Source organism: Oryctolagus cuniculus, chromosome 18, assembly GCF_051225735.1.
Source record: "Oryctolagus cuniculus isolate XC-2025 breed Fujian yellow rabbit chromosome 18, ASM5122573v1, whole genome shotgun sequence".
In the NCBI taxonomy this organism is placed as follows: Eukaryota; Metazoa; Chordata; class Mammalia; order Lagomorpha; family Leporidae; genus Oryctolagus; species Oryctolagus cuniculus.
Window position 1 is genome coordinate 2,583,771 of NC_142884.1, and position 72,089 is coordinate 2,655,859.

At 41.5% G+C, this 72,089-nt stretch overlaps 1 protein-coding gene and 2 pseudogenes across 1 annotated transcript in view; all 3 read left to right on the top strand.

The window, feature by feature from the left end:
* Positions 1 to 13,576: 13,576 nt before the first annotated feature.
* LOC149120695 (vomeronasal type-2 receptor 116-like) lies at positions 13,577 to 24,199 on the top strand (annotated as a pseudogene).
* A 25,437-nt stretch (positions 24,200 to 49,636) lies between these two features.
* On the top strand, positions 49,637 to 55,651 carry LOC149120696 (vomeronasal type-2 receptor 116-like; annotated as a pseudogene).
* A 12,433-nt stretch (positions 55,652 to 68,084) lies between these two features.
* The window catches only part of LOC100343768 (vomeronasal type-2 receptor 116), a 10,816-nt gene continuing 6,811 nt past the window's right edge, over positions 68,085 to 72,089 (top strand). Inside the window, exons 1-2 of the mRNA XM_002722576.6 lie at positions 68,085 to 68,218; positions 71,628 to 71,919. Of these exons, the coding sequence (XP_002722622.4) occupies positions 68,085 to 68,218; positions 71,628 to 71,919 (426 nt within the window). The remainder of the gene's footprint in view (positions 68,219 to 71,627; positions 71,920 to 72,089) is intronic.

Here is a 72,089-nt window from a genome sequence, read left to right on the forward strand (position 1 = left end):
TGTTCTCCCAGTAGGTCCTCCGATTCACGATTCCCGTGCAATTTTTTCCTGGTTCTTTTTTCTGCGGCTACCGTAACTCCCCTTTTATTAAACTAAATTTTCCCGGACTATCGGTGCGCGCCCTCACTATTCCGCCATCTTGGCTCCGCGCCCCCGGTTTTTGTCTTTTTGACTGTGTTAATTTAATTTCAATATCATACCTTAAAATTTCTAGTTCTTGTCACATAAATTACTTTTCCAGTGCTTTTACTGTACAGGTTTTAATTGCACAATATATTTTGATATGGCTGTAAAGGTGAACACATGACTAGAGTCAAACAAACTCACATATGCATCATTTGTGTAGTTGTATTTTCCTGTGTGTGCACCACTAAAGCAGCTAAAAGTTGCACTACTAACACATTTCCGGTATAGAGTACTATTAGCTGTAGTCATCCTGTTTGCATCAGACTTACTAATTTCACTCATTACGGGCGGAATAGTGAGGGCATGCATCGATAGTCCAGGAAAAGATAGTTTAATAAAAGTGGAGTTACGGTAGCCTCAGGAAAAGGAGCAGGGAGAAATTGCAGAGGAAACTCTTCCAGATCTAGTGGCTGTGACTCAGAGGACCTATGAGGAGAGCAAGGTCGCCCAGTGCATGGAAGTGGAGCTGCAGGACCCTCAGGACCCTCCGGACCCGCCGGAGCTGCAGAGTCTGCATGCCAGCACTGGAAGGGGAGGTGAGACAAAACCTCTCGGTAACCCAAGACATTGGCGGGGAAAGGCAGAAAGAGCCTGCAGAGAACGAGGCCTGAAACCCCATTAGGGAAAGTTCACCAGGCTGGCTGGAGGAGAGAAAAAAATCGAATAAATAAGGGGAACCTGCACGGACATTTAGCCTCTCTGTCCACTCACCTTACAAAGCCGAGCAAGACAAAGGGCAGGCGCCATTTTTCATAAGTAAAGCGGTGCGTGCTATTTTGCATATGTAAAGCGGGTGCCCCTCATTAGCCAAGCAGAAAAACCTGACTCTGGTAAGCAAACGAATACCCACAGGGGCCAGATTTCATACATCAACTACTCTCAATTCCACTCAGCTTGTGGAATTACTTCCCAACTGAGTCGAGAGAGAGAGAGAGAGAGAGAGAGAGCAAGAGAACAATCAGGGTGAATCACCTTTGGCACACCCTTAACCCTGTAGAACCAGAGCTCTCTGGCCACACCCATTACAGCCTCTAAGGATCCATCAAAGCAGACAGTCTTCTTAATGTAGAATCACAGTATATCAAGAAAAAACCAAAGAAAATCTCCAATATGCCAAACAAATGCAAAAGCCGAGGTAACAAGAACAAGGAAGACACTATGACACCCCCCAAATGAAATAGACACCCCAATTCAAGATTATGAAGATGATGGGATAGAAGAAATGCAAGAAGCGGATCTCAAAAAATTTATGATAAGAACATTTAGAAGTTCTCAAAAACAAATTCTCGAACTACAGAAATCCTTAATGGACAAGATAAAAAATCTCTCTTATGAAAATGAAATATTAAGGAGGAATCAAAATGAAATGAAACAACTAGTAGAAAATGAAACTGTGATAGTGACGAGAAATCATAATGAAATGAAGAATTCAATAGATCAAATGACAAACACATTAGAGAGCCTTAAAAACAGAATGGGTGAAGCAGAAGAGAGAATATCGGACTTAGAAGACAGAGCACAGGAAAATATACAATCAAACCAAAGAAAAGAAGAAGAAATTAGAAATCTAAAAAATATTGTCAGGAATCTTTAGGATACTATTAAAAAACCCATCATTCGGGTTCTAGGAGTTCCTGAAGGCATGGAGAGGGAGAAAGGATTAGAAGGCCTTTTTAGCGAGATACTAGCAGAGAACTTTCCAGGTTTGGAGAAGGACAGAGACATCCCAGTACAGGAAGCTCATAGAAACCCTAATAAACATGACCAAAAGAGATCCTCACCATGATACGTTGTAATTAAATTCACCACAGTGAAACATAAAGAAAAGATCCTAAAATGTGCAAGAGAGAAACGTCAGATTACTCTCAGAGGATCTCCAATCAGACTCACAGCTGACTTCTCATCAGAAACCCTACAAGCTAGGAGGGAATGGCGAGACATAGCACAGGTACTAAGAGAGAAAAACTACCAGCCCAGAATATTATATCCTGCAAAGCTCTCATTTGTGAATGAAGGTGAAATAAAGACCTTCCACAACAAACAGAAATTGAAAGAATTTGTCGCCACTCGTCCAGCCCTGCAAAAGATGGTTAAAGATGTGTTACACACAGAAACACAGAAACACGGTCATCAATATGAAAGAAGGTAAATGAAGGAAATCTCACACCAAAAGATCACAGGACGTTCAAAACATATATCAGAAAATATCTTTGGCAAATGGCAAGGCAAAGCTACTACTTATCAATAGTCACATTGAACGTTAATGGCCTGAACTGTCCAGTTAAAAGACACCGATTGGCTCATTGGGTAAAGGAACAAAACCCATCTATTTGCTGCTTACAAGAAACACATCTTTCCAATAAAGATCCATACAGACTGAAAATGAAAGGCTGGAAAAAGATATACGATGCCAACAGAAATGAAAAAAGAGCGGGCATAGCCATCTTAATATCAGACAACATAAACTTTACCACAAAAACTGTTAGGAGAGACAAAGAGGGGCACTATATAATGATTAAGGGATCAATTCAACAGGAAGATATAATGATTATCAATGTATATGCACCTAATTACAGGGCACCGGTTTATTTAAAATATTTGTTAAGGGTCTTAAAGGGAGACTTAGACCCCAATACAATAGTACTGGGAGCCGTCAATAGCCCACTCTCATAGATTACAGATCAACAGGACAGAAGATCAACAAGGAGACAGTAGATTTAAATGACACTGTAGCCCAAATGGATGTAACAGATATATCCAGAACTTTTCATCCTACACAGAAAGCATTTACATTCTTCTCAGCATTACATGGAACCTTCTCCAGGATTGACCACATACTAGGCCATAAAGCAAGTCTCAGCAAATTCAAAAGAATTAGAATCATACCATGCAGCTTCTCAGACCACAGCAGAATGAAGTTGGAGATTAGCAACTCAGGAATCCCTAGAGCCTATGCAAACACATGGAGATTGAACAACATGCTCATGAATGAACACTTGGCCATAAAAAAAATTAAAAGACAAATAAAAATTTTCTGGAAGTAAATGAGGATAACAGCACAACATACCAAAACTTATGGGATACAGCAAAAGCAGTGTTAAGAGTAAAGTTTATATCAATAGGTGCCTACATCAAGAAATTGGAAAGGCACCAAACAGATGAGCTTTCACTGCATCTCAAGGATCTAGAAAATCTGCAGCAAACCAGACCCAAATCTAGTAGGAGAAGAGAAATAATTAAAATCAGAGAAGAAATCAACAGGATTGAATCCAAAACAACATTAGAAATATCAGGCAAACGAGGAGTTGGTTTTTTGAAAAAATAAACAAAATTGACACCCCATTGGCCCAACTAACTAAAAAAAGAAAAGACACAAATCAATAAAATCAGAGATGAAAAAGGAAATGTAACAACAGACACCACAGAAATAAAAAGAATCCTCAGAAATTACTACAAGGACCTGTATGCCAGCAAACAGGGAAACCTATCAGAAATGGATAGATTCCTGGACACATGCAACCCACCTAAATTGAACCAGGAAGACATAGAAAACCTAAACAGACCCATAACTGAGACAGAAATTGATACAGTAATAAAGGCCCTCCCAACAAAGAAAAGCCCAGGACCAGACGGATTCACTGCTGAATTCTACCAGACCTTTAAAGAAGAACTAACTCCAATTCTTCTCAAACTATTCAGAACAATCAAAAAAGAGGGAATCCTCCCCAATTCTTTCTATGAAGCCAGCATCACCTTAATTCCTAAGCCAGAAAAAGATGCAGCATTAAAAGAGAATTACAGACCAATATCCCTGATGAACATAGATGCAAAAGTCCTCAATAAATTTCTGGCCAATAGAATGCAACAACACATCAGAAAGATCATCCATCCAGACCAAGTGGGATTTATCCCTGGTATGCAGGGATGGTTCAACATTTGTAAAACAATCAATGTGATTAACCACATTAACAGACTGCAAAAGAAAAACCATATGATTATCTCAATAGACGCAGAGAAAGCATTTGATAAAATACAACACCCTTTCATGATGAAAACTCTCAGCAAACTGGGTATGGAAGAAACATTCCTCAATACAATCAAAGAAATTTATGAAAAACCCACAGCCAGCATCCTATTGAATGGGGAAAAGTTGGAAGCATTTCCACTGAGATCTGGTACCAGACAGGGATGCCCACTCTCACCACTGCTATTCAATATAGTTCTGGAAGTTCTAGCCAGAGCTATTAGGCAAGAAAAAGAAATTAAAGGGATACAAATTGGGAAGGAAGAACTCAAACTATCCCTCTTTGCAGATGATATGATTCTTTATTTAGGGGACCCAAAGTACTCTACTAAGAGACTATTGGAACTCATAGAAGAGTTTGGCAAAGTAGCAGGATATAAAATCAATGCACGAAAATCAACAGCCTTTGTATACACAGGCAATACCATGGCTGAGGAAGAACCTCTATGATCAATCCCATTCACAATAGCTAAAAAAAATCAAATACCTTGGAATAAACTTAACCAAGGACGTTATAGATCTCTACAATGAAAATTACAAAACCTTAAAGAAAGAAATAGAAGAGGATACCAAAAAATGGAAAATCTTCCATGTTCATGGATTGGAAGAATCAATATCATCAAAATGTCCATTCTCCCAAAAGCAATTTACAGATTCAATGCTATACAAATCAAGATACCAAACACCTTCTTCTCAGATCCGGAAAAAACGATGCTGAAATTCATATGGAGACACAGGTGACCTCAAATAGCTAAAGCAATCTTGTACAACAAAAACAAAGCTGGAGGCATCACAATACCAGATTTCAGGACATACTACAGGGCAGTTGTTATCAAAACAGCATGGTACTGGTACAGAAACAGATGGATAGACCAATGGAACAGAATTAAAACACCAGAAATAAATCCAAACAGCTACAGCCAAGTCATATTTGATCAAGGACACAAAACCAATCCCTGGAGTAAGGACAGTCTATTCAATAAATGGTGCTGGGAAAATTGGATTTCCATGTGCAGAATCATGAAGCAAGACCCCTACCATTCACCTTACACAAAAATTCACTCAACATGGATTAAAGACTTAAATCTACGACCCGACACCATCAAATTAGTAGAGAGCATTGGAAAAACCCTGCAAGATATAGGTACCGGCAAAGACTTCTTGGAAAATACCCCAGAAGCACAGGAAGTCAAAACCAAAATTAACATTTGGGATTGCATCAAATTGAGAAGTTTCTTTACTTCAAAAGAAACAGTCAGGAAAGTGAAGATGCAACCGACAGAATGGGAAAAAATATTTGCAAACTATGCAACAGATAAAGGGCTGATAACCAGAATCTACAAAGAAATCAAGAAACTCCAAAACATCAAAACAAACAACCCACTTAAGAGATGGGCCAAGGACCTCAATAGACATTTTTCAAAAGAGGAAATCCAAACATCTAACAGACACATGAAAAAATGTTCAGGATCACTAGCAATCAGGGAAATGCAAATCAAAAGCACAATGAGGTTTCACCTCACCCCGGTTAGAATGGCTCACATTCAGAAATCTACCAACAACAGATGCTGGCGAGGATGTGGGGAAAAAGGGACACTAACCCACTGTTGGTGGGAATGCAAACTGGTCAAGCCACTATGGAAGTCAGTCTGGAGATTCCTCAGAAACCTGAAGATAACCCTACCGTTCGACCCAGCCATCCCACTCCTTGGAATTTACCCAAAGGAACTTAAATTGGCAAACAAAAAAGCGGTCTGCACCCTAATGTTTATTGCAGCTCAATTCACAATAGCCAAGACCTGGAACCAACCCAAATGCCCATCAACGGTAGACTGGATAAAGAAATTATGGGATATGTACTCTTTAGAATACTATACCGCAGTAAGAAACAACAAAATGCAGTCATTTGCAACAAAATGGAGGAATCTGGAACACATCATGCTGAGTGAAATAAGCCAATCCCAAAGGGACAAATACCATATGTTCTCCCTGATTGGTGACAACTGACTGAACACCAAAAAGGAAACCTGTTGAAGTGAAATGGACACTATGAGAAACGGTGACTTGATCAGCCCTTGCCCTGACCGTTGATGAACAACTTAATACATTATTCCTCTTAGTATTTTTTTTTGTTTGTTCTACTTAATATGACTGGTTTAATTCTGTAATTAATACACAGTTATTCTTAAGTGTTGAAAATTAACTGAAATGTGATCCCTGTTAAACATAAGAGTGGGAATAAGAAAGGGAAGAGATGTACATTTTGGGACATGCTCAAGCTGACTTGCCCCAAATGGTAGAGTTAGAAACATACCAGGGGATTCCAATTCAATCCCATCAAGGTGGCATGTGCCAATGCCATCTCACCAGTCCAAGTGATCAATTTCAGTTCACAATTGATCATAATGAAAGGACTAAGAGTCAAAGGGAACACATAAACAAGTCTAGTACCTCCTAATACTAACCGATAGAATAAATAAAGGGGAGAGTGATCCAACATGGGAAGCGAGATACTCAGCAGACTCATAGAATGGCAGATGTCCTAAACAGCACTCTGGCCTCAGAATCAGCCCTAAAGGCATTCGGATCTGGCTGAAAAGCCCATGAGAGTATCTCAGGCATGGAAAGCCAAGACACTCTGGCAAAAAAAAAAAAAAAAAAAAAAAAACCCTAAATGAAAGATCTCTGTGAGTGAGATCCCAGTGGAAAGAACAGGTCTTCAAAGAAGGAGGTACTTTCTCTGAAGGGAGGAGAGAACCTCCACTTTGACTATGACCTTGTCTAAACAAGATAAGAGTCGGAGAACTCAAAAGGCTTCCATAGCCTTGGAAACTCATGACTGGAGCATAGGGAGATTACTGATGCCATAGACAGGAGTGTCAATTTGTAAAGTCAACAACAGGAGTCACTGTGCACTTACTCCTCATGTAGGATCTCTGTCCTTAATGTGCTGTACATTGAGATTTAATGCTATAACGAGTACTCAAACAGTATATTTCACTTTGTGTTTCTATGTGGGTGCAAACTGTTGAAATCTTTATTTAATGTATACTAAACTGATCTTCTGTTAAAAAAAAAAAAGAAAAAAAGAAAAAAGAAATTATCAATTCCCAACTTGGCTCTTACTGGATTAAACATGACAATAGGTCTGAACTGATTTCATCATCATTTAAAAAATCATCTATTGTTTTTCACTTTATGTTTCTGTGTGGGGTGCAAAATGTTGAAATCTTTACTTAATGCATACTAAACTGATCTTCTGTATATTAAGAGAATCGAAAATGAATCTTGATGTGAATGGAAGGGGAGAGGGAGTGGGAAAGGGGAGGGTTGCGGGTGGGAGGGACAGTATGGGGGGGAAGCCATTGTAATCCATAAGCCGTACTTTGGAAATTTATATTCATTAAATAAAAGTTTAAAAAAATCAATGTGAATAACCTCAAGAGCATAGATGATAATAAAAATGTTTTTTTTAACTTTTTTTTAAAAAATGTTTTGAAAACAGAAAAAAAAAGAAATTATGGGACATGTACTCTATAGAATACTATACAGCAGTCAAAAAAATGAAATCTGGTCATTTGCAACAAGATGGAGGAATTTGGAAAACATCATGCTGAGTGAATTAAGGCAGTCTCAAAGGGACAAATATCATATGTTCTCCCTGATTGGCGACAACTAACTGAGCACCAAAGGGGAAACTTGTTTAAGTGAAATTGACACTATGAGAAACAGTGACGTGATCAGCTCTTGTCCTGACTGTTGATGTACAATGTAATACTTTACCCATTTTAGTATTTTTTTGTTCTTGTACTATTGGTTCAACTCTAATTATCACACAATTATTCTTAGGTGTTTAAATTTTAACTGGAAAGTGATCCCTGTTAGGAATTTGGAAAGCATTATGCTGAGTGAAATTAGCCAGTCCCAAAGAGACAAATACCATATGTTCTCCCTGATCAGTGACAACTAACTGAGCACCAAAAAGGCAACCTGTTAAAGTGAAATGAACATTATGAGAAACGGTGACTTGATCAGCCCTTGCCCTGACTGTTGATGAACAACTTAATACGTTATCCCTCTTAGTATTTTTTTGTTTGTTTGTTCTACTTAATACTTTTAGTTGAATACTGTAATCAATACACAGTTATTCTCAAGTGTTGAAACTTAATTGAAAAGTGATCACTGTTAAATATAAGAGTGGGAATAAGAGAGGGAAGAGATGTGCAATTCGGGACATGCTCATGCTGACTTACCTCCTACAGTAGAGTTAGAAACATACCAGGGGATTCCAATTCAATCCCATCAAGGTGGCATGTACCAATGCCATCGCACTATTCCCGGTAATCAATATCTGTTCACAATTAATCATAATTATAGGACTAAGAGCCAAAGAGAGCACATAAACAAGACTAGTGTCTGCAAATACTAGCTGATAGAATAAAAAAGGGAGAGAACGATCCAACATGGGAAGTGAGATACACAGCAGACCCATAGAATGGCAGATGTCCTAAACAGCACTCTGGCCTCAGAATCAGCCCTTAAGGCACGCGGATCTGGCTGAAAAGTCCATGAGAGTATTTCAGGCATGGAAAGCCAAGACACTCTGGCAAGAAAAAAAAACCTAAATGAAAGATCTCCACGAGTGAGATCCCAGTGAAAAGAACAGGTCATCAAAGAAGGAGGTACCTTTCTCTGAAGGGAGGAGAGAACTTCCACTTTGACTATGACCTTGTCTAAATATGATCAGAGTTGGTGAACTCAAAAGGCTTCCATAGCCTTGGCAGCTCATGAGAAGAGCCTAGGGTGATTACTGATGCCATAAACAAGAGTGTCAAATTGTTAAGTCAACAACAGGAGTCACTGTGCACTTACTCCTTATGTAGGATCTCTGTACTTAATATGCTATACATTGTGATTTAATGCTATAGCTAGTACTCAAACATTATATTTCACTTTGTGTTTCTATGTGGGTGCAAACTGTTGAAATCTTTACTTAATATATGCTAAACTGATCTTCTGTATATAAAGAGAATTGAAAATGAATCTTGATGTGAATGGAAGGGGGGAGGGAGAAGGAAGGGGAGGGTTGCGGGTGGGAGGGGAGTTATGGCGGGAGCAAGCCATTGTAATCCATAAGCTGTACTTTGGAAATTTATATTCATCAAATAAAAGTTAAAAAAAAAAAGAAGTAAAAAAATTTCACTCACTACACATTTGAAACCTCTGACCTATTTTCCACACTCCTTTTCTCCTGACCTCAGGATCCACAGGAACCACTATTCTATTTGAGACAACACAGATAAATGTGGTTGAGTACAGGAAATTGAACCATGCCATTATGAGGCCTGATGTGTCCAAAATCTGCAGTGTAGACCAGGAGGCTCAGAACTCAGGAAGGCCAAGGCTGCAGGCCTTGTCTAGTGTCCTGCTGATGAGCCAGGAAGGACTGAAGTCATCCATGAGAATGCTGAGCTGCCTGCTGCACAGTCTCCTGTCTTGGTTTTCAACTCAGACCTTCCACTGACTACAGGAGACCCAGCCAGAGTAGCAAGGGAAACGTTCTTTGCTCAAAGTCCATCAACTGCAACACTCATCTCATCTAAAACAACTAACCAGAAACACCAGAGAATGTTGATCAAATGTCAGGGTAATCAAGGGTCCAGTAGGGATGAAACATCTAATGAGAAATCACATATTTTCTTACTCAGCAGGGTCAAAATCCACTAACTTGATTTACCATGTACAGGGATAGCAGAGAACATTGCACTGCAGGTACATATCTGTGCTAGGCTGACCAGGAAAATGAGTAGAGGAATGGTCTTTCTAGGTGCATCAAACACCTCTCCCCAAAGAACAGAATCACAAGAGCATGGTCTCACTGCAATTTTGCAAAGTGCAAAGGGAAGAGATGGGAGATGCTCCTGGGAAGATGGAACAAACTGATATTTCCTACTGGGCTACGTTCAGGCGCTTGGATTCTCTTCTGTGGTGGATGGAAAGTGCGAGGGCTGTGAGTCAGGCACAGTCATTATACATTAACATCATCTTGGGGGCAGAATGATGGTTGGGGAAAGGGAACTGAATGTGCCAAAGGGCCAGTCAGGTTTTCTGGCTCTGTCTCTGGCAACTGCAGACCTCTTTATGCAACAGACACTGGGGTCTCATCTCTGCACACCCAATTTCACTCTGCATCATTTAGTCAAAATCCAGAGGCTGTCACTATGGTACAGTAGGTTAATATTCCACCTGCGACTCTGGCATCACATATGGGTGCTTGTTTCAGTCCCAGTTGCTCCACTTCCTTCCATTCTCTGCTATGTCCTGTGAAGGCTGTAGAAGATGGCCCAAGTGCTTGGGCCACTGCCTCATGCAGGAGACCTGGAAGAAGCTCCTAGCTCCAGGCTTCTGATTGGCTCAGCTAAGGCCGTTATGGCCATTTGGGGAGTGAACCAACAGATGGAAGACCTTTCTCTCTGTCTCTCCTGCTCACTGTATGTAAATCTACCTCTCAAATAAATAAATAAATATCTAAGAAAAAAGGAAGTGGAGTGGCCAGGTCTCGAACTGGCACCCATATGGGATGCCACCCTTGTAGATGATGGCTTATGTGCTACACCACAATGGCAGCCCCTGGATTTTCTTAATGCAATGGCTACAAAAGGAAGAAAACAAACAGTGCATACACAACAGGATGTTCCATCTCCTAGCAAGAAATATCTTAACACTCTTTTAGTAGAAAAATTGGGGAGTTCGAGAAATAAGAAAAATAAGGGAAATATAAAGGCATTACTACAAACAGAAAACTATAAACAGAAAGATAAAGTGGAAACTTATCATACTTCAGATAGTCCACACTTCCACCCTGTCTGACAAAGCACTAAATAGAAAGTGTAGAAAGAGCTATAGCAAGTCCTTGATCAGAAGAGAAAAAGGAACGGAGAAAGCTAATGATTACTAACAGGGGGCTGTACCACTATCACCAGGGCACATCCTGCTTAATAGTCAGTGGGGAGGCTCTCCAAGGAGGAGGGAAGGCAGAGTGAAGCAAAGCTACTCTTTATCCATAGCTTTTAAGTCTGTTCACTAAGTCATCACTTCCTAGAGTCTTTGTTATACGAGGAAAATGCTTTCTTTGGATTGAAAAACAACTCTGAAAGGGTTTATGTTTGTACACACACGTGTCTGTTCATTTAGCAGACATGTGGACATGTTTGCCAGCTGTTTGCTGAAAGGCAGAGAACAATTCACCCCAGTAGCATGGAGTGAGCTTGATGTCCAATCTTGATGTATCCTTTCATCCTGTACTGAAGACAACCAAAGTCCTCCACAAATCTTAACCCTAGATTTCATCAGGCCAAACATAAGGTAAGATAACTCTATATCATAAAGTCACCAGTTGCTCTTAAACAGAAGGCAGAGAGGGGCTGATGCTGTGGCTGGGGTATAGGGTTGCCACCTACAGTTCTGCCATCCCATGTGTTCTCAGCTCGAGTCCCAGCAGCTCCACTTCTGATCCAGCTCTCTGCTATGGCCTGGGAAAGCAGTGGAAGATGGCCCAAGTGCTTGGGCCCCTGAACCCATGTGGGAGACGCGGGGAAGCTCCTGTATTCAGATCAGCTCAGGTATGGCCATAGCAATGATTTGGAGTGGATGTGGGAGACCGGGAAGAAGCACCTGGCTCATGGCTTGTAACTGGCAAAGCTCTAGCCATTGCAGCCCTTTGAGGTGTGAACCACCAGAGGAAACACATCTCTCTCTCTCTCTCTCTCTTTTTCTCTCTCTCTCTCCTTCTCTCGATCTCTCTACTGTCTGTATCTCTACCTGTCATATAAAATAAATAAAATCTTTTTAAAAATTCTGGTCTTAGAATCTTTGATGAAGTAGTAGGATGTTTACATCTCTTGAAGTGTCTCCTCACAAAATGACTATATATTGCCAGGGGAAAGTTATGAAATAATAGAGACATGAACCAATAGATAGGTAATGGGCAGCCCCTTGTCACAGGGATCAAAGTGAACACCAATGAGTGTTAGATGAACATGTGCTCATACTGTGACACTCGGAGAAAGATTCCAGCCCTGAACACTAGAACAGCAAACTCAACATAAGGATCACCCAGCTGACAAACGGTGTGTGTACCCCCATCACCTTCTTTAAAAACAATGTCAAGGGACAGAACATTAAAATAAATGAAGAGAAAGTTAAGCTGCTTTCCTCACTGGCCATGGCCTATTGGAAGCCCATTTCCTTACATCAACAGGGCAGCTCCAGGAACATGAACAGTGAGGATTGTTGTGGGGCTGCAATGCATCCTGTGCTATTGTCTGAATGATTGTTCCCCTCAAACCCATATGTAAAAATCCTAACCTGCACATACTGGTGGATGTCCAGGGACCTCCTGGAGATGTGAGTAGGACATCAGTTCAGGGTCTTGAAGAACAGAATACCTGCCCTGAAAAACCAGGCCCCTGGGAGCTTGTGACCCCGACCCAGTGTGAGGGCACAGTGACAAGGCACCATCAGTGAATCCAGGCTTGAACCTGCTTGGGGACTATGGCAACCAGCAGGAACCAGGCTCTGGAACAGGTGGCAATAACTTTCTGACTTTCTGAGCTTTCTGTCTCGTTGTATCTCCTTGTATTTTCTTTTAGTGACCAGTGAACTGAGACACTTTGGGTGTGAGGTCACATTGGCTCAGACATGCCCTCTACCTTGACTCAGAGAGTGGGATGCTGGGAAGTTCTCTGCTAACCCAGGAGCCCTCCGGACTTCTCACTTCACTCAAGACCCTTCAAAGCCAAAACATGGCTTCGACCTGTTAAGGGCACAACATGGTCAAACAGCCTCTGGCTCTGGGGAACCACAGTCCTGGAGGCTTGATGCCCAAGGGTCTAGGACATTGACACATGAGGGCTTGATGTGGCAAACCCCAAACATGTTTTTTCACTTGTTTTTCACTGGAACTGAGACATAGGTGCATGACCTCAGGGCAAATATTGTCCCCAGGTCTCCTATCTGGGGGATTGCTGTGAGATGACTTCCTAATATCAAGTGCCGTTAAGGTGCTAAGAAATAGTCACGTCTTAAACACTCCTGCATCCTGTACTCAGGACTGCCTGGACCTGGACAGTTGTCTTAAACACATTGTCCTCTTTTTCCACAACTGTGTGTTGGGCACCTGCTGCTTCATCCCAGCCCAGGGTAGTTAATGTGAGCTGCATCTGCACTTGCTTGCTCCATATGCCTGGGTCTCTGGCTGCGGTCTCTAAAGACAATTTGGCAATGCTGGCTGGTACTTTCCTTCTTCTGCTCCTGCATTTCCCACTCTCTCTTGGCAGCTCAGAGATGCTCTCCTGCGTTACCTGCATGAAGCCCAGCCTACTCAAGGACGGGGATCTGATTGTTGGAGGGTTTTTCCCACTTTATGTTTTTCATCATTTCCCAGATCTCTATGAGTTCCCTATCAAACCAAAGGCATTGACAAAACTGTATTTCGACAGGTAAGTCTCTTGTCCATCTTTGATTATTTTAGGAAACCCAGCTCTACTTATCTCCAGATGATTTGGTCAAAAGACACAGTGTGGTAGGTCAGACAATGCCGTGAACCTGCATGCACCTTTCCTGCCCTTAAGGACAACATTCCTGGAATTTAAATATTGTGGGTGCTGCCAGTAGCCAGGGTTCCTCAAAGCTGAAGAGAGAGTAACTCCTCTTGCTTAGATTCTGTCTACCTTCTATTCCTGCAACCCTCACCGCTTAGCCTGGGGTCCATGCACACAGTCTTTCTTTCCCCCATGGCTGGGTATAAACAAAGAGTGACTCAGACCCTGGCATTTGAATGGTAGTCTCACTTTGGTGGTTATCCCTGAAATGGTGTCGAGTCAAGTACTTCAATGCCAGACTTTGGCTGATAGGATAGCAGAAGAGCCTGGAGCAAAAGTTCCCTTCCACTGGGTATCACGCAATTGTCAGAGTTCCCTTCCCACAGGTGTTCAATGCTCTCAGCTAGCACAGAGACCAAGACATCCCAAGTCTTGCCCCTAGCAGGAACAGATGCCTTCTAAGCTCCTTTGAGCTGTGAAGCTCTGGAATCCATTTACACACTTCCTGCTGTGGTCTATGTACCTGCAGTGTCTGCAAGTCACGCTAGGAACACAGCACTGCTCCCCTAGCTGTTTTTTTTTTTTAATTTTTAACTTTTATTTAATAAATATAAATCCAAAGTACAACTTTTGGATTATAGCTGCTTTTTCCCCCATAATCACCCTCCCACATGCAACCATCCCATCTTCCACTCCCTCTCCCATCCCATTCCTCATAAAGATTCAGTTTCATATCTTTATGTACAGAAGATCAATTTAGTATATACTAAGTAAAGATTTCAACATTGCACCCACACAGACACACAAAGTATAAAGTACTGCTTGAGTACTAGTTATACTGTTAATTCACATAGTACAACACATCAAGGGCAGAGATCCTACGTGGGGAACAGGTGCACAGTGACTCCTGTTTTCCATTTAACAATTGACACTCTTATTTATGACATCAGTAATCACCCGAGGCTCTTGTCATGAGCTGGCAAGGCTATGGAAGCCTTTTGAATTTGTCAACTCTGATCTGATTATACAAGGCCAGAGTCAAAGTGGAAGTTCTCTCCTCCCTTCAGAGAAAGGTACCTCCTTCTTTGATGGCCCATTCTTTCCACCCTAGCTGTTCCTTATTTGCTGCCTGCAGCTTCTCTCCTAGTGCTGGTGATTTGAATTTCTTTTGTATTTAATTATGTGTCAGTGCTGTAGCCCTGGCCTTTGAATGTATCCTGATACATAATGGCATTTAGGTTGACTTAATTTCCTGGCTAGCGTGGTTTGAGCTGCAACAAACATAGAGGTGCAGAGGACTTTATTATTTGCCAATTTTATTTCCTTTGGGTAAATTTTGAGGAGTGAGGTGGCTGGGTGGTATGGTAGGGCTATATTCAGATTTCTGAGATATCTCCAAACTGTCTCCATACTGGCTTTACTAGTTTGCATTCCCAACAACAGTGCATTAGGGTACCTTTCCCCAACATCCTCACCAGCATTTGTTGTTTGCTGATTTCTGTATGAAAGCTGTTCTTACTGGGGTGAGGCGAAACCTCATTTTGGCTTTTATTTGCATCTCCCTGAGGGCTAGGGATCCTGTGCATTTTCATGTGTCTGTAGCCTTTTTGGATTTGTTTGTTTGTTTGTTTGTTTTTTGAGAAATGTCTATGTATGTCCTTTGCCCACTTCATGACTGGGTTCTTTGCTTTGCTATTGTTGAGTTTTTTGATCACTTTATATATTCTGGTTATTAATCCAGTATCAGTTGCATGGTTTGCAAATGATTTCTCCCATTCTGTTGGTTGTCTCTTTACTTTCCTGGCTGTTTCTTTTGCTCTACAGAAGCTTCTCAACTTGATATAATCCTACTTGTTAATTTTGGATTTTATTGCCTGTGCCTCTTGGGTCATTTCCAGGAACTCTGTGCCTAGGCCAATGTCTTGAAGGGTTTCCTCAATGCTCTCTAGTAATTTGATGGTGTAGGGACCTAGATTTAATCTTTTAACCATTTTGAATGGCTTTTTCTTAAGTTGTAAGTTAAGGGTCTTGCTTCATATTTCTGCAGTGGAAATCCAGTTTTCCTAGCACTATTTGTTGAAGATAGTGTCCTTGCTCCAAGTATTGGTTTTAGATACTTGATATAATATATAAATATAAGTTGGCTGTAGGTGTTTGGATTGATTTCTGGCATTTCTATTCTTTTCCATTGGTCTATCCTTCTGTTTTTGTACCGGTACCAGGCTGTTTTGATTATAACTGCCTTGTAGTATGTCTTAAAATATGGTATAGTTTGCCTCTGGCTTTGTTTTTGTTGTATAAGATGCTTTAGCCTCTTACATTTCTAAATGAATTTGAGCATCATTTTTTCTAGATCTGAGAAGATTGTTGTTGGTATCTTGATTGGTATAGCATTGAATCTGAAAACTATTTTTGAAGAATGGACATTTTGATGATATTTATTCTTCCGATCTATGAAATTGGAAGTTTTCCCATATTTTATGTCTCCTTCTATTTGTTCTTTAAAGTTTAGTAATTCTCATTAGATATCTTTGAGTTCCTTGGTTAAATTTATCCCAAGGTATTTAATTTTTCTGTAGATATTGTTAATGGCATGGATGTTAGAAATTCTTTCTTAGCTATGGCATTGTCTGTGTGTAAAAGGCTGTTGTTTTGTATGTTTTTAGATCCTGCTATTAAACTCCACTCTTTTATGAGCTCCCGTAGTCTCCTAGTGGAGTCTTTTGGTTTCCCTGTATGTATCATCGTATCATGTGCAAAACAGGATTGTTTGACTTCATCCTTACTGATCTGGATCACTTTGATGTTGTTTCTTGCCTGATGGCTTTTGGTGCAACTTCCAGGACTATATTGAACACAATGGAGAGAGTGGGCATCCATGTCTGGTTCCAGATCTCAGTGGGAATACTTCCAGTTTTTCCCCCTTTGACAGGATGCTGGCCTTGGGTTTGTTGTAAATTGCCTTAATTAGTTTGAGGAATGTTCCTTCTAGCCCAGATTTGCTTAGAGTTTTCATAAGGAAAAGTATTTTAAGGCTGTTTTATGGGTCAGTTTCAATGCACTTTTTAAAGTAATTCCACTGACACATTTACCTTTCATGTGAGGGTCAGAGGACATCAAATATTCTCTGATTCATAGTATTCATAGTGCATCTGGTAAAGACATTTCTCCTTTTGTGAGTTTTAATTATTTTCCACAATGCCCCCAACACTGCATTGATTTTCTTGGAATGATTGTGTTGAGTGTACAGCAGATGTTTCCAAAGAACAAGGTGTGAACTTGTTTTTGAGGTCCGAGTATGCTTTCTTGCAGGTTACAACCTAAAAGTTACCAGTACCTTCTGGCCTTTATATTTGCCATTGAAGAGGTCAACAGGAACCCACACCTGTTACCCAACATGTCCCTGGGATTTGGTCTCTACAACGCCATCCATAGTGAATGGAAGACCCTGGAGAGCACCCTGACCTGGTTGTCTGCTGTGGGCAAGGCCATTCCTAATTACACCTGTGTGAGGAAGAGCAAGTCTGTGGCAGTCATTACAGGAAACACGGGCGATTTCAGTACAGATAGGGACGCTGTTGGAACTCTATAAATTCCCTCAGGTAAGGGGAGAAAAACATCTTTCCTCTTCAGAACCTTCTTAGGTGGCTTCAAGAGTATAAAATTGAGTAGTTTCACATATTTTTATAGAGCCAGAATATAAACTTTGTGTGTGTGTGTGTGTGTTTGTCTTCATTGGACTTTTCCTATTTTTATGGATTTATTTGTAAGGCAGAGGTACACAGAAGAAGGGAGGGAGGGAGGGAGAGAGAGTGAGAGAGAGAGAGAGAGAGAGAGAGAGAGACAGAAGAGCTTCCTCTGTGTCTTCCACATGGGTCACATGATCCAAGGATTTGGGCCTTCTTCACTGCTTTCCCAGGCACATTAGCAGGGAGCTGGTTCAGATGTGGAGCAGCCAGGAATTGAACAGGTGCACATAGAGCTGCTCCACCACAACTTATCTGGTGGGAGGAGGAGATGAGTAAATGCAGCATTGATAATTGTCTATGCACTGTCATACCTTGAAGTGCTGAGCTGCAAAGCTCTGTCAGTCTTCCAGAGAGCCTTTGCAGGGAGAGTGACATCCCATTTATTGACTTCCAACACTTCCTCCAATCAACATTTTTCAATAACTGAGTGAAATCTTCTCAGAGCCAAGGGTGTGCATAGAGTGTGGTGCTTCCCTGCAATACATTCTGAGGTCTTGCTTCCACAGAACTCATTTGTTCTCAACATCTTCATTTTCACTCTAGCTCACCTATGGTCCTTTTGATCAAATTCTGGGAGAAAATCATCAGTTTACCTACCAGATGGCTCCCAGGGAATCATTTCTGGCCATGGGCATGGTGTCCTTGATGCTGCATTTCCACTGGACGTGGGTGGGGTTGGTCATCGCTGAGGACACCAGGGGCATTCAATTCCTGTGGGATATAAGAGAGGAAATGAACAAGAACGAGATCTGTGTGGCCTTTGTGGAAATGCTCTCTGTCACAGACAGGACGTATGCACCATCTGATTGGCACAACCACTTTAGAATCCTAGAATCAACTGCAAACGTGGTGGTCATTTATGGTGACACGAACTCATTTATGGGCCTGAGTTTCTCAAGACACGGGCTCCTTGTGACTTGGAAAGTGTGGATCACGACATCGCAATGGGATTTCATCACTAGTGAGAATGAGATCATGATGGACACATTCCATGGGACTTTGAGTTTTTCACACTCCCACGATGAAATCCCTGGTTTCAAGTATTTTCTCAAGACAGTGAATCCTTCCAAGTACCCAGAAAACTTTTATCTCACTAAATTTTGGTTTCTCTATTTCCCCTGCTCGATTTCAAAGTCCGACTCTGATATGTTCAAGGCCTGTCCCGCAAATGCCTCTCTGGAGGATCTGCCAGTGCACGTCTTTGACATGAGCATGTCTGAAGGGAGTTACCACATCTACAATGCCGTGTACGCCGTGGCCCACACCCTTCATGAAATGCTTCTTCAGCGGGTAGAGGTGCAGCCAATGTGGAATGCAGATGGGTTGATGGTGTACCCCTGGCAGGTACTGTATCTTCTCCAGGCAGCTTTTCCTTGGTCCTTGTGGACCTATCACAGTACAGAGACCCTGCTCATACTTAGCCACATCATGAATTGCTTATAGGGTATGATGGGATGACAGAAAGCTCTGTTGTCACAAAATCTGTAACACATGTGGCCGATGTTCCCTGGCATTTTCAGTGTGCCACATCTGGATCTCTTCCAGGACTGAGGAATTTTACACAGGATGGCATACAGAAGGTGGGAAGCTAGTCTGTTGATGACAACATTCGCCAGGCATCAACAAGGCCTGAGCATAAGGAATTCTGCAAGTGTTTTAGGCAGTAAATGTTATTACCTCAGTTTATACAGAAGGCAACCCAAGCTCTAAGTAAGTGGGTGATGATGTATTTGACTTTATTATAGACATGTTTCTGAATACCATGTACAGTGATCATATTAATGAGTAGTGTATACTAAACAGTTTAAAGAACAGAAATTCCTTTTCTCACAGTCCCGGTAGCTGAAGTCTTGGACCAAGTTGCCCGGAGGGTTGAATTCTTTGAGGTCTGCCTCCTCTACTGCCAGATGGCTATACTACCTTTGTGTCTTTGTAAGGTCTTCCCTGTGTGTGCACTGTGTCCAGACTTCCTCTACTTCTGAGGATGCCAGCCACACTGCATTCAGGAGCTCCACTCCCCATGACATTATTTTAACTTCTTTTTCTCCACAAAAAGCCAGTTGGCATACACAATCACAATTCTGAGGTTCTAGGAGTTAAGGACGGCAATATAGGAAAGGTTAGGGATCATTTTAATTCTGGGCTATTTCCACTATAACACCGTGTATTGTAATAGACAATATATATTGTACTTTATACATAGTCTCCTGAATCATGTGCTATCAATGTATTATCCCATTTGAATAATTATAAATTTAAAATTTTTTGAACAGAAACAATTTGAAGCATTAATTCTGATGAGCTTGAATAGTTTGACTCTAATCAGAGATTCCTCTATCTAAATTGAGTACACTGTTATGTAAGGGTGCTTTTTTTTTGTTTTTAAGCTTAACTCCTTTCTGAAGAACATCAAATTTGACAACAGTGTTGGTTATGAAGTGAATCTGGATCAGGAACGAGTTTCTAGGAAAGACTATGACATTCTCAACTACTGGAATTTCCCTCAAGGCCTTCACCTCCAGGTGAAGGTTGGAAAGTTTTCACCACGGGCTCCACATGGTCACCGTCTTTCCATATCTGAGGAGATGATAGAGTGGAATGTGGAGTTTAAAGAGGTCAGTTGCACAGTTGAAATACCAGGTTTGTGGCTGGCACTGTGGCATAGGGGGTACAGGTACTACTTGCAGCACTGGCATTCCACGTGAGAGTCAGTTCAAGTCCCTGCTGCTCCTTTTCCAATCCAGCTCCCTGATAATGCACCTGGGCACGCAGCAGAAGATGGCCTAAGTGCTTGGGCTTCTGATCCTTGTAGGGGACCCAGAAGAAGCTCTGGCTCCTGACTTTGGATCGGTTCAGCTCTGGCCATTGCAAATGTCTGGGGAGTGAACCAGAGTATGGAACATGTCTGTCTGTCTGTGTCTCTCTCTCATTCTCTCCCTGTAACTGTGCCTTTCCAATAAATAAATAAGTCTTTTCCTAAAGTATGCCAGTTTGTGCTTACAGAGAGATCTTCAGTACAGAGCTCCATGCTGGGAATTCTGCAGGTCCTGAGAGCATGGCAGAGCAGCACACAAGTGCATGCCAACTTCCCTTCTGCACTGCCATTTTGCTTACTCTGGTGATTTCCACTGAATGTCCAAGAAAATGTTTCCCTGTGGATAACTGAGTGTCACCTGCTGAAACAGAGTGCCCAGGCCATGAATGGAGTGTGCCGATTTCTTGTCCACCTGGATATTCTGACAATGCACAGTGGGAACAGAATCAGATAACCATGATGACACTTCTCAAGACTCTCTGATTTGTTTTAGATTCCCCGTTCTGTGTGCAGTGAGAGCTGTGGCCCAGGATTCAGGAAAACCCACCAGGAGGGACAGGCTGCCTGTTGCTTTGACTGTACCCCTTGTCCAGAGAATGAGATTTCTAATGAGACAGGTACAGAATTGAAGATTCTCTGTAGTTTTCATTAATTTAAGTTAAATTTAATTGGGCTTATGACTACCATGAAAGCACAGCATGAGATGCAAATTTGAAATTTGTTGGGGTCTTGAGAGAAAGAGCTTAGTGTAATCATGTGTTGAGGACTTGAAGGCTTCTGAGAACCAATCTCAGCCTGACTGTCCTTTGCCTGCTCACTCATATTGGTCATGAGGGATGCAAGTGAATCCAAACTCTGGCCTGTTTCACCCCATTGTTTGCCTCTGTGTAGTCATGACTGTAGGCACTCAGGTACAATGGTCCCTGTTTTTATTAATTTATTTTTTAAGCGGCCTACCCCAGCATTCTTTTATTCCCCTACAACAGGTGCCAGCACTTACCACAGAACACATGCAAGCTTTCCTGAAAGGGAACAGAGTGTGGGAGAGACTGCTTACTCTCCCAGTGTCCACAGCTAGAAATCAGGACATAGGGATTGGCCATGGGAAAATAGTCTAAATGAAAGAAGTACCCTAGAAGAGAGAGACCTCCAGTGGGAGTTGGGCACAGCTGCTAACTCATGTTGACATGTGTGCATTTCTACCAGAATGCTTGGTTCCAGTCTCATCTCCTCCACTTCCATGCCAGCTCTGTGCTGCAGTGCGTGTTTCAAATTTCTTTATCTACTGGAAAAGCAGAGTTGCAGAGAGAGAGGGAGAGGGAGAGACAAAGAAAGAAGTCTTCCATTCATTGATTCACTCCATAAGGGCCAGGACTGGGTCATGCTGAAGCCAGGAGGCTGGAACTCCATCCAGGTCTCCCATGCAGGTGCCAGGGGCCCAATACTTGAGTCCTCTTCTTCTGATATTCCAGGCACATTAGCTGGTAGCTGCATTGGAAGTGGAGCAGCTGGCACTGGTACAGGCATAGAGCATGCCAGCATTGTGGGCAGCAGCTTGACCAGCTCTGGCACAGGCTATCCCCCCACCCCCGCTTCCTATCATGCATGCCCCGGAAAGAAGTAGATAATTACTTGAGTACTCAGATCCCTGCCACCCATCTGAGAGATCTGAATTCACTTCTAGGTTCCTGACTTCGGCCTGGCCTGTCCTTGGCAATGTCAGTCTATGGTTAATGAACCAGCAGAGGGCAAATCTCTCTCCCTCCTTATTTTATATCTCTTCCCATTTCTGTGTCTCTAGTCATCTCTTTCTCTCTCTGCCTTATAATTAAGTACCATTAAATTAATATTTGACGTCAGTAAGGTTGCCAGGTAGCTAATCAGTATAGTAAGTAAGAGTTTCAATTTATGCAAGAAATACACTTGATATTAATTATAGCAGAAAGCAATGATTCCGCCGACACCAAGACATTCCTATAGTAACTTCAAGTTGAAATGAAGGTTACCAAAATTTGCTAATGCCTATAAAAGAATTGATGAAATGGAAGCGAGTGAAACAGGAATGAACTGCTAAAATGATACTCTATTTAGTGACAAGAAGACTCAAAATTAAATGTTATCAGTTCCTGTCATCTGTAAGGTGTCCACTGTGACATTCTAACAGACACTGGGAGTTGACAAAGTGTTCAGAAGGTTGAATGGAAGCATAGCAAGAGGACTGGATTCCAGACCACATTCAGAGTGGGGACATTGACTGTCACGTGTGAAAATGTATGTTATTGCTGAGACAGTGTTTCTTTCTTTACCTTTTGACACTCCTATGACCTCTGTATTCATATTCTGAAATGTTTTATAGTTATCGTGAATATCGTAATTTATCTGTGGGGTTTCAGATATGCATCATATGTTAGTTGTGTTTTCCTGTGTGTACACCACAAAAGAAGCTAAAAGTTACTCTACTAACACATTTCCAGTATAGAGTATTATAAGCTGTAGTCATCATGTGTGCATAAGATTTCCAGACTTACTCATGGTCATTGAGCAACATAGGTATAGATGAAGGTTTTGTTGTGATACAGAAAACTACACTTTGAACATAAAAGCTAATCACAAAGAGGAAAAGGGAATATTATTGCTATTACCAAGCAAGGGAGAGAGAGAGTACACGCATGTGCTCAATGAGAGAGAGAAAAAGGAAGTCAGAGAGGGGGGGGAGAAAGAGAGAGTGAGAGAGAGAAAAAGAAAAGAGAGAAAAAAGAAGAGGGGGTGGAAATGACATGAAAACATACTCCATGTAATAATCTCAGGTTGGTGTCTATTATGGCAACGGAGATAAATATGAATATTTTCCGTGACTGTGCTGAGTGAATGCTGAGAACCACTGACAGCCAAATAATGCCCTGCCTTTCTCCCCAGATGTGGAGCAGTGTGTGCGCTGTCTAGACGACCGTACCCAAATCCTGCATGAGATCGGTGCCTGCCCAAGGTCGTGGTGTTCCTGGCCTATGAAGACCCGTTAGGAGCAACACTGGCCGGGGTGGCTCTTGGCTTCTCTGTGCTCACTGTTCTGGTACTTGGGGTGTTTGTGAAGCACAGAAACACTCCCCTAGTCAAGGCCAATAACCGCAACCTCAGCTACACCCTGCTCACCTCCCTGTGTCTGTGCTTCCTCTGCTCCCTGCTTTTCCTTGGCAGTCCCAACACAGCCACCTGCATCCTCCAGCAGACCACGTTTGCCATCGTGTTCACAGTGGCTGTGTCCACCATCTTGGCTAAAATCATCACCGTGGTCCTGGCTTTCAAGGCCACAGCACCAGGGAAGAGGATGAGGCAGTGGTTGGTGTCAGGCGCACCCAACTCTGTCATTCCCATCTGCTCCCTCCTCCAAGTGATGCTCTGTGGAATCTGGCTGGGAACGTGTCCTCCCTTCATTGACACAGACACACATGCTGAGCCTCAGCAGCTCCTGGTCCTGTGCAACAAGGGCTCTGCCACTCTCTTCTACCTCGTGCTGGGATACCTGGGGTCCCTGGCTCTGGGCAGCTTCTCAGTGGCTTTCTTGGCCAGGAGTCTGCCTGATACATTCAATGAAGCCAAATACTTGACATTCAGCATGCTGGTGTTCTGCAGTGTGTGGGTGACCTTCATTCCTGTGTATAATAGCACCAAGGGGAAGGTCATGGTGGCTGTGGAGGTCTTCTCCATCTTGGCCTCCTGTGTGGGACTCCTGGGCTGTATCTTTGCCCCCAAGTGCTACATCCTTCTGGTGCGGCCAAACAGGAACGTTTTACAAGGAATAAAGGAGAAAGCAAGGTGTAGTTAATGCAGACTGTGCATTAACTCACAGGTTTTATAAAATGAAAGCAAGGGCTGAATCTAACCACAGCACTCTGGTATGCAGGACTGAGGTAGAGCAGAACACTGCACCTTCTCATTGGACACGAGGCTCTCCTTTCTGTAACAGCTCAGGGCACTCCAGCCTTCTTTCTGTTCATCCTAACAACACGTAGGTTTTTGTCTTTTTTTTTTAAATCTTTTATTTAATGAATATAAATTTCCAAAGTACGACTCATGGGTTACAATGGCTTCCCCCCCCATACCGTCCCTCCCACCCACAACCCTCCCCTTTCCCACTCCCTCTCCCCTTCCATTCACATCAAGATTCATTTTCGATTATCTTAATATACAGAAGATCAGCTTAGTATACCTTAAGTAAGTATTTCAACAGTTTGCTCCCACACAGAAACATAAAGTGAAAAATAATAGATGATTTTTTTTAAATGATGATGAAATCAGATCAGACCTATTGTCATGTTTAATCCCAGTGAGAGTCAAGTTGGGAATTGATAATTTCTTTCTTTCTTTTTTTTTTTTTTTTTACAGAAGATCAGTTTAGTGTACATTAAGTAAAGATTTCAGTCGTTTGCACCCCCATAGAAACACAAAGTGAAATATACTGTTTGAGTACTCATTATAGCATTAAGCCTCAGTGTACAGCACGTTAAGGACAGAGATCCTACATGAGGAGTAAGTGCACAGTGACTCCTGTTGTTGACTTTACCAATTGACACTCCTGTTTATGGCATCAGTAATCTCCCTATGCACCAGTTATGAGTTTCCAAGGCTATGGAAGCCCCTTGAGTTCTCCGACTCTTATCTTGTTTAGACAAGGTCATAGTCAAAGTGGAGGTTCTCTCCTCCCTTCAGAGAAAGGCACCTCCCTCTTTGAAGACCTGTTCTTTCCACTGGGATCTCACTCACAGAGATCTTTTTGCCAGAGTGTCTTGGCTTTCCATGCCTGAAATACTCTCATGGGCTTTTCAGCCAGATCCGAGTGCCTTTAGGGCTGATTCTGAGGCCAGAGTGCTATTTAGGACATCCGCCATTCTATGGGTCTGCTGAGTATCTCACTTCCCATGTTGGATCACTCTCCCCTTTATTTATTCTATCGGTTGGTGTTAGCAGATACTAGACTTGTTTATGTGCTCCCTTTGACTCTTAGTCCTTTCATTATGATCAATTGTGAACTGAAATTGATCACTTGGAGTAGTGAGATGGCATTGGCACATGCCGCCTTGATGGGATTGAATTGGAATCCCCTGGTATGTTTCCAACTCTACCAATTGGGGCAAGTCAGCCCGAGCATGCCCCAAATTATACATCTCTTCCCTCTCTTATTCCCACTCTTATGTTTAACAGGGATCACATTTCAGTTAATTTTCAACACTTAAGAATAACTGTGTGATAATTACAGAATTAAACCAGTCATATTAAGTAGAACAGACAAAAAAAAATACTATGAGGGATAATGTGTTAAGTTGTCCATTAGCAGTCAGGGCTATGCTGATCAAGTCACCATTTCTCATAGTGTCCATTTCACTTCAGGAGGTTTCGTTTTTGGTGTTCAGTCAGTTGTCACCGATCAGGGAGAACATATGGTATTTGTCCCTTTGGGACTGGCTTACTTCACTCAGCATGATGTGTTCCAGATTCCTCCATTTTGTTGCAAATGACTGGATTTCGTTGTTTCTTACTGCGGTATAGTACTCTAAAGAATACATATCCCATAATTTCTTTATCCAGTCTACCGTTGATGGGCATTTAGGTTGGTTCCAGGTCTTGGCTATTGTGAATTGTGCTGCAATAAACATTAGGGTGCAGACCGCTTTTTTGTTTATCAATTTAAACTCCTTTGGGTAAATTCCAAGGAGTGGGATGGCTGGGTCGAACGGTAGGGTTATCTTCAGGTTTCTGAGGAATCTCCAGACTGACTTCCATAGTGGCTTGACCAGTTTGCATTCCCACCAACAGTGGGTTAGTGTCCCTTTTTCCCCACATCCTCACCAGCATCTGTTGTTGGTAGATTTCTGTATGTGAGCCATTCTAACCGGGGTGAGGTGAAACCTCATTGTGGTTTTGATTTGCATTTCCCTGATTGCTAGTGACCTTGAACATTTTTTCATGTGCCTGTTGGCCATTTGGATTTCCTCTTTTGAAAAATGTCTATTGAAGTCCTTGGCCCATCTCTTAAGTGGGTTGTTGGTTTTGTTTTTGTGGAGTTTCTTGATCTCTTTGTACATTCTGGTTATTAACCCTTTATCTGTTGCATATTTTGCAAATATTTTTTCCCATTCTGTCGGTTGTCTCTTCACTCTCCTGACTGTTTCTTTTGCAGTACAGAAACTTCTCAATTTGATGCAATCCCAATAGTTGATTTTGGCTTTGACTGTCTGTGCCTCCCGGGTCTTTTCCAGAAATTCTTTGCCTGTGCCAATATCTTGAAGGGTTTCTCCAATGTTCTCTAATAACTTAATGGTGTCAGGACGTAGATTTAGGTCTTTAATCCACGTTGAGTGGATTTTTGTGTAAGGTGTAAGGTAGGGGTCTTGCTTCATGCTTCTGCACGTGGAAATCCAGTTTTCCCAGCACCATTTATTGAATAGACTGTCCTTGCTCCAGGAATTAGTTTTAGATCCTTGAACAATATAAGTTGGCTGTAGATGTTTGGGTTGATTTCTGGTGTTTCAATTCTGTTCCATTGGTCTATCCATCTGTTTCTGTACCAGTACCATGCTGTTTTGATTACAACTGCCCTGTAGTATGTCCTGAAGTCTGGTATTGTGATGCCTCCGGCTTTGTTTTTGTTGTACAAGATTGCTTTAGCTATTCGAGATCTCTTGTGCCTCCATATGAATTTCAGCATCATTTTTTCTAGATCTGCGAAGAATGTCTTTGGTATCTTGATTGGTATTGCATTGAATCTATAAATTGCTTTTGGGAGAATGGACATTTTGATGATGTTGATTCTTCCAATCCATGAGCATGGAAGATTTTTCCATTTTTTGGTATCCTCTTCTATTTCTTTCTTTAAGGTTTTGTAATTTTCATCGTAGAGATCTTTAACGTCCTTGGTTAAGTTTATTCCAAGGTATTTGATTGTTTTTGTAGCTATTGTGAATGGGATTGATCTTAGCATCTCTTTCTCAGTCATGGCATTGCTTGTGTATTCAAAGGCTGTTGATTTTTGTGCATTGATTTTATATCCTGCCACTTTGCCAAACTCCTCTATGAGTTCCAATAGTCTCTTAGTAGAGTTCTTTGGATCCTCTAAGTACAGAATCATATCGTCTGCAAAGAGGGATAGTTTGACTTCTTCCTTCTTGATTTGTATTCCTTTGATTTCTTTTTCTTGTCTGATGGCTCTGGCTAAAACTTCCAGAACTATGTTAAATAGCAGTGGTGAGAGTGGGCATCCCTGCCTGGTGCCAGATTTCAGTGGAAATGCTTCCAACTTTTCCCCATTCAATAGGATGCTGGCTGTGGGTTTTTTATAAATTGCTTTGATTATATTGAGGAATGTTCCTTCTATACCCAATTTGCTTAGAGTTTTCATCATGAAAGGGTGTTGAATTTTATCAAATGCTTTCTCTGCATCAATTGAGATAATCATATGGTTTTTCTTCTGCAGTCTGTTAATGTGGTGAATCACATTGATTGATTTGCGAATGTTGAACCATCCCTGCATACCAGGGATGAATCCCACTTGCTCTGGGTGGATGATTTTCCTGATGTGTTGTTGTATTCTATTGGCCAGAATTTTATTGAGGATTTTTGCGTCTATGTTCATCAGGGATATTGGTCTGTAATTTTCTTTCAGTGCTGCATCTTTCTCTGGCTTAGGGATTAAGGTGATGCTGGCTTCATAGAAAGAATTTGGGAGGATTCCCTCTTTTTCGATTGTTCTGAATAGTTTGAGAAGAAATGGGACTAGTTCTTCTTTAAATGTCTGGTAGAATTCAGCAGTGAATCCATCTGGTCCTGGGCTTTTCTTTGTTGGGAGGGCCTTTATTACTGTTTCAATTTCTGTTTCAGTTATGGGTCTATTTAGGTTTTCTATGTCTTCATGGTTCAATTTTGGTAGATTGCATGTGTCCAGGAATCTATCCATTTCTGATAGGTTTTCCTGTTTGCTGGCATACAGGTCCTTGTAGTAATTTCTGATGATTCTTTTTATTTCTGTGGTGTCTGTTGTTACGTTTCCTTTTTCATCTCTGATTTTATTGATTTGTGTCTTTTCTTTTTTTAGTTAGTTGGGCCAATGGGGTGTCAATTTTGTTTATTTTTTCAAAAAACCATCTTCTCGCTTGGCTGATTTTTTGTAATGTTTTTTTGGATTCAATCCTGTTAATTTCTTCTCTGGTTTTAATTATTTCTCTTCTCCTACTAGATTTGGGTTTGGTTTGCTGCAGTTTTTCTAGGTCCTTGAGGTGCGCTGAAAGCTCATTTATTTGGTACCTTTCCAATTTCTTGGTATAGGCACCTATTGCTATAAATTTGCCTCTCAATACTGCTTTTGCTGTATCCCATAAGTTTTGATATGTTGTGTTGTTGTCTTCATTTACTTCCAGAAAGTTTTTGATTTCTCTTTTGATTTCTTGAATGACCCAGTGTTCATTCAGGAGCATGTTGTTCAGTCTCCATGTGTTTGCATACTTTCTGGGGTTTCCTGAGTTGCTAATTTCCAGCTTCATCCCGCTGTGGTCTGAGAAGCTGCATGGTATGATTCTAATTCTTTTAAATTTGCTGAGACTTGCTTTATGGCCTAGTATGTGATCAATGCTAGAGAAGGTTCCATGCACTGCTGAGAAGAATGTGAAGTCTGTAGATGTAGGGTTGAAAGTTCTGTAGATATCTGTTAGATCCATTTGGGCAATAGTGTCAATTAAATCTGCTGTTTCCTTGTTGATCTTCTGTCCGGATGATCTGTCTATTTCTGAGAGTGGAGTATTGAAGTCCCCCAGTACTATTGTATTGGAATCTAAATCTCCCTTTAAGTCCCTTAACATATCTTTTAAATAGACCGGTGCCCTGTAATTAGGTGCATATACATTTATAATAGTTACATCTTCCTGTTGAATTGAACCCTTAATCATTATATAGTGTCCCTCTTTGTCTCTCTTAACAGTTTTTGTATTAAAGTTTATTTTGTCTGATATTAATATGGCTACACCTGCTTTTTTTTGGTTTCTGTTGGCATGGAATATCTTTTTCCAACCTTTCACTTTCAGTCTGCATGCCTCTTTGTTAGAGAGATGTGTTTCTTGTAGGCAACAAATAGTTGGGTTGTGTTCTGTGAGCCAGTCAGCCAAACGGTGTCTTTTAACTGAAGAATTCAGACCATTAATGTTCAATGTGACAATTGATACGTAGTGACTTTGCCCTGCCATTTTCCCGGAAATATTTTCTAGTATATGCTTTGAGCTTCCCATGCTCTTTTACTGGTAAGTGTTCTTCCTTTCCCTTCTTTCATATTGATGGCCGTGTTTCTGTGTTTCTGAGTGTAGCACATCTTTAAGTATCTTTTGCAGGGCCGGACGAGTGGCCACAAAGTCCTTCAATTTCTGTTTGCTATGAAAGGTCTTTATTTCACCTTCATTCACAAATGAGAGCTTGGCAGGATATAATATTCTGGGCTGGCAATTTTTCTCTCTTAGCACCTGTGCTATGTCTCGCCATTCCCTCCTGGCTTGTAGGGTTTCTGATGAGAAGTCAGCTGTGAGTCTGATTGGAGATCCTCTGAGAGTAATCTGACGTTTCTCTCTTGCACATTTTAGGATCTTTTCTTTATGTTTCACTGTGGTAAGTTTAATTACCACGTGTCGTGGTGAGGATCTCTTTTGGTCATGTTTATTGGGGGTTCTATGAGCTTCCTGTACTAGGATATCTCTGTCCTTCTCCAAACCTGGAAAGTTCTCTGCTAGTATCTCACTAAAAAGGCCTTCCAATCCTTTCTCTCTCTCCATGCCTTCAGGAACTCCTAGAACTCGAATGTTGGTTTTTTTAATAGCATCCTGTAGATTCCCAACAATATTTTTTAGGTTTCTAATTTCCTCTTCTTTTCTTTGGTTTGACTGTATGTTTTCCTGTGCTCTATCTTCTAAGTCCGATATTCTCTCTTCTGCTTCACCCATTCTGTTTTTAAGGCTTTCTAATGTGTTTGTCATTTGATCTATTGAGCTCTTCATTTCATTTTGATTTCTCTTGACTATTACACTTTCCTGTTCTACTAGTTTCTGAGTTTCATTTTGACTCTTCCTTAAAATTTCATTTTCACGAGAGAGATTTTCAATCTTGTCCAATAAGGATTTCTGTAGTTCAAGGATTTGCTTTTGAAAACTTCTAAATGTTCTTATCATAAATTTTTTGAAATCCGTATCTTGCATTTCTTCTATCTCATCATCTTCATACTCTTGGCTTGGGGTGTTTTGCTTATTTGGAGGCATCATAGTGTCATCGTTGATCTTGCTCCCTCTATTTCTGTGTTTGTTACTCGGCATAGTTAATTCTTCTTGCGTCACTGTGCGTTTTTTTTCTTTTTCTTTTTTTTTTTTATACTGTGTCCGTGTTAAGTGGACTGCCTGCTGTTGGAGGAGCCTTGGAGGCTTGAGATGGGTGCGGCCTGAGAGCTCTGCCTGGTTCTTCCTGGTTAAGGGTGTGCAAAGGTGACACCCTCAGGTTATGCGTGGTAAATCTCTCTCTTTTTATTTATTTATTTATTTTATTTATTCAGGGGGTAAGTAACACCGCAGGGCAGGGCTGTGCAGCATTGATGGTATTTAGCTTCCAGTCTTTGGCTCCTCTGGACTCCCACTGGGTTGCCTAGGCTACTGAATTGTAGTGACTCAGTTCCTTAACTCTCCCCCATTGATGTGTAAATCCAAAGAGCAGGCCTGCTCTTTGTCTCTTGGGAATTCTTCAAGCCTTACAGCCTTGTAACCTTTGCAAGGTTAGGGGGAAGAGAAACCCCGAAGCTTTTTTTTTTCCTTCTTTCTGGTAGTGAGTTTGCTGCACTTTCCGGCCCCCCTCTAGATTCTGACCCCCGTTTCCCCACCAATGTCTCGGGTTATTGAGCTCACCTCCCCTTCCAGCGCCGATGTGTGGACTCGGAGCCCTGAGCGTCCCAAGTCTCCCCGCTGTTGTCTGTGTGGCATGCACTCCCCTTGGAGCACTGGGGCTTCTGCGGCTGGGTCCCGCGACTTGGCTTCCGCGCGGTGGGCGACCTTGTTCTCCCAGTAGGTCCTCCGATTCACGATTCCCGTGCAATTTTTTCCTGGTTCTTTTTTCTGCGGCTACCGTAACTCCCCTTTTATTAAACTAAATTTTCCCGGACTATCGGTGCGCGCCCTCACTATTCCGCCATCTTGGCTCCGCGCCCCCGGTTTTTGTCTTTTTGACTGTGTTAATTTAATTTCAATATCATACCTTAAAATTTCTAGTTCTTGTCACATAAATTACTTTTCCAGTGCTTTTACTGTACAGGTTTTAATTGCACAATATATTTTGATATGGCTGTAAAGGTGAACACATGACTAGAGTCAAACAAACTCACATATGCATCATTTGTGTAGTTGTATTTTCCTGTGTGTGCACCACTAAAGCAGCTAAAAGTTGCACTACTAACACATTTCCGGTATAGAGTACTATTAGCTGTAGTCATCCTGTTTGCATCAGACTTACTAATTTCACTCATTACGGGCGGAATAGTGAGGGCATGCATCGATAGTCCAGGAAAAGATAGTTTAATAAAAGTGGAGTTACGGTAGCCTCAGGAAAAGGAGCAGGGAGAAATTGCAGAGGAAACTCTTCCAGATCTAGTGGCTGTGACTCAGAGGACCTATGAGGAGAGCAAGGTCGCCCAGTGCATGGAAGTGGAGCTGCAGGACCCTCAGGACCCTCCGGACCCGCCAGAGCTGCAGAGTCTGCATGCCAGCACTGGAAGGGGAGGTGAGACAAAACCTCTCGGTAACCCAAGACATTGGCGGGGAAAGGCAGAAAGAGCCTGCAGAGAACGAGGCCTGAAACCCCATTAGGGAAAGTTCACCAGGCTGGCTGGAGGAGAGAAAAAAATCGAATAAATAAGGGGAACCTGCACGGACATTTAGCCTCTCTGTCCACTCACCTTACAAAGCCGAGCAAGACAAAGGGCAGGCGCCATTTTTCATAAGTAAAGCGGTGCGTGCTATTTTGCATATGTAAAGCGGGTGCCCCTCATTAGCCAAGCAGAAAAACCTGACTCTGGTAAGCAAACGAATACCCACAGGGGCCAGATTTCATACATCAACTACTCTCAATTCCACTCAGCTTGTGGAATTACTTCCCAACTGAGTCGAGAGAGAGAGAGAGAGAGAGAGAGAGCAAGAGAACAATCAGGGTGAATCACCTTTGGCACACCCTTAACCCTGTAGAACCAGAGCTCTCTGGCCACACCCATTACAGCCTCTAAGGATCCATCAAAGCAGACAGTCTTCTTAATGTAGAATCACAGTATATCAAGAAAAAACCAAAGAAAATCTCCAATATGCCAAACAAATGCAAAAGCCGAGGTAACAAGAACAAGGAAGACACTATGACACCCCCCAAATGAAATAGACACCCCAATTCAAGATTATGAAGATGATGGGATAGAAGAAATGCAAGAAGCGGATCTCAAAAAATTTATGATAAGAACATTTAGAAGTTCTCAAAAACAAATTCTCGAACTACAGAAATCCTTAATGGACAAGATAAAAAATCTCTCTTATGAAAATGAAATATTAAGGAGGAATCAAAATGAAATGAAACAACTAGTAGAAAATGAAACTGTGATAGTGACGAGAAATCATAATGAAATGAAGAATTCAATAGATCAAATGACAAACACATTAGAGAGCCTTAAAAACAGAATGGGTGAAGCAGAAGAGAGAATATCGGACTTAGAAGACAGAGCACAGGAAAATATACAATCAAACCAAAGAAAAGAAGAAGAAATTAGAAATCTAAAAAATATTGTCAGGAATCTTTAGGATACTATTAAAAAACCCATCATTCGGGTTCTAGGAGTTCCTGAAGGCATGGAGAGGGAGAAAGGATTAGAAGGCCTTTTTAGCGAGATACTAGCAGAGAACTTTCCAGGTTTGGAGAAGGACAGAGACATCCCAGTACAGGAAGCTCATAGAAACCCTAATAAACATGACCAAAAGAGATCCTCACCATGATACGTTGTAATTAAATTCACCACAGTGAAACATAAAGAAAAGATCCTAAAATGTGCAAGAGAGAAACGTCAGATTACTCTCAGAGGATCTCCAATCAGACTCACAGCTGACTTCTCATCAGAAACCCTACAAGCTAGGAGGGAATGGCGAGACATAGCACAGGTACTAAGAGAGAAAAACTACCAGCCCAGAATATTATATCCTGCAAAGCTCTCATTTGTGAATGAAGGTGAAATAAAGACCTTCCACAACAAACAGAAATTGAAAGAATTTGTCGCCACTCGTCCAGCCCTGCAAAAGATGGTTAAAGATGTGTTACACACAGAAACACAGAAACACGGTCATCAATATGAAAGAAGGTAAATGAAGGAAATCTCACACCAAAAGATCACAGGACGTTCAAAACATATATCAGAAAATATCTTTGGCAAATGGCAAGGCAAAGCTACTACTTATCAATAGTCACATTGAACGTTAATGGCCTGAACTGTCCAGTTAAAAGACACCGATTGGCTCATTGGGTAAAGGAACAAAACCCATCTATTTGCTGCTTACAAGAAACACATCTTTCCAATAAAGATCCATACAGACTGAAAATGAAAGGCTGGAAAAAGATATACGATGCCAACAGAAATGAAAAAAGAGCGGGCATAGCCATCTTAATATCAGACAACATAAACTTTACCACAAAAACTGTTAGGAGAGACAAAGAGGGGCACTATATAATGATTAAGGGATCAATTCAACAGGAAGATATAATGATTATCAATGTATATGCACCTAATTACAGGGCACCGGTTTATTTAAAATATTTGTTAAGGGTCTTAAAGGGAGACTTAGACCCCAATACAATAGTACTGGGAGCCGTCAATAGCCCACTCTCATAGATTACAGATCAACAGGACAGAAGATCAACAAGGAGACAGTAGATTTAAATGACACTGTAGCCCAAATGGATGTAACAGATATATCCAGAACTTTTCATCCTACACAGAAAGCATTTACATTCTTCTCAGCATTACATGGAACCTTCTCCAGGATTGACCACATACTAGGCCATAAAGCAAGTCTCAGCAAATTCAAAAGAATTAGAATCATACCATGCAGCTTCTCAGACCACAGCAGAATGAAGTTGGAGATTAGCAACTCAGGAATCCCTAGAGCCTATGCAAACACATGGAGATTGAACAACATGCTCATGAATGAACACTTGGCCATAAAAAAAATTAAAAGACAAATAAAAATTTTCTGGAAGTAAATGAGGATAACAGCACAACATACCAAAACTTATGGGATACAGCAAAAGCAGTGTTAAGAGTAAAGTTTATATCAATAGGTGCCTACATCAAGAAATTGGAAAGGCACCAAACAGATGAGCTTTCACTGCATCTCAAGGATCTAGAAAATCTGCAGCAAACCAGACCCAAATCTAGTAGGAGAAGAGAAATAATTAAAATCAGAGAAGAAATCAACAGGATTGAATCCAAAACAACATTAGAAATATCAGGCAAACGAGGAGTTGGTTTTTTGAAAAAATAAACAAAATTGACACCCCATTGGCCCAACTAACTAAAAAAAGAAAAGACACAAATCAATAAAATCAGAGATGAAAAAGGAAATGTAACAACAGACACCACAGAAATAAAAAGAATCCTCAGAAATTACTACAAGGACCTGTATGCCAGCAAACAGGGAAACCTATCAGAAATGGATAGATTCCTGGACACATGCAACCCACCTAAATTGAACCAGGAAGACATAGAAAACCTAAACAGACCCATAACTGAGACAGAAATTGATACAGTAATAAAGGCCCTCCCAACAAAGAAAAGCCCAGGACCAGACGGATTCACTGCTGAATTCTACCAGACCTTTAAAGAAGAACTAACTCCAATTCTTCTCAAACTATTCAGAACAATCAAAAAAGAGGGAATCCTCCCCAATTCTTTCTATGAAGCCAGCATCACCTTAATTCCTAAGCCAGAAAAAGATGCAGCATTAAAAGAGAATTACAGACCAATATCCCTGATGAACATAGATGCAAAAGTCCTCAATAAATTTCTGGCCAATAGAATGCAACAACACATCAGAAAGATCATCCATCCAGACCAAGTGGGATTTATCCCTGGTATGCAGGGATGGTTCAACATTTGTAAAACAATCAATGTGATTAACCACATTAACAGACTGCAAAAGAAAAACCATATGATTATCTCAATAGACGCAGAGAAAGCATTTGATAAAATACAACACCCTTTCATGATGAAAACTCTCAGCAAACTGGGTATGGAAGAAACATTCCTCAATACAATCAAAGAAATTTATGAAAAACCCACAGCCAGCATCCTATTGAATGGGGAAAAGTTGGAAGCATTTCCACTGAGATCTGGTACCAGACAGGGATGCCCACTCTCACCACTGCTATTCAATATAGTTCTGGAAGTTCTAGCCAGAGCTATTAGGCAAGAAAAAGAAATTAAAGGGATACAAATTGGGAAGGAAGAACTCAAACTATCCCTCTTTGCAGATGATATGATTCTTTATTTAGGGGACCCAAAGTACTCTACTAAGAGACTATTGGAACTCATAGAAGAGTTTGGCAAAGTAGCAGGATATAAAATCAATGCACAAAAATCAACAGCCTTTGTATACACAGGCAATACCATGGCTGAGGAAGAACCTCTATGATCAATCCCATTCACAATAGCTAAAAAAAATCAAATACCTTGGAATAAACTTAACCAAGGACGTTATAGATCTCTACAATGAAAATTACAAAACCTTAAAGAAAGAAATAGAAGAGGATACCAAAAAATGGAAAATCTTCCATGTTCATGGATTGGAAGAATCAATATCATCAAAATGTCCATTCTCCCAAAAGCAATTTACAGATTCAATGCTATACAAATCAAGATACCAAACACCTTCTTCTCAGATCCGGAAAAAACGATGCTGAAATTCATATGGAGACACAGGTGACCTCAAATAGCTAAAGCAATCTTGTACAACAAAAACAAAGCTGGAGGCATCACAATACCAGATTTCAGGACATACTACAGGGCAGTTGTTATCAAAACAGCATGGTACTGGTACAGAAACAGATGGATAGACCAATGGAACAGAATTAAAACACCAGAAATAAATCCAAACAGCTACAGCCAAGTCATATTTGATCAAGGACACAAAACCAATCCCTGGAGTAAGGACAGTCTATTCAATAAATGGTGCTGGGAAAATTGGATTTCCATGTGCAGAATCATGAAGCAAGACCCCTACCATTCACCTTACACAAAAATTCACTCAACATGGATTAAAGACTTAAATCTACGACCCGACACCATCAAATTAGTAGAGAGCATTGGAAAAACCCTGCAAGATATAGGTACCGGCAAAGACTTCTTGGAAAATACCCCAGAAGCACAGGAAGTCAAAACCAAAATTAACATTTGGGATTGCATCAAATTGAGAAGTTTCTTTACTTCAAAAGAAACAGTCAGGAAAGTGAAGATGCAACCGACAGAATGGGAAAAAATATTTGCAAACTATGCAACAGATAAAGGGCTGATAACCAGAATCTACAAAGAAATCAAGAAACTCCAAAACATCAAAACAAACAACCCACTTAAGAGATGGGCCAAGGACCTCAATAGACATTTTTCAAAAGAGGAAATCCAAACATCTAACAGACACATGAAAAAATGTTCAGGATCACTAGCAATCAGGGAAATGCAAATCAAAAGCACAATGAGGTTTCACCTCACCCCGGTTAGAATGGCTCACATTCAGAAATCTACCAACAACAGATGCTGGCGAGGATGTGGGGAAAAAGGGACACTAACCCACTGTTGGTGGGAATGCAAACTGGTCAAGCCACTATGGAAGTCAGTCTGGAGATTCCTCAGAAACCTGAAGATAACCCTACCGTTCGACCCAGCCATCCCACTCCTTGGAATTTACCCAAAGGAACTTAAATTGGCAAACAAAAAAGCGGTCTGCACCCTAATGTTTATTGCAGCTCAATTCACAATAGCCAAGACCTGGAACCAACCCAAATGCCCATCAACGGTAGACTGGATAAAGAAATTATGGGATATGTACTCTTTAGAATACTATACCGCAGTAAGAAACAACAAAATGCAGTCATTTGCAACAAAATGGAGGAATCTGGAACACATCATGCTGAGTGAAATAAGCCAATCCCAAAGGGACAAATACCATATGTCCTCCCTGATTGGTGACAACTGACTGAACACCAAAAAGGAAACCTGTTGAAGTGAAATGGACACTATGAGAAACGGTGATTTGATCAGCCCTTGCCCTGACCGTTGATGAACAACTTAATACATTATTCCTCTTAGTATTTTTTTTTGTTTGTTCTACTTAATATGACTGGTTTAATTCTGTAATTAATACACAGTTATTCTTAAGTGTTGAAAATTAACTGAAATGTGATCCCTGTTAAACATAAGAGTGGGAATAAGAAAGGGAAGAGATGTACATTTTGGGACATGCTCAAGCTGACTTGCCCCAAATGGTAGAGTTAGAAACATACCAGGGGATTCCAATTCAATCCCATCAAGGTGGCATGTGCCAATGCCATCTCACCAGTCCAAGTGATCAATTTCAGTTCACAATTGATCATAATGAAAGGACTAAGAGTCAAAGGGAACACATAAACAAGTCTAGTACCTCCTAATACTAACCGATAGAATAAATAAAGGGGAGAGTGATCCAACATGGGAAGCGAGATACTCAGCAGACTCATAGAATGGCAGATGTCCTAAACAGCACTCTGGCCTCAGAATCAGCCCTAAAGGCATTCGGATCTGGCTGAAAAGCCCATGAGAGTATTTCAGGCATGGAAAGCCAAGACACTCTGGCAAAAAAAAAAAAAAAAAAAAAAAAAAAACAAAACAAACAAAAAAAAAAACCCTAAATGAAAGATCTCTGTGAGTGAGATCCCAGTGGAAAGAACAGGTCTTCAAAGAAGGAGGTACTTTCTCTGAAGGGAGGAGAGAACCTCCACTTTGACTATGACCTTGTCTAAACAAGATAAGAGTCGGAGAACTCAAAAGGCTTCCATAGCCTTGGAAACTCATGACTGGAGCATAGGGAGATTACTGATGCCATAGACAGGAGTGTCAATTTGTAAAGTCAACAACAGGAGTCACTGTGCACTTACTCCTCATGTAGGATCTCTGTCCTTAATGTGCTGTACATTGAGATTTAATGCTATAACGAGTACTCAAACAGTATATTTCACTTTGTGTTTCTATGTGGGTGCAAACTGTTGAAATCTTTATTTAATGTATACTAAACTGATCTTCTGTTAAAAAAAAAAAGAAAAAAAGAAAAAAGAAATTATCAATTCCCAACTTGGCTCTTACTGGATTAAACATGACAATAGGTCTGAACTGATTTCATCATCATTTAAAAAATCATCTATTGTTTTTCACTTTATGTTTCTGTGTGGGGTGCAAAATGTTGAAATCTTTACTTAATGCATACTAAACTGATCTTCTGTATATTAAGAGAATCAAAAATGAATCTTGATGTGAATGGAAGGGGAGAGGGAGTGGGAAAGGGGAGGGTTGCGGGTGGGAGGGACAGTATGGGGGGGAAGCCATTGTAATCCATAAGCCGTACTTTGGAAATTTATATTCATTAAATAAAAGTTTAAAAAAATCAATGTGAATAACCTCAAGAGCATAGATGATAATAAAAATGTTTTTTTTTAACTTTTTTTTAAAAAATGTTTTGAAAACAGAAAAAAAAAGAAATTATGGGACATGTACTCTATAGAATACTATACAGCAGTCAAAAAAATGAAATCTGGTCATTTGCAACAAGATGGAGGAATTTGGAAAACATCATGCTGAGTGAATTAAGGCAGTCTCAAAGGGACAAATATCATATGTTCTCCCTGATTGGCGACAACTAACTGAGCACCAAAGGGGAAACTTGTTTAAGTGAAATTGACACTATGAGAAACAGTGACGTGATCAGCTCTTGTCCTGACTGTTGATGTACAATGTAATACTTTACCCATTTTAGTATTTTTTTGTTCTTGTACTATTGGTTCAACTCTAATTATCACACAATTATTCTTAGGTGTTTAAATTTTAACTGGAAAGTGATCCCTGTTAGGAATTTGGAAAGCATTATGCTGAGTGAAATTAGCCAGTCCCAAAGAGACAAATACCATATGTTCACCCTGATCAGTGACAACTAACTGAGCACCAAAAAGGCAACCTGTTAAAGTGAAATGAACATTATGAGAAACGGTGACTTGATCAGCCCTTGCCCTGACTGTTGATGAACAACTTAATACGTTATCCCTCTTAGTATTTTTTTGTTTGTTTGTTCTACTTAATACTTTTAGTTGAATACTGTAATCAATACACAGTTATTCTCAAGTGTTGAAACTTAATTGAAAAGTGATCACTGTTAAATATAAGAGTGGGAATAAGAGAGGGAAGAGATGTGCAATTCGGGACATGCTCATGCTGACTTACCTCCTACAGTAGAGTTAGAAACATACCAGGGGATTCCAATTCAATCCCATCAAGGTGGCATGTACCAATGCCATCGCACTATTCCCGGTAATCAATATCTGTTCACAATTAATCATAATTATAGGACTAAGAGCCAAAGAGAGCACATAAACAAGACTAGTGTCTGCAAATACTAGCTGATAGAATAAAAAAGGGAGAGAACGATCCAACATGGGAAGTGAGATACACAGCAGACCCATAGAATGGCAGATGTCCTAAACAGCACTCTGGCCTCAGAATCAGCCCTTAAGGCACGCGGATCTGGCTGAAAAGTCCATGAGAGTATTTCAGGCATGGAAAGCCAAGACACTCTGGCAAGAAAAAAAAACCTAAATGAAAGATCTCCACGAGTGAGATCCCAGTGAAAAGAACAGGTCATCAAAGAAGGAGGTACCTTTCTCTGAAGGGAGGAGAGAACTTCCACTTTGACTATGACCTTGTCTAAATATGATCAGAGTTGGTGAACTCAAAAGGCTTCCATAGCCTTGGCAGCTCATGAGAAGAGCCTAGGGTGATTACTGATGCCATAAACAAGAGTGTCAAATTGTTAAGTCAACAACAGGAGTCACTGTGCACTTACTCCTTATGTAGGATCTCTGTACTTAATATGCTATACATTGTGATTTAATGCTATAGCTAGTACTCAAACATTATATTTCACTTTGTGTTTCTATGTGGGTGCAAACTGTTGAAATCTTTACTTAATATATGCTAAACTGATCTTCTGTATATAAAGAGAATTGAAAATGAATCTTGATGTGAATGGAAGGGGGGAGGGAGAAGGAAGGGGAGGGTTGCGGGTGGGAGGGGAGTTATGGCGGGAGCAAGCCATTGTAATCCATAAGCTGTACTTTGGAAATTTATATTCATCAAATAAAAGTTAAAAAAAAAAGAAGTAAAAAAATTTCACTCACTACACATTTGAAACCTCTGACCTATTTTCCACACTCCTTTTCTCCTGACCTCAGGATCCACAGGAACCACTATTCTATTTGAGACAACACAGATAAATGTGGTTGAGTACAGGAAATTGAACCATGCCATTATGAGGCCTGATGTGTCCAAAATCTGCAGTGTAGACCAGGAGGCTCAGAACTCAGGAAGGCCAAGGCTGCAGGCCTTGTCTAGTGTCCTGCTGATGAGCCAGGAAGGACTGAAGTCATCCATGAGAATGCTGAGCTGCCTGCTGCACAGTCTCCTGTCTTGGTTTTCAACTCAGACCTTCCACTGACTACAGGAGACCCAGCCAGAGTAGCAAGGGAAACGTTCTTTGCTCAAAGACCACCAACTTCATCACTCATCTCATCTAAAACAACCGACCAGAAACCCCAGAGTAATATTGATCAAATGCCAGGGTAATCAAGGGTCCAGTAGGGATGAAACATCTAATGAGAAATCACATATTTTCTTACTCAGCAGGGTCAAAATCCACTAACTTGATTTACCATGTACAGGGATAGCAGAGAAAATTGCACTGCAGGTACATATCTGTGCTAGGCTGACCAGGAAAATGAGTAGAGGAATGGTCTTTCTCGGTGCATCAAACACCTCTCCCCAAAGAACAGAATCACAAGAGCATGGTCTCACTGCAATTTTGCAAAGTGCAAAGGGAAGAGATGGGAGATGCTCCTGGGAAGATGGAACAAACTGATATTTCCTACTGGGCTACGTTCAGGCGCTTGGATTCTCTTCTGTGGTGGATGGAAAGTGCGAGGGCTGTGAGTCAGGCACAGTCATTATGACATTAACATCATCTTGGGGGCAGAATGATGGTTGGGGAAAGGGAACTGAATGTGCCAAAGGGCCAGTCAGGTTTTCTGGCTCTGTCTCTGGCAACTGCAGACCTCTTTATGTAACAGACACTGGGGTCTCATCTCTGCACACCCAATTTCACTCTGCATCATTTAGTCAAAATCCAGAGGCTGTCACTATGGTACAGTAGGTTAATATTCCACCTGCGACTCTGGCATCACATATGGGTGCTTGTTTCAGTCCCAGTTGCTCCACTTCCTTCCATTCTCTGCTATGTCCTGTGAAGGCTGTAGAAGATGGCCCAAGTGCTTGGGCCACTGCCTCATGCAGGAGACCTGGAAGAAGCTCCTAGCTCCAGGCTTCTGATTGGCTCAGCTAAGGCCGTTATGGCCATTTGGGGAGTGAACCAACAGATGGAAGACCTTTCTCTCTGTCTCTCCTGCTCACTGTATGTAAATCTACCTCTCAAATAAATAAATAAATATCTAAGAAAAAAGGAAGTGGAGTGGCCAGGTCTCGAACTGGCACCCATATGGGATGCCACCCTTGTAGATGATGGCTTATGTGCTACACCACAATGGCAGCCCCTGGATTTTCTTAATGCAATGGCTACAAAAGGAAGAAAACAAACAGTGCATACACAACAGGATGTTCCATCTCCTAGCAAGAAATATCTTAACACTCTTTTAGTAGAAAAATTGGGGAGTTCGAGAAATAAGAAAAATAAGGGAAATATAAAGGCATTACTACAAACAGAAAACTATAAACAGAAAGATAAAGTGGAAACTTATCATACTTCAGATAGTCCACACTTCCACCCTGTCTGACAAAGCACTAAATAGAAAGTGTAGAAAGAGCTATAGCAAGTCCTTGATCAGAAGAGAAAAAGGAACGGAGAAAGCTAATGATTACTAACAGGGGGCTGTACCACTATCACCAGGGCACATCCTGCTTAATAGTCAGTGGGGAGGCTCTCCAAGGAGGAGGGAAGGCAGAGTGAAGCAAAGCTACTCTTTATCCATAGCTTTTAAGTCTGTTCACTAAGTCATCACTTCCTAGAGTCTTTGTTATACGAGGAAAATGCTTTCTTTGGATTGAAAAACAACTCTGAAAGGGTTTATGTTTGTACACACACGTGTCTGTTCATTTAGCAGACATGTGGACATGTTTGCCAGCTGTTTGCTGAAAGGCAGAGAACAATTCACCCCAGTAGCATGGAGTGAGCTTGATGTCCAATCTTGATGTATCCTTTCATCCTGTACTGAAGACAACCAAAGTCCTCCACAAATCTTAACCCTAGATTTCATCAGGCCAAACATAAGGTAAGATAACTCTATATCATAAAGTCACCAGTTGCTCTTAAACAGAAGGCAGAGAGGGGCTGATGCTGTGGCTGGGGTATAGGGTTGCCACCTACAGTTCTGCCATCCCATGTGTTCTCAGCTCGAGTCCCAGCAGCTCCACTTCTGATCCAGCTCTCTGCTATGGCCTGGGAAAGCAGTGGAAGATGGCCCAAGTGCTTGGGCCCCTGAACCCATGTGGGAGACGCGGGGAAGCTCCTGTATTCAGATCAGCTCAGGTATGGCCATAGCAATGATTTGGAGTGGATGTGGGAGACCGGGAAGAAGCACCTGGCTCATGGCTTGTAACTGGCAAAGCTCTAGCCATTGCAGCCCTTTGAGGTGTGAACCACCAGAGGAAACACATCTCTCTCTCTCTCTCTCTCTTTTTCTCTCTCTCTCTCCTTCTCTCGATCTCTCTACTGTCTGTATCTCTACCTGTCATATAAAATAAATAAAATCTTTTTAAAAATTCTGGTCTTAGAATCTTTGATGAAGTAGTAGGATGTTTACATCTCTTGAAGTGTCTCCTCACAAAATGACTATATATTGCCAGGGGAAAGTTATGAAATAATAGAGACATGAACCAATAGATAGGTAATGGGCAGCCCCTTGTCACAGGGATCAAAGTGAACACCAATGAGTGTTAGATGAACATGTGCTCATACTGTGACACTCGGAGAAAGATTCCAGCCCTGAACACTAGAACAGCAAACTCAACATAAGGATCACCCAGCTGACAAACGGTGTGTGTACCCCCATCACCTTCTTTAAAAACAATGTCAAGGGACAGAACATTAAAATAAATGAAGAGAAAGTTAAGCTGCTTTCCTCACTGGCCATGGCCTATTGGAAGCCCATTTCCTTACATCAACAGGGCAGCTCCAGGAACATGAACAGTGAGGATTGTTGTGGGGCTGCAATGCATCCTGTGCTATTGTCTGAATGATTGTTCCCCTCAAACCCATATGTAAAAATCCTAACCTGCACATACTGGTGGATGTCCAGGGACCTCCTGGAGATGTGAGTAGGACATCAGTTCAGGGTCTTGAAGAACAGAATACCTGCCCTGAAAAACCAGGCCCCTGGGAGCTTGTGACCCCGACCCAGTGTGAGGGCACAGTGACAAGGCACCATCAGTGAATCCAGGCTTGAACCTGCTTGGGGACTATGGCAACCAGCAGGAACCAGGCTCTGGAACAGGTGGCAATAACTTTCTGACTTTCTGAGCTTTCTGTCTCGTTGTATCTCCTTGTATTTTCTTTTAGTGACCAGTGAACTGAGACACTTTGGGTGTGAGGTCACATTGGCTCAGACATGCCCTCTACCTTGACTCAGAGAGTGGGATGCTGGGAAGTTCTCTGCTAACCCAGGAGCCCTCCGGACTTCTCACTTCACTCAAGACCCTTCAAAGCCAAAACATGGCTTCGACCTGTTAAGGGCACAACATGGTCAAACAGCCTCTGGCTCTGGGGAACCACAGTCCTGGAGGCTTGATGCCCAAGGGTCTAGGACATTGACACATGAGGGCTTGATGTGGCAAACCCCAAACATGTTTTTTCACTTGTTTTTCACTGGAACTGAGACATAGGTGCATGACCTCAGGGCAAATATTGTCCCCAGGTCTCCTATCTGGGGGATTGCTGTGAGATGACTTCCTAATATCAAGTGCCGTTAAGGTGCTAAGAAATAGTCACGTCTTAAACACTCCTGCATCCTGTACTCAGGACTGCCTGGACCTGGACAGTTGTCTTAAACACATTGTCCTCTTTTTCCACAACTGTGTGTTGGGCACCTGCTGCTTCATCCCAGCCCAGGGTAGTTAATGTGAGCTGCATCTGCACTTGCTTGCTCCATATGCCTGGGTCTCTGGCTGCGGTCTCTAAAGACAATTTGGCAATGCTGGCTGGTACTTTCCTTCTTCTGCTCCTGCATTTCCCACTCTCTCTTGGCAGCTCAGAGATGCTCTCCTGCGTTACCTGCATGAAGCCCAGCCTACTCAAGGACGGGGATCTGATTGTTGGAGGGTTTTTCCCACTTTATGTTTTTCATCATTTCCCAGATCTCTATGAGTTCCCTATCAAACCAAAGGCATTGACAAAACTGTATTTCGACAGGTAAGTCTCTTGTCCATCTTTGATTATTTTAGGAAACCCAGCTCTACTTATCTCCAGATGATTTGGTCAAAAGACACAGTGTGGTAGGTCAGACAATGCCGTGAACCTGCATGCACCTTTCCTGCCCTTAAGGACAACATTCCTGGAATTTAAATATTGTGGGTGCTGCCAGTAGCCAGGGTTCCTCAAAGCTGAAGAGAGAGTAACTCCTCTTGCTTAGATTCTGTCTACCTTCTATTCCTGCAACCCTCACCGCTTAGCCTGGGGTCCATGCACACAGTCTTTCTTTCCCCCATGGCTGGGTATAAACAAAGAGTGACTCAGACCCTGGCATTTGAATGGTAGTCTCACTTTGGTGGTTATCCCTGAAATGGTGTCGAGTCAAGTACTTCAATGCCAGACTTTGGCTGATAGGATAGCAGAAGAGCCTGGAGCAAAAGTTCCCTTCCACTGGGTATCACGCAATTGTCAGAGTTCCCTTCCCACAGGTGTTCAATGCTCTCAGCTAGCACAGAGACCAAGACATCCCAAGTCTTGCCCCTAGCAGGAACAGATGCCTTCTAAGCTCCTTTGAGCTGTGAAGCTCTGGAATCCATTTACACACTTCCTGCTGTGGTCTATGTACCTGCAGTGTCTGCAAGTCACGCTAGGAACACAGCACTGCTCCCCTAGCTGTTTTTTTTTTAATTTTTAACTTTTATTTAATAAATATAAATCCAAAGTACAACTTTTGGATTATAGCTGCTTTTTCCCCCATAATCACCCTCCCACATGCAACCATCCCATCTTCCACTCCCTCTCCCATCCCATTCCTCATAAAGATTCAGTTTCATATCTTTATGTACAGAAGATCAATTTAGTATATACTAAGTAAAGATTTCAACATTGCACCCACACAGACACACAAAGTATAAAGTACTGCTTGAGTACTAGTTATACTGTTAATTCACATAGTACAACACATCAAGGGCAGAGATCCTACGTGGGGAACAGGTGCACAGTGACTCCTGTTTTCCATTTAACAATTGACACTCTTATTTATGACATCAGTAATCACCCGAGGCTCTTGTCATGAGCTGGCAAGGCTATGGAAGCCTTTTGAATTTGTCAACTCTGATCTGATTATACAAGGCCAGAGTCAAAGTGGAAGTTCTCTCCTCCCTTCAGAGAAAGGTACCTCCTTCTTTGATGGCCCATTCTTTCCACCCTAGCTGTTCCTTATTTGCTGCCTGCAGCTTCTCTCCTAGTGCTGGTGATTTGAATTTCTTTTGTATTTAATTATGTGTCAGTGCTGTAGCCCTGGCCTTTGAATGTATCCTGATACATAATGGCATTTAGGTTGACTTAATTTCCTGGCTAGCATGGTTTGAGCTGCAACAAACATAGAGGTGCAGAGGACTTTATTATTTGCCAATTTTATTTCCTTTGGGTAAATTTTGAGGAGTGAGGTGGCTGGGTGGTATGGTAGGGCTATATTCAGATTTCTGAGATATCTCCAAACTGTCTCCATACTGGCTTTACTAGTTTGCATTCCCAACAACAGTGCATTAGGGTACCTTTCCCCAACATCCTCACCAGCATTTGTTGTTTGCTGATTTCTGTATGAAAGCTGTTCTTACTGGGGTGAGGCGAAACCTCATTTTGGCTTTTATTTGCATCTCCCTGAGGGCTAGGGATCCTGTGCATTTTCATGTGTCTGTAGCCTTTTTGGATTTGTTTGTTTGTTTGTTTGTTTTTTGAGAAATGTCTATGTATGTCCTTTGCCCACTTCATGACTGGGTTCTTTGCTTTGCTATTGTTGAGTTTTTTGATCACTTTATATATTCTGGTTATTAATCCAGTATCAGTTGCATGGTTTGCAAATGATTTCTCCCATTCTGTTGGTTGTCTCTTTACTTTCCTGGCTGTTTCTTTTGCTCTACAGAAGCTTCTCAACTTGATATAATCCTACTTGTTAATTTTGGATTTTATTGCCTGTGCCTCTTGGGTCATTTCCAGGAACTCTGTGCCTAGGCCAATGTCTTGAAGGGTTTCCTCAATGCTCTCTAGTAATTTGATGGTGTAGGGACCTAGATTTAATCTTTTAACCATTTTGAATGGCTTTTTCTTAAGTTGTAAGTTAAGGGTCTTGCTTCATATTTCTGCAGTGGAAATCCAGTTTTCCTAGCACTATTTGTTGAAGATAGTGTCCTTGCTCCAAGTATTGGTTTTAGATACTTGATATAATATATAAATATAAGTTGGCTGTAGGTGTTTGGATTGATTTCTGGCATTTCTATTCTTTTCCATTGGTCTATCCTTCTGTTTTTGTACCGGTACCAGGCTGTTTTGATTATAACTGCCTTGTAGTATGTCTTAAAATATGGTATAGTTTGCCTCTGGCTTTGTTTTTGTTGTATAAGATGCTTTAGCCTCTTACATTTCTAAATGAATTTGAGCATCATTTTTTCTAGATCTGAGAAGATTGTTGTTGGTATCTTGATTGGTATAGCATTGAATCTGAAAACTATTTTTGAAGAATGGACATTTTGATGATATTTATTCTTCCGATCTATGAAATTGGAAGTTTTCCCATATTTTATGTCTCCTTCTATTTGTTCTTTAAAGTTTAGTAATTCTCATTAGATATCTTTGAGTTCCTTGGTTAAATTTATCCCAAGGTATTTAATTTTTCTGTAGATATTGTTAATGGCATGGATGTTAGAAATTCTTTCTTAGCTATGGCATTGTCTGTGTGTAAAAGGCTGTTGTTTTGTATGTTTTTAGATCCTGCTATTAAACTCCACTCTTTTATGAGCTCCCGTAGTCTCCTAGTGGAGTCTTTTGGTTTCCCTGTATGTATCATCGTATCATGTGCAAAACAGGATTGTTTGACTTCATCCTTACTGATCTGGATCACTTTGATGTTGTTTCTTGCCTGATGGCTTTTGGTGCAACTTCCAGGACTATATTGAACACAATGGAGAGAGTGGGCATCCATGTCTGGTTCCAGATCTCAGTGGGAATACTTCCAGTTTTTCCCCCTTTGACAGGATGCTGGCCTTGGGTTTGTTGTAAATTGCCTTAATTAGTTTGAGGAATGTTCCTTCTAGCCCAGATTTGCTTAGAGTTTTCATAAGGAAAAGTATTCTAAGGCTGTTTTATGGGTCAGTTTCAATGCACTTTTTAAAGTAATTCCACTGACACATTTACCTTTCATGTGAGGGTCAGAGGACATCAAATATTCTCTGATTCATAGTATTCATAGTGCATCTGGTAAAGACATTTCTCCTTTTGTGAGTTTTAATTATTTTCCACAATGCCCCCAACACTGCATTGATTTTCTTGGAATGATTGTGTTGAGTGTACAGCAGATGTTTCCAAAGAACAAGGTGTGAACTTGTTTTTGAGGTCCGAGTATGCTTTCTTGCAGGTTACAACCTAAAAGTTACCAGTACCTTCTGGCCTTTATATTTGCCATTGAAGAGGTCAACAGGAACCCACACCTGTTACCCAACATGTCCCTGGGATTTTATCTCTACAACGCCATCCATAGTGAATGGAAGACCCTGGAGAGCACCCTGACCTGGTTGTCTGCTGTGGGCAAGGCCATTCCTAATTACACCTGTGTGAGGAAGAGCAAGTCTGTGGCAGTCATTACAGGAAACACGGGCGATTTCAGTACAGATAGGGACGCTGTTGGAACTCTATAAATTCCCTCAGGTAAGGGGAGAAAAACATCTTTCCTCTTCAGAACCTTCTTAGGTGGCTTCAAGAGTATAAAATTGAGTAGTTTCACATATTTTTATAGAGCCAGAATATAAACTTTGTGTGTGTGTGTGTGTGTTTGTCTTCATTGGACTTTTCCTATTTTTATGGATTTATTTGTAAGGCAGAGGTACACAGAAGAAGGGAGGGAGGGAGGGAGAGAGAGTGAGAGAGAGAGAGAGAGAGAGAGAGACAGAAGAGCTTCCTCTGTGTCTTCCACATGGGTCACATGATCCAAGGATTTGGGCCTTCTTCACTGCTTTCCCAGGCACATTAGCAGGGAGCTGGTTCAGATGTGGAGCAGCCAGGAATTGAACAGGTGCACATAGAGCTGCTCCACCACAACTTATCTGGTGGGAGGAGGAGATGAGTAAATGCAGCATTGATAATTGTCTATGCACTGTCATACCTTGAAGTGCTGAGCTGCAAAGCTCTGTCAGTCTTCCAGAGAGCCTTTGCAGGGAGAGTGACATCCCATTTATTGACTTCCAACACTTCCTCCAATCAAGATTTTTCAATAACTGAGTGAAATCTTCTCAGAGCCAAGGGTGTGCATGGAGTGTGGTGCTTCCCTGCAATACATTCTGAGGTCTTGCTTCCACAGAACTCATTTGTTCTCAACATCTTCATTTTCACTCTAGCTCACCTATGGTCCTTTTGATCAAATTCTGGGAGAAAATCATCAGTTTACCTACCAGATGGCTCCCAGGGAATCATTTCTGGCCATGGGCATGGTGTCCTTGATGCTGCATTTCCACTGGACGTGGGTGGGGTTGGTCATCGCTGAGGACACCAGGGGCATTCAATTCCTGGGGGATATAAGAGAGGAAATGAACAAGAACGAGATCTGTGTGGCCTTTGTGGAAATTCTCTCTGTCACAGACAGGACGTATGCACCATCTGATTGGCACAACCACTTTAGAATCCTAGAATCAACTGCAAATGTGGTGGTCATTTATGGTGACACGAACTCATTTATGGGCCTGAGTTTCTCAAGACACGGGCTCCTTGTGACTTGGAAAGTGTGGATCACGACATCGCAATGGGATTTCATCACTAGTGAGAATGAGATCATGATGGACACATTCCATGGGACTTTGAGTTTTTCACACTCCCACGATGAAATCCCTGGTTTCAAGTATTTTCTCAAGACAGTGAATCCTTCCAAGTACCCAGAAAACTTTTATCTCACTAAATTTTGGTTTCTCTATTTCCCCTGCTCGATTTCAAAGTCCGACTCTGATATGTTCAAGGCCTGTCCCGCAAATGCCTCTCTGGAGGATCTGCCAGTGCACGTCTTTGACATGAGCATGTCTGAAGGGAGTTACCACATCTACAATGCCGTGTACGCCGTGGCCCACACCCTTCATGAAATGCTTCTTCAGCGGGTAGAGGTGCAGCCAATGTGGAATGCAGATGGGTTGATGGTGTACCCCTGGCAGGTACTGTATCTTCTCCAGGCAGCTTTTCCTTGGTCCTTGTGGACCTATCACAGTACAGAGACCCTGCTCATACTTAGCCACATCATGAATTGCTTATAGGGTATGATGGGATGACAGAAAGCTCTGTTGTCACAAAATCTGTAACACATGTGGCCGATGTTCCCTGGCATTTTCAGTGTGCCACATCTGGATCTCTTCCAGGACTGAGGAATTTTACACAGGATGGCATACAGAAGGTGGGAAGCTAGTCTGTTGATGACAACATTCGCCAGGCATCAACAAGGCCTGACCATAAGGAATTCTGCAAGTGTTTTAGGCAGTAAATGTTATTACCTCAGTTTATACAGAAGGCAACCCAAGCTCTAAGTAAGTGGGTGATGATGTATTTGACTTTATTATAGACATGTTTCTGAATACCATGTACAGTGATCATATTAATGAGTAGTGTATACTAAACAGTTTAAAGAACAGAAATTCCTTTTCTCACAGTCCCGGTAGCTGAAGTCTTGGACCAAGTTGCCCGGAGGGTTGAATTCTTTGAGGTCTGCCTCCTCTACTGCCAGATGGCTATACTACCTTTGTGTCTTTGTAAGGTCTTCCCTGTGTGTGCACTGTGTCCAGACTTCCTCTACTTCTGAGGATGCCAGCCACACTGCATTCAGGAGCTCCACTCCCCATGACATTATTTTAACTTCTTTTTCTCCACAAAAAGCCAGTTGGCATACACAATCACAATTCTGAGGTTCTAGGAGTTAAGGACGGCAATATAGGAAAGGTTAGGGATCATTTTAATTCTGGGCTATTTCCACTATAACACCGTGTATTGTAATAGACAATATATATTGTACTTTATACATAGTCTCCTGAATCATGTGCTATCAATGTATTATCCCATTTGAATAATTATAAATTTAAAATTTTTTGAACAGAAACAATTTGAAGCATTAATTCTGATGAGCTTGAATAGTTTGACTCTAATCAGAGATTCCTCTATCTAAATTGAGTACACTGTTATGTAAGGGTGCTTTTTTTTTGTTTTTAAGCTTAACTCCTTTCTGAAGAACATCAAATTTGACAACAGTGTTGGTTATGAAGTGAATCTGGATCAGGAACGAGTTTCTAGGAAAGACTATGACATTCTCAACTACTGGAATTTCCCTCAAGGCCTTCACCTCCAGGTGAAGGTTGGAAAGTTTTCACCACGGGCTCCACATGGTCACCGTCTTTCCATATCTGAGGAGATGATAGAGTGGAATGTGGAGTTTAAAGAGGTCAGTTGCACAGTTGAAATACCAGGTTTGTGGCTGGCACTGTGGCATAGGGGGTACAGGTACTACTTGCAGCACTGGCATTCCACGTGAGAGTCAGTTCAAGTCCCTGCTGCTCCTTTTCCAATCCAGCTCCCTGATAATGCACCTGGGCACGCAGCAGAAGATGGCCTAAGTGCTTGGGCTTCTGATCCTTGTAGGGGACCCGGAAGAAGCTCTGGCTCCTGACTTTGGATCGGTTCAGCTCTGGCCATTGCAAATGTCTGGGGAGTGAACCAGAGTATGGAACATGTCTGTCTGTCTGTGTCTCTCTCTCATTCTCTCCCTGTAACTGTGCCTTTCCAATAAATAAATAAGTCTTTTCCTAAAGTATGCCAGTTTGTGCTTACAGAGAGATCTTCAGTACAGAGCTCCATGCTGGGAATTCTGCAGGTCCTGAGAGCATGGCAGAGCAGCACACAAGTGCATGCCAACTTCCCTTCTGCACTGCCATTTTGCTTACTCTGGTGATTTCCACTGAATGTCCAAGAAAATGTTTCCCTGTGGATAACTGAGTGTCACCTGCTGAAACAGAGTGCCCAGGCCATGAATGGAGTGTGCCGATTTCTTGTCCACCTGGAAATTCTGACAATGCACAGTGGGAACAGAATCAGATAACCATCATGACACTTCTCAAGACTCTCTGATTTGTTTTAGATTCCCCGTTCTGTGTGCAGTGAGAGCTGTGGCCCAGGATTCAGGAAAACCCACCAGGAGGGACAGGCTGCCTGTTGCTTTGACTGTACCCCTTGTCCAGAGAATGAGATTTCTAATGAGACAGGTACAGAATTGAAGATTCTCTGTAGTTTTCATTAATTTAAGTTAAATTTAATTGGGCTTATGACTACCATGAAAGCACAGCATGAGATGCAAATTTGAAATTTGTTGGGGTCTTGAGAGAAAGAGCGTAGTGAAATCATGTGTTGAGGACTTGAAGGCTTCTGAGAACCAATCTCAGCCTGACTGTCCTTTGCCTGCTCACTCATATTGGTCATGAGGGATGCAAGTGAATCCAAACTCTGGCCTGTTTCACCCCATTGTTTGCCTCTGTGTAGTCATGACTGTAGGCACTCAGGTACAATGGTCCCTGTTTTTATTAATTTATTTTTTAAGCGGCCTACCCCAGCATTCTTTTATTCCCCTACAACAGGTGCCAGCACTTACCACAGAACACATGCAAGCTTTCCTGAAAGGGAACAGAGTGTGGGAGAGACTGCTTACTCTCCCAGTGTCCACAGCTAGAAATCAGGACATAGGGATTGGCCATGGGAAAATAGTCTAAATGAAAGAAGTACCCTAAAAGAGAGAGACCTCCAGTGGGAGTTGGGCACAGCTGCTAACTCATGTTGACATGTGTGCATTTCTACCAGAATGCTTGGTTCCAGTCTCATCTCTTCCACTTCCATGCCAGCTCTGTGCTGCAGTGCGTGTTTCAAATTTCTTTATCTACTGGAAAAGCAGAGTTGCAGAGAGAGAGGGAGAGGGAGAGACATAGAAAGAAGTCTTCCATTCATTGATTCACTCCATAAGGGCCAGGACTGGGTCATGCTGAAGCCAGGAGGCTGGAACTCCATCCAGGTCTCCCATGCAGGTGCCAGGGGCCCAATACTTGAGTCCTCTTCTTCTGATATTCCAGGCACATTAGCTGGTAGCTGCATTGGAAGTGGAGCAGCTGGCACTGGTACAGGCATAGAGCATGCCAGCATTGTGGGCAGCAGCTTGACCAGCTCTGGCACAGGCTATCCCCCCACCCCCGCTTCCTATCATGCATGCCCCGGAAAGAAGTAGATAATTACTTGAGTACTCAGATCCCTGCCACCCATCTGAGAGATCTGAATTCACTTCTAGGTTCCTGACTTCGGCCTGGCCTGTCCTTGGCAATGTCAGTCTATGGTTAATGAACCAGCAGAGGGCAAATCTCTCTCCCTCCTTATTTTATATCTCTTCCCATTTCTGTGTCTCTAGTCATCTCTCTCTCTGCCTTATAATTAAGTACCATTAAATTAATATTTGACGTCAGTAAGGTTGCCAGGTAGCTAATCAGTATAGTAAGTAAGAGTTTCAATTTATGCAAGAAATACACTTGATATTAATTATAGCAGAAAGCAATGATTCCGCCGACACCAAGACATTCCTATAGTAACTTCAAGTTGAAATGAAGGTTACCAAAATTTGCTAATGCCTATAAAAGAATTGATGAAATGGAAGCGAGTGAAACAGGAATGAACTGCTAAAATGATACTCTATTTAGTGACAAGAAGACTCAAAATTAAATGTTATCAGTTCCTGTCATCTGTAAGGTGTCCACTGTGACATTCTAACAGACACTGGGAGTTGACAAAGTGTTCAGAAGTTTGAATGGAAGGATAGCAAGAGGACTGGATTCCAGACCACATTCAGAGTGGGAACATTGACTGTCACGTGTGAAAATGTATGTTATTGCTGAGACAGTGTTTCTTTCTTTGCCTTTTGACACTCCTATGACCTCTGTATTCATATTCTGAAATGTTTTATAGTTATCGTGAATATCATAATTTATCTGTGGGGTTTCAGATATGCATCATATGTTAGTTGTGTTTTCCTGTGTGTACACCACAAAAGAAGCTAAAAGTTACTCTACTAACACATTTCCAGTATAGAGTATTATAAGCTGTAGTCATCATGTGTGCATAAGATTTCCAGACTTACTCATGGTCATTGAGCAACATAGGTATAGATGAAGGTTTTGTTGTGATACAGAAAACTACACTTTGAACATAAAAGCTAATCACAAAGGGGAAAAGGGAATATTATTGCTATTACCAAGCAAGGGAGAGAGAGAGTACACGCATGTGCTCAATGAGAGAGAGAAAAAGGAAGTCAGAGAGGGGGGGGAGAAAGAGAGAGTGAGAGAGAGAAAAAGAAAAGAGAGAAAAAAGAAGAGGGGGTGGAAATGACATGAAAACATACTCCATGTAATAATCTCAGGTTGGTGTCTATTATGGCAACAGAGATAAATATGAATATTTTCCGTGACTGTGCTGAGTGAATGCTGAGAACCACTGCCAGCCAAATAATGCCCTGCTTGTCTCCCCAGATGTGGAGCAGTGTGTGCGCTGTCTAGACGACCGTACCCAAATCCTGCACGAGATCGGTGCCTGCCCAAGGTCGTGGTGTTCCTGGCCTATGAAGACCCGTTAGGAGCAGCACTGGCCGGGCTGGCTCTTGGCTTCTCTGTGCTCACTGCTCTGGTACTTGGGGTGTTTGTGAAGCACAGAAACACTCCCCTAGTCAAGGCCAATAACCACAACCTCAGCTACACCCTGCTCACCTCCCTGTGTCTGTGCTTCCTCTGCTCCCTGCTTTTCCTTGGCCGTCCCAACACAGCCACCTGCATCCTCCAGCAGACCACGTTTGCCATCGTGTTCACAGTGGCTGTGTCCACCGTCTTGGCTAAAACCATCACCGTGGTCCTGGCTTTCAAGGCCACAGCACCAGGGAAGAGGATGAGGCAGTGGTTGGTGTCAGGCACACCCAACTCTGTCATTCCCATCTGCTCCCTCCTCCAAGTGATGCTCTGTGGAATCTGGCTGGGAACGTGTCCTCCCTTCATTGACACAGACACACATGCTGAGCCTCAGCAGCTCCTGGTCCTGTGCAACAAGGGCTCTGCCACTCTCTTCTACCTCGTGCTGGGATACCTGGGTCCCTGGCTCTGGGCAGTTTCTCAGTGGCTTTCTTGGCCAGGAGTCTGCCTGATACATTCAATGAAGCCAAATACTTGACATTCAGCATGCTGGTGTTCTGCAGTGTGTGGGTGACCTTCATTCCTGTGTATAATAGCACCAAGGGGAAGGTCATGGTGGCTGTGGAGGTCTTCTCCATCTTGGCCTCCAGTGCGGGACTCCTGGGCTGCATCTTTGCCCCCAAGTGCTACATCCTTCTGGTGCGGCCGGACAGGAATGTTTTACAAGGAATAAAGGAGAAAGCAAGGTGTAGTTAATGCAGACTGTGCATTAACTCACAGGTTTTATAAAATGAAAGCAAGGGCTGAATCTAACCACAGCACTCTGGTATGCAGGACTGAGGTAGAGCAGAACACTGCACCTTCTCATTGGACACGAGGCTCTCCTTTCTGTAACAGCTCAGGGCACTCCAGCCTTCTTTCTGTTCATCCTAACAACACGTAGGTTTTTGTCTTCTTGACTGTGTTAATTTAATTTCAATATCATACCTTAAAATTTCTAGTTCTTGTACATAAATTACTTTTCCAGTGCTTTTACTGTACAGGTTTTAATTGCACAATATATTTTGATATGGCTGTAAAGGTGAACTAATGACTAGAGTCAAACAAACTCACATATGCATCATTTGTGTAGTTGTATTTTCCAGTGTGTGCACCACTAAAGCAGCTAAAAGTTGCACTACTAACACATTTCCAGTATAGAGTACTATTAGCTGTAGTCATCCTGTTTGCCTCAGACTTACTCATTTCACTCACTACGGGCGGAATAGTGAGGGCGTGCATCGATAGTCCAGGAAAAGATAGTTTAATAAAAGTGGAGTTACGGTAGCCTCAGGAAAAGGAGCAGGGAGAAATTGCAGAGGAAACTCTTCCAGATCTAGTGGCTGTGACTCAGAGGACCTATGAGGAGAGCAAGGTCGCCCAGTGCATGGAAGCGGAGCCGCAGGACCCTCAGGACCCTCCGGACCCGCCGGAGCTGCAGAGTCTGCATGCCAGCACTGGAAGGGGAGGTGAGACAAAACCTCTCGGTAACCCAAGACATTGGCGGGGAAAGGCAGAAAGAGCCTGCAGAGAACGAGGCCTGAAACCCCATTAGGGAAAGTTCACCAGGCTGGCTGGAGGAGAGAAAAAAATCGAATAAATAAGGGGAACCTGCACGGACATTTAGCCTCTCTGTCCACTCACCTTACAAAGCCGAGCAAGACAAAGGACAGGCGCCATTTTTCATAAGTAAAGCGGTGCGTGCTATTTTGCATATGTAAAGCGGGTGCCCCTCATTAGCCAAGCAGAAAAACCTGACTCTGGTAAGCAAACGAATACCCACAGGGGCCAGATTTCATACATCAACTACTCTCAATTCCACTCAGCTTGTGGAATTACTTCCCAACTGAGTCGAGAGAGAGAGAGAGAGAGAGAGCAAGAGAACAATCAGGGTGAATCACCTTTGGCACACCCTTAACCCTGTAGAACCAGAGCTCTCTGGCCACACCCATTACAGCCTCTAAGGATCCATCAAAGCAGACAGTCTTCTTAATGTAGAATCACAGTATATCAAGAAAAAACCAAAGAAAATCTCCAATATGCCAAACAAATGCAAAAGCCGAGGTAACAAGAACAAGGAAGACACTATGACACCCCCCAAATGAAATAGACACCCCAATTCAAGATTATGAAGATGATGGGATAGAAGAAATGCAAGAAGCGGATCTCAAAAAATTTATGATAAGAACATTTAGAAGTTCTCAAAAACAAATTCTCGAACTACAGAAATCCTTAATGGACAAGATAAAAAATCTCTCTTATGAAAATGAAATATTAAGGAGGAATCAAAATGAAATGAAACAACTAGTAGAAAATGAAACTGTGATAGTGACGAGAAATCATAATGAAATGAAGAATTCAATAGATCAAATGACAAACACATTAGAGAGCCTTAAAAACAGAATGGGTGAAGCAGAAGAGAGAATATCGGACTTAGAAGACAGAGCACAGGAAAATATACAATCAAACCAAAGAAAAGAAGAAGAAATTAGAAATCTAAAAAATATTGTCAGGAATCTTTAGGATACTATTAAAAAAACCCATCATTCGGGTTCTAGGAGTTCCTGAAGGCATGGAGAGGGAGAAAGGATTAGAAGGCCTTTTTAGCGAGATACTAGCAGAGAACTTTCCAGGTTTGGAGAAGGACAGAGACATCCCAGTACAGGAAGCTCATAGAACCCCTAATAAACATGACCAAAAGAGATCCTCACCATGATACGTTGTAATTAAATTCACTACAGTGAAACATAAAGAAAAGATCCTAAAATGTGCAAGAGAGAAACGTCATATTACTCTCAGAGGATCTCCAATCAGACTCACAGCAGACTTCTCATCAGAAACCCTACAAGCTAGGAGGGAATGGCGAGACATAGCACAGGTACTAAGAGAGAAAAACTACCAGCCCAGAATATTATATCCTGCAAAGCTCTCATTTGTGAATGAAGGTGAAATAAAGACCTTCCACAACAAACAGAAATTGAAAGAATTTGTCGCCACTCGTCCAGCCCTGCAAAAGATGGTTAAAGATGTGTTACACACAGAAACACAGAAACACGGTCATCAATATGAAAGACGGTAAATGAAGGAAATCTCACACCAAAAGATCACAGGACGTTCAAAACATGTATCAGAAAATATCTTTGGCAAATGGCAAGGCAAAGCTACTACTTATCAATAGTCACATTGAACGTTAGTGGCCTGAACTGTCCAGTTAAAAGACACCGATTGGCTCATTGGGTAAAGGAACAAAACCCATCTATTTGCTGCTTACAAGAAACACATCTTTCCAATAAAGATCCATACAGACTGAAAATGAAAGGCTGGAAAAAGATATACGATGCCAACAGAAATGAAAAAAGAGCGGGCATAGCCATCTTAATATCAGACAACATAAACTTTACCACAAAAACTGTTAGGAGAGACAAAGAGGGGCACTATATAATGATTAAGGGATCAATTCAACAGGAAGATAAAATGATTATCAATGTATATGCACCTAATTACAGGGCACCGGTTTATTTAAAATATTTGTTAAGGGACTTAAAGGGAGACTTAGACCCCAATACAATAGTACTGGGAGCCGTCAATAGCCCACTCTCATAGATTACAGATCAACAGGACAGAAGATCAACAAGGAGACAGTAGATTTAAATGACACTGTAGCCCAAATGGATGTAACAGATATATCCAGAACTTTTCATCCTACACAGAAAGCATTTACATTCTTCTCAGCATTACATGGAACCTTCTCCAGGATTGACCACATACTAGGCCATAAAGCAAGTCTCAGCAAATTCAAAAGAATTAGAATCATACCATGCAGCTTCTCAGACCACAGCAGAATGAAGTTGGAGATTAGCAACTCAGGAATCCCTAGAGCCTATGCAAACACATGGAGATTGAACAACATGCTCATGAATGAACACTTGGCCATAAAAAAAATTAAAAGACAAATAAAAATTTTCTGGAAGTAAATGAGGATAACAGCACAACATACCAAAACTTATGGGATACAGCAAAAGCAGTGTTAAGAGTAAAGTTTATATCAATAGGTGCCTACATCAAGAAATTGGAAAGGCACCAAACAGATGAGCTTTCACTGCATCTCAAGGATCTAGAAAATCTGCAGCAAACCAGACCCAAATCTAGTAGGAGAAGAGAAATAATTAAAATCAGAGAAGAAATCAACAGGATTGAATCCAAAACAACATTAGAAATATCAGGCAAACGAGGAGTTGGTTTTTTGAAAAAATAAACAAAATTGACACCCCATTGGCCCAACTAACTAAAAAAAGAAAAGACACAAATCAATAAAATCAGAGATGAAAAAGGAAATGTAACAACAGACACCACAGAAATAAAAAGAATCCTCAGAAATTACTACAAGGACCTGTATGCCAGCAAACAGGAAAACCTATCAGAAATGGATAGATTCCTGGACACATGCAACCCACCTAAATTGAACCAGGAAGACATAGAAAACCTAAACAGACCCATAACTGAGACAGAAATTGATACATAATAAAGGCCCTCCCAACAAAGAAAAGCCCAGGACCAGACGGATTCACTGCTGAATTCTACCAGACCTTTAAAGAAGAACTAACTCCAATTCTTCTCAAACTATTCAGAACAATCAAAAAAGAGGGAATCCTCCCAAATTCTTTCTATGAAGGCAGCATCACCTTAATTCCTAAGCCAGAAAAAGATGCAGCATTAAAAGAGAATAACAGACCAATATCCCTGATGAACATAGATGCAAAAATCCTCAATAAATTTCTGGCCAATAGAATGCAACAACACATCAGAAAGATCATCCATCCAGACCAAGTGGGATTTATCCCTGGTATGCAGGGATGGTTCAACATTTGTAAAACAATCAATGTGATTAACCACATTAACAGACTGCAAAAGAAAAACCATATGATTATCTCAATAGACGCAGAGAAAGCATTTGATAAAATACAACACCCTTTCATGATGAAAACTCTCAGCAAACTGGGTATGGAAGAAACATTCCTCAATACAATCAAAGAAATTTATGAAAAACCCACAGCCAGCATCCTATTGAATGGGGAAAAGTTGGAAGCATTTCCACTGAGATCTGGTACCAGACAGAGATGCCCACTCTCACCACTGCTATTCAATATAGTTCTGGAAGTTCTAGCCAGAGCTATTAGGCAAGAAAAAGAAATTAAAGGGATACAAATTGGGAAGGAAGAACTCAAACTATCCCTCTTTGCAGATGATATGATTCTTTATTTAGGGGACCCAAAGTACTCTACTAAGAGACTATTGGAACTCATAGAAGAGTTTGGCAAAGTAGCAGGGTATAAAATCAATGCACAAAAATCAACAGCCTTTGTATACACAGGCAATACCATGGCTGAGGAAGAACCTCTATGATCAATCCCATTCACAATAGCTAAAAAAAAATCAAATACCTTGGAATAAACTTAACCAAGGACGTTATAGATCTCTACAATGAAAATTACAAAACCTTAAAGAAAGAAATAGAAGAGGATACCAAAAAATGGAAAATCTTCCATGTTCATGGATTGGAAGAATCAATATCATCAAAATGTCCATTCTCCCAAAAGCAATTTACAGATTCAATGCTATACAAATCAAGATACCAAACACCTTCTTCTCAGATCCGGAAAAAACGATGCTGAAATTCATATGGAGACACAGGTGACCTCAAATAGCTAAAGCAATCTTGTACAACAAAAACAAAGCTGGAGGCATCACAATACCAGATTTCAGGACATACTACAGGGCAGTTGTTATCAAAACAGCATGGTACTGGTACAGAAACAGATGGATAGACCAATGGAACAGAATTAAAACACCAGAAATAAATCCAAACAGCTACAGCCAAGTCATATTTGATCAAGGACACAAAACCAATCCCTGGAGTAAGGACAGTCTATTCAATAAATGGTGCTGGGAAAATTGGATTTCCATGTGCAGAATCATGAAGCAAGACCCCTACCATTCACCTTACACAAAAATTCACTCAACATGGATTAAAGACTTAAATCTACGACCCGACACCATCAAATTAGTAGAGAGCATTGGAAAAACCCTGCAAGATATAGGTACCGGCAAAGACTTCTTGGAAAATACCCCAGAAGCACAGGAAGTCAAAACCAAAATTAACATTTGGGATTGCATCAAATTGAGAAGTTTCTTTACTTCAAAAGAAACAGTCAGGAAAGTGAAGATGCAACCGACAGAATGGGAAAAAATATTTGCAAACTATGCAACAGATAAAGGGTTGATAACCAGAATCTACAAAGAAATCAAGAAACTCCAAAACATCAAAACAAACAACCCACTTAAGAGATGGGCCAAGGACCTCAATAGACATTTTTCAAAAGAGGAAATCCAAACATCTAACAGACACATGAAAAAATGTTCAGGATCACTAGCAATCAGGGAAATGCAAATCAAAAGCACAATGAGGTTTCACCTCACCCCGGTTAGAATGGCTCACATTCAGAAATCTACCAACAATAGATGCTGGAGAGGATGTGGGGGAAAAGGGACACTAACCCACTGTTGGTGGGAATGCAAACTGGTCAAGCCACTATGGAAGTCAGTCTGGAGATTCCTCAGAAACCTGAAGATAACCCTACCGTTCGACCCAGCCATCCCACTCCTTGGAATTTACCCAAAGGAACTTAAATTGGCAAACAAAAAAGCGGTCTGCACCCTAATGTTTATTGCAGCTCAATTCACAATAGCCAAGACCTGGAACCAACCTAAATGCCCATCAACGGTAGACTGGATAAAGAAATTATGGGATATGTACTCTTTAGAATACTATACCGCAGTAAGAAACAACAAAATGCAGTCATTTGCAACAAAATGGAGGAATCTGGAACACATCATGCTGAGTGAAATAAGCCAATCCCAAAGGGACAAATACCATATGTCCTCCCTGATTGGTGACAACTGACTGAACACCAAAAAGGAAACCTGTTGAAGTGAAATGGACACTATGAGAAATGGTGACTTGATCAGCCCTTGCCCTGACTGTTGATGAACAACTTAATACATTATTCCTCTTAGTATTTTTTTTGTTTGTTCTACTTAATATGACTGGTTTAATTCTGTAATTAATACACAGTTATTCTTAAGTGTTGAAAATTAACTGAAATGTGATCCCTGTTAAACATAAGAGTGGGAATAAGAGAGGGAAGAGATGTATAATTTGGGGCATGCTCGGGCTGACTTGCCCCAAATGGTAGAGTTAGAAACATACCAGGGGATTCCAATTCAATCCCATCAAGGTGGCATGTACCAATGCCATCTCACTAGTCCAAGTGATCAATTTCAGTTCACAATTGATCATAATGAAAGGACTAAGAGTCAAAGGGAGCACATAAACAAGTCTAGTACCTGCTATACTAACTGATAGAATAAATAAAGGGGAGAGTGATCCAACATGGGAAGCGAGATACTCAGCAGACTCATAGAATGGCAGATGTCCTAAACAGCACTCTGGCCTCAGAATCAGCCCTAAAGGCATTCGGATCTGGCTGAAAAGCCCATGAGAGTATTTCAGGCATGGAAAGCCAAGACACTCTGGCAAAAAAAAAAAAAAAAAAAAAAAAAAAAAAAAAAAAAAAACAAAAAAAACAAACAAACCCTAAATGAAAGATCTCTGTGAGTGAGATCCCAGTGGAAAGAACAGGTCTTCAAAGAAGGAGGTACTTTCTCTGAAGGGAGGAGAGAACCTCCACTTTGACTATGACCTTGTCTAAACAAGATAAGAGTCGGAGAACTCAAAAGGCTTCCATAGCCTTGGAAACTCATGACTGGAGCATAGGGAGATTACTGATGCCATAGACAGGAGTGTCAATTTGTAAAGTCAACAACAGGAGTCACTGTGCACTTACTCCTCATGTAGGATCTCTGTCCTTAATGTGCTGTACATTGAGATTTAATGCTATAACGAGTACTCAAACAGTATATTTCACTTTGTGTTTCTATGTGGGTGCAAACTGTTGAAATCTTTATTTAATGTATACTAAACTGATCTTCTGTTAAAAAAAAAAGAAAAAAAGAAAAAAGAAATTATCAATTCCCAACTTGGCTCTTACTGGATTAAACATGACAATAGGTCTGATCTGATTTCATCATCATTTAAAAAATCATCTATTGTTTTTCACTTTATGTTTCTGTGTGGGGTGCAAAATGTTGAAATCTTTACTTAATGCATACTAAACTGATCTTCTGTATATTAAGAGAATCGAAAATGAATCTTGATGTGAATGGAAGGAGAGAGGGAGTGGGAAAGGGGAGGGTTGCGGGTGGGAGGGACAGTATGGGGGGGAAGCCATTGTAATTCATAAGCCGTACTTTGGAAATTTATATTCATTAAATAAAATTTAAAAAAATCAATGTGAATAACCTCAAGAGCATAGATGATAATAAAAATGTTTTTTTTTAACTTTTATTTAAAAAATGTTTTGAAAACAGAAAAAAAAAGAAATTATGGGACATGTACTCTATAGAATACTATACAGCAGTCAAAAAAATGAAATCTGGTCATTTGCAACAAGATGGAGGAATTTGGAAAACATCATGCTGAGTGAATTAAGGCAGTCTCAAAGGGACAAATATCATATGTTCTCCCTGATTGGCGACAACTAACTGAGCACCAAAGGGGAAACTTGTTTAAGTGAAATTGACACTATGAGAAACAGTGACGTGATCAGCTCTTGTCCTGACTGTTGATGTACAATGTAATACTTTACCCATTTTAGTATTTTTTTGTTCTTGTACTATTGGTTCAACTCTAATTATCACACAATTATTCTTAGGTGTTTAAATTTTAACTGGAAAGTGATCCCTGTTAGGAATTTGGAAAGCATTATGCTGAGTGAAATTAGCCAGTCCCAAAGAGACAAATACCATATGTTCTCCCTGATCAGTGACAACTAACTGAGCACCAAAAAGGCAACCTGTTAAAGTGAAATGAACATTATGAGAAACGGTGACTTGATCAGCCCTTGCCCTGACTGTTGATGAACAACTTAATACGTTATCCCTCTTAGTATTTTTTTGTTTATTTGTTCTACTTAATACTTTTGGTTGAATACTGTAATCAATACACAGTTATTCTCAAGTGTTGAAACTTAATTGAAAAGTGATCACTGTTAAATATAAGAGTGGGAATAAGAGAGGGAAGAGATGTGCAATTCGGGACATGCTCATGCTGACTTACCTCCTACAGTAGAGTTAGAAACATACCAGGGGATTCCAATTCAATCCCATCAAGGTGGCATGTACCAATGCCATCGCACTATTCCCAGTAATCAATATCTGTTCACAATTAATCATAATTATAGGACTAAGAGCCAAAGAGAGCACATAAACAAGACTAGTGTCTGCAAATACTACCTGATAGAATAAAAAAGGGAGAGAACGATCCAACATGGGAAGTGAGATACACAGCAGACCCATAGAATGGCAGATGTCCTAAACAGCACTCTGGCCTCAGAATCAGCCCTTAAGGCACGCGGATCTGGCTGAAAAGTCCATGAGAGTATTTCAGGCATGGAAAGCCAAGACACTCTGGCAAGAAAAAAAAACCTAAATGAAAGATCTCCACGAGTGAGATCCCAGTGAAAAGAACAGGTCATCAAAGAAGGAGGTACCTTTCTCTGAAGGGAGGAGAGAACTTCCACTTTGACTATGACCTTGTCTAAATATGATCAGAGTTGGTGAACTCAAAAGGCTTCCATAGCCTTGGCAGCTCATGAGAAGAGCCTAGGGTGATTACTGATGCCATAAACAAGAGTGTCAAATTGTTAAGTCAACAACAGGAGTCACTGTGCACTTACTCCTTATGTAGGATCTCTGTACTTAATATGCTATACATTGTGATTTAATGCTATAGCTAGTACTCAAACAGTATATTTCACTTTGTGTTTCTATGTGGGTGCAAACTGTTGAAATCTTTACTTAATATATGCTAAACTGATCTTCTGTATATAAAGAGAATTGAAAATGAATCTTGATGTGAATGGAAGGGGGGAGGGAGAAGGAAAGGGGAGGGTTGCGGGTGGGAGGGGAGTTATGGCGGGAGCAAGCCATTGTAATCCATAAGCTGTACTTTGGAAATTTATATTCATCAAATAAAAGTTAAAAAAAAAGAAGTAAAAAATTTCACTCACTACACATTTGAAACCTCTGACCTATTTTCCACACTCCTTTTCTCCTGACCTCAGGATCCACAGGAACCACTATTCTATTTGAGACAACACAGATAAATGTGGTTGAGTACAGGAAATTGAACCATGCCATTATGAGGCCTGATGTGTCCAAAATCTGCAGGGTACACCAGGAGGCTCAGAACTCAGGAAGGCCAAGGCTGCAGGCCTTGTCTAGTGTCCTGCTGATGAGCCAGGAAGGGCTGAAGTCGTCCATGAGAATGCTGAGCTGCCTGCTGCACAGTCTCCTTCTTGGTTTTCAACTCAGACCTTCCACTGACTACAGGAGACCCAGCCAGAGTAGCAAGGGAAACGTTCTTTGCTCAAAGACCACCAACTTCATCACTCATCTCATCTAAAACAACCGACCAGAAACCCCAGAGTAATATTGATCAAATGCCAGGGTAATCAAGGGTCCAGTAGGGATGAAACATCTAATGAGAAATCACATATTTTCTTACTCAGCAGGGTCAAAATCCACTAATTTGATTTACCAAGTATAGGGATAGCAGAGAAAATTGCACTGCAGGTACATATCTGTGCTAGGCTGACCAGGAAAATGAGTAGAGGAATGGTCTTTCTCGGTGCATCAAACACCTCTCCCCAAAGAACAGAATCACAAGAGCATGGTCTCACTGCAATTTTGCAAAGTGCAAAGGGAAGAGATGGGAGATGCTCCTGGGAAGATGGAACAAACTGATATTTCCTACTGGGCTACGTTCAGGCGCTTGGATTCTCTTCTGTGGTGGATGGAAAGTTGCGAGGGGTGTGAGTCAGTCACAGTCATTATGACATTAACATCATCTTGGGGGCAGAATGATGGTTGGGGAAAGGGAACTGAATGTGCCAAAGGGCCAGTCAGGTTTTCTGGCTCTGTCTCTGGCAACTGCAGACCTCTTTATGCAACAGACACTGGGGTCTCATCTCTGCACACCCAATTTCACTCTGCATCATTTAGTCAAAATCCAGAGGCTGTCACTATGGTACAGTAGGTTAATATTCCACCTGCGACTCTGGCATCACATATGGGTGCTTGTTTCAGTCCCAGTTGCTCCACTTCCTTCCAGCTCTCTGCTATGGCCAGGGAAGGTCGCAGACGATGGCCCAAGTGCTTGGGCCCCTGAACCCATGTGGGACACACGGGGAAGCTCCTGTATTCAGATCAGCTCAGGTATGGCCATAGCAATGATTTGGAGTGGATGTGGGAGACCGGGAAGAAGCACCTGGCTCATGGCTTGTAACTGGCAAAGCTCTAGCCATTGCAGCCCTTTGAGGTGTGAACCACCAGAGGAAACACATCTCTCTCTCTCTCTCTCTCTCTCTCTCTCTCTCTTTCTCTCTCTCTCTCCTTCTCTCGATCTCTCTACTGTCTGTATCTCTACCTGTCATATAAAATAAATAAAATCTTTTTAAAAATTCTGGTCTTAGAATCTTTGATGAAGTAGTAGGATGTTTACATCTCTTGAAGTGTCTCCTCACAAAATGACTATATATTGCCAGGGGAAAGTTACGAAATAATAGAGACGTGAACCAATAGATAGGTAATGGGCAGCCCCTTGTCACAGGGATCAAAGTGAACACCAATGAGTGTTAGATGAACATGTGCTCATACTGTGACACTCGGAGAAAGATTCCAGCCCTGAACACTAGAACAGCAAACTCAACATAAGGATCACCCAGCTGACAAACGGTGTGTGTACCCCCATCACCTTCTTTAAAAACAATGTCAAGGGACAGAACATTAAAATAAATGAAGAGAAAGTTAAGCTGCTTTCCTCACTGGCCATGGCCTATTGGAAGCCCATTTCCTTACATCAACAGGGCAGCTCCAGGAACATGAACAGTGAGGATTGTTGTGGGGCTGCAATGCATCCTGTGCTATTGTCTGAATGATTGTTCCCCTCAAACCCATATGTAAAAATCCTAACCTGCACATACTGGTGGATGTCCAGGGACCTCCTGGAGATGTGAGTAGGACATCAGTGCAGGGTCTTGAAGAACAGAATACCTGCCCTGAAAAACCAGGCCCCTGGGAGCTTGTGACCCCGACCCAGTGTGAGGGCACAGTGAGAAGGCACCATCAGTGAATCCAGGCTTGAACCCGCATGCGGACTATGGTTGCCAGTACGACCCAGGCTCTGGAACAGGTGGCAATAACTTTCTGACTTTCTGAGCTTTCTGTCTCGTTGTATCTCCTTGTATTTTCTTTTAGTGACCAGTGAACTGAGACACTTTGGGTGTGAGGTCACATTGGCTCAGACATGCCCTCTACCTTGACTCAGAGAGTGGGATGCTGGGAAGTTCTCTGCTAACCCAGGAGCCCTCCGGACTTCTCACTTCACTCAAGACCCTTCAAAGCCAAAACATGGCTTCGACCTGTTAAGGGCACAACATGGTCAAACAGCCTCTGGCTCTGGGGAACCACAGTCCTGGAGGCTTGATGCCCAAGGGTCTAGGACATTGACACATGAGGGCTTGATGTGGCAAACCCCAAACATGTTTTTTCACTTGTTTTTCACTGAAACTGAGACATAGGTGCATGACCTCAGGGCAAATATTGTCCCCAGGTCTCCTATCTGGGGGATTGCTGTGAGATGACTTCCTAATATCAAGTGCCGTTAAGGTGCTAAGAAATAGTCACGTCTTAAACACTCCTGCATCCTGTACTCAGGACTGCCTGGACCTGGACAGTTGTCTTAAACACATTGTCCTCTTTTTCCACAACTGTGTGTTGGGCACCTGCTGCTTCATCCCAGCCCAGGGTAGTTAATGTGAGCTGCATCTGCACTTGCTTGCTCCATATGCCTGGGTCTCTGGCTGCGGTCTCTAAAGACAATTTGGCAATGCTGGCTGGTACTTTCCTTCTTCTGCTCCTGCATTTCCCACTCTCTCTTGGCAGCTCAGAGATGCTCTCCTGTGTTACCTGCATGAAGCCCAGCCTACTCAAGGACGGGGATCTGATTGTTGGAGGGTTTTTCCCACTTTATGTTTTTCATCATTTCCCAGATCTCTATGAGTTCCCTATCAAACCAAAGGCATTGACAAAACTGTATTTCGACAGGTAAGTCTCTTGTCCATCTTTGATTATTTTAGGAAACCCAGCTCTACTTATCTCCAGATGATTTGGTCAAAAGACACAGTGTGGTAGGTCAGACAATGCCGTGAACCTGCATGCACCTTTCCTGCCCTTAAGGACAACATTCCTGGAATTTAAATATTGTGGGTGCTGCCAGTAGCCAGGGTTCCTCAAAGCTGAAGAGAGAGTAACTCCTCTTGCTTAGATTCTGTCTACCTTCTATTCCTGCAACCCTCACCGCTTAGCCTGGAGTCCATGCCCACAGTTCTTTCTTTCCCCCATGGCTGGGTATAAACAAAGAGTGACTCAGACCCTGGCATTTGAATGGTAGTCTCACTTTGGTGGTTATCCCTGAAATGGTGTCGAGTCAAGTACTTCAATGCCAGACTTTGGCTGATAGGATAGCAGAAGAGCCTGGAGCAAAAGTTCCCTTCCACTGGGTATCACGCAATTGTCAGAGTTCCCTTCCCACAGGTGGTCAATGGTCTCAGCTAGCACAGAGACCAAGACATCCCAAGTCTTGCCCCTAGCAGGAACAGATGCCTTCTAAGCTCCTTTGAGCTGTGAAGCTCTGGAATCCATTTACACACTTCCTGCTGTGGTCTATGTACCTGCAGTGTCTGCAAGTCACGCTAGGAACACAGCACTGCTCTCCTAGCTGTTTTTGTTTTTTTTTAACTTTTATTTAATAAATATAAATCCAAAGTACAACTTTTGGATTATAGCTGCTTTTTCCCCCATAATCACCCTCCCACATGCAACCATCCCATCTTCCACTCCCTCTCCCATCCCATTCTTCATAAAGATTCAGTTTCAAATATCTTTATGTACAGAAGATCAATTTAGTATATACTAAGTAAAGATTTCAACATTGCACCCACACAGACACACAAAGTATAAAGTACTGCTTGAGTACTAGTTATACCGTTAATTCACATATTACAACACATCAAGGGCAGAGATCCTACGTGGGGAACAGGTGCACAGTGACTCCTGTTTTCCATTTAACAATTGACACTCTTCTTTATGACATCAGTAATCACCCGAGGCTCTTGTCGTGAGCTGGCAAGGCTATGGAAGCCTTTTGAATTTGTCAACTCTGATCTGATTATACAAGGCCAGAGTCAAAGTGGAAGTTCTCTCCTCCCTTCAGAGAAAGGTACCTCCTTCTTTGATGGCCCATTCTTTCCACCCTAGCTGTTCCTTATTTGCTGCCTGCAGCTTCTCTCCTAGTGCTGGTGATTTGAATTTCTTTTGTATTTAATTATGTGTCAGTGCTGTAGCCCTGGCCTTTGAATGTATCCTGATACATAATGGCATTTAGGGTGACTTAATTTCCTGGCTAGCGTGGTTTGAGCTGCAACAAACATAGAGGTGCAGAGGACTTTATTATTTGCCAATTTTATTTCCTTTGGGTAAATTTTGAGGAGTGAGGTGGCTGGGTGGTATGGTAGGGCTATATTCAGATTTCTGAGATATCTCCAAACTGTCTCCATACTGGCTTTACTAGTTTGCATTCCCAACAACAGTGCATTAGGGTACCTTTCCCCAACATCCTCACCAGCATTTGTTGTTTGCTGATTTCTGTATGAAAGCTGTTCTTACTGGGGTGAGGCGAAACCTCATATTGGCTTTTATTTGCATCTCCCTGAGGGCTAGGGATCCTGTGCATTTTCATGTGTCTGTAGCCTTTTTGGATTTGCTATTTTTGAGAAATGTCTATGTATGTCCTTTGCCCACTTCATGACTGGGTTCTTTGCTTTGCTATTGTTGAGTTTTTGATCACTTTATATATTCTGGTTATTAATCCAGTATCAGTTGCATGGTTTGCAAATGATTTCTCCCATTCTGTTGGTTGTCTCTTTACTTTCCTGACTGTTTCCTTTGCTCTACAGAAGCTTCTCAACTTGATATAATCCTACTTGTTAATTTTGGATTTTATTGCCTGTGCCTCTTGGGTCATTTCCAGGAACTCTGTGCCTAGGCCAATGTCTTGAAGGGTTTCCTCAATGCTCTCTAGTAATTTGATGGTGTAGGGACCTAGATTTAATCTTTTAACCATTTTGAATGGCTTTTTCTTAAGATGTAAGTTAAGGGTCTTGCTTCATATTTCTGCAGTGGAAATCCAGTTTTCCTAGCACTATTTGTTGAAGATAGTGTCCTTGCTCCAAGTATTGGTTTTAGATACTTGATACAATATATAAATATAAGTTGGCTGTAGATGTTTGGATTGATTTCTGGCATTTCTATTCTTTTCCATTGGTTTATCCTTCTGTTTTTGTACCAGTACCAGGCTGTTTTGATTATAACTGCCTTGTAGTATGTCTTAAAATATGGTATTGTTTGCCTCTGGCTTTGTTTTTGTTGTATAAGATGCTTTAGCATCTTACGTTTCTAAATGAATTTGAGCATCATTTTTTCTAGATCTGAGAAGATTGTTGTTGGTATCTTGATTGGTATAGCATTGAATCTGAAAACTATTTTTGAAGAATGGACATTTTGATGATATTTATTCTTCCGATCTATGAAATTGGAAGTTTTCCCATATTTTATGTCTCCTTCTATTTGTTCTTTAAAGTTTAGTAATTCTCATTAGATACCTTTGAGTTCCTTGGTTAAATTTATCCCAAGGTATTTAATTTTTCTGTAGATATCATTAATGGCATGGATGTTAGAAATTCTTTCTTAGCTATGGCATTGTCTGTGTGTAAAAGGCTGTTGTTTTTTTTTTTTTTTGTATGTTTTTAGATCCTGCTATTAAACTCCACTCTTTTATGAGTTCCAGTAATCTCCTAGTGGAGTCTTTTGGTTTCCCTGTATGTATCATCGTATCATGTGCAAAACAGGATTGTTTGACTTCATCCTTACTGATCTGGATCACTTTGATTGTGTTTCTTGCCTGATGGCTTTTGGTGCAACTTCCAGGACTATATTGAACACAATGGAGAGAGTGGGCATCCATGTCTGGTTCCAGATCTCAGTGGGAATACTTCCAGTTTTTCCCCCTTTGACAGGATGCTGGCCTTGGGTTTGTTGTAAATTGCATTAACTAGTTTGAGGAATGCTCCTTCTAGCCCGGATTTGCTTAGAGTTTTCATAAGGAAAAGTATTTTAAGGCTGTTTTATGGGTCAGTTTCAATGCACTTTTTAAAGTAATTCCACTGACACATTTACCTTTCATGTGAGGGTCAGAGGACATCAAATATTCTCTGATTCATAATATTCATAGTGCATCTGGTAAAGACATTTCTCCTTTTGTGAGTTTTAATTATTTTCCACAATGCCCCCAACACTGCATTGATTTTCTTGGAATGAATGACTTGAGTGTGCAGCAGATGTTTCCAAAGAACAAGTTGTGAACTTGTTTGTGAGGTCCGGGTATGCTTTCTTGCAGGTTACAACCTAAAAGTTACCAGTACCTTCTGGCCTTTATATTTGCCATTGAAGAGGTCAACAGGAGCCCACACCTGTTACCCAACGTGTCCCTGGGATTTGGTCTCTACAACACCATTCATAGTGAATGGAAGACCCTGGAGAGCACCCTGACCTGGTTGTCTGCCGTGGGCAAGGCCATTCCTAATTACACCCGTGTGAGGAAGAGCAAGTCTGTGGCAGTCATTACAGGAAACACAGGGGCGACTTCAGCACAGATAGGGACGCTGTTGGAACTCTATAAATTCCCTCAGGTAAGGGAAGAAAAATATCTTTCCTCTTCAGATGCCTTCGTAGGTGGCTTCAAGAGTATAAAATTGAGTAGTTTCACATATTTTTATAGAGCCAGAATATAAACTTTGTGTGTGTGTGTGTGTGTGTGCTTGTCTTCATTGGACTTTTCCTATTTTTATGGATTTATTTG